General features: G+C 36.9%; 3 protein-coding genes and 1 long non-coding RNA gene across 9 annotated transcripts; 2 read left to right on the top strand and 2 right to left on the bottom strand.

Moving 5' to 3' along the window:
- Positions 1-18,755: 18,755 nt before the first annotated feature.
- Positions 18,756-23,213, top strand: LOC112418369 (zinc finger BED domain-containing protein RICESLEEPER 1). 3 transcript variants are annotated; one of them, XM_024774697.2, is made up of 4 exons: positions 18,756-18,912; positions 20,181-22,182; positions 22,616-22,680; positions 22,897-23,213. In XM_024774697.2, the coding sequence occupies exons 1-3, from the start codon at positions 18,781-18,783 to the stop codon at positions 22,669-22,671; spliced, it is 2,190 nt and encodes a 729-aa protein (XP_024630465.1). In that variant the 5' UTR covers positions 18,756-18,780; the 3' UTR covers positions 22,672-22,680; positions 22,897-23,213. The 3 variants fall into 3 exon arrangements, with proteins under 3 accessions (XP_024630465.1, XP_024630464.1, XP_024630466.1); XM_024774696.2 differs by lacking the exon at positions 22,897-23,213 and having other exon boundaries at positions 22,616-22,895; XM_024774698.2 differs by lacking the exons at positions 18,756-18,912; positions 22,897-23,213 and adding an exon at positions 19,359-20,006 and having other exon boundaries at positions 22,616-22,895.
- A 960-nt stretch (positions 23,214-24,173) lies between these two features.
- Positions 24,174-25,481, bottom strand: LOC112418370 (uncharacterized). Its single transcript, XR_003008597.2, has 2 exons — positions 24,938-25,481; positions 24,174-24,758 (listed from the first exon to the last, which is right to left on the bottom strand). It is a non-coding gene; the product is annotated as an uncharacterized lncRNA (long non-coding RNA).
- Positions 25,482-26,398: 917 nt separating this feature from the next.
- LOC25479856 (alpha,alpha-trehalose-phosphate synthase [UDP-forming] 1) lies at positions 26,399-49,648 on the top strand. Of its 4 annotated transcripts, XM_024774700.2 has the most exons (19): positions 38,848-39,673; positions 39,766-39,784; positions 39,969-40,366; positions 42,161-42,258; positions 42,560-42,948; positions 43,069-43,183; positions 43,352-43,453; positions 43,575-43,725; positions 43,979-44,067; positions 44,892-44,940; positions 45,368-45,468; positions 46,034-46,221; positions 46,557-46,674; positions 47,061-47,228; positions 47,310-47,432; positions 47,518-47,611; positions 47,703-47,833; positions 48,066-48,164; positions 48,746-49,648. In XM_024774700.2, the coding sequence occupies exons 3-19, from the start codon at positions 40,009-40,011 to the stop codon at positions 49,160-49,162; spliced, it is 2,790 nt and encodes a 929-aa protein (XP_024630468.1). In that variant the 5' UTR covers positions 38,848-39,673; positions 39,766-39,784; positions 39,969-40,008; the 3' UTR covers positions 49,163-49,648. The 4 variants fall into 4 exon arrangements, with proteins under 4 accessions (XP_024630467.1, XP_024630468.1, XP_024630469.1 ...); XM_024774699.2 differs by lacking the exons at positions 38,848-39,673; positions 39,766-39,784 and adding an exon at positions 26,399-26,597; XM_024774701.2 differs by lacking the exon at positions 39,766-39,784.
- Positions 27,859-34,055, bottom strand: LOC120577497 (uncharacterized). The gene is made up of 5 exons (XM_039829053.1): positions 33,940-34,055; positions 30,167-31,169; positions 28,928-29,812; positions 27,953-28,786; positions 27,859-27,894 (listed from the first exon to the last, which is right to left on the bottom strand). Exons 1-5 carry the CDS (start codon positions 34,053-34,055, stop codon positions 27,859-27,861), a joined length of 2,874 nt encoding a protein of 957 aa, XP_039684987.1.
- Positions 49,649-72,089: the final 22,441 nt, after the last annotated feature.

Consider the following 72,089-nt stretch of genomic DNA (forward strand, 5'->3'; position numbering starts at 1 on the left):
TATGATTTTTGAATTAAATATTCCGCTGCTATGTTAAAGAAATTGTGAAGGTTAAATTATTATTTAACTGTTTATGGATTACGTTTCTATGTGATATCCCGTTTATGGTTTTTACTCTGATAATTGTTTATGAAATTTGTATATTGGGAAAACGGGGTGTTACAATTGGTATCAGAGCAGGTCGATCCGTCCGGTCAATTAGAGAGTCGTGTCGAGTCTTAGTAATATTTATATTACTATCTTATGTTGTTGTTGCTACTTTTGTAGAATATCAGAATGGCTGGAAGGAATGATGCTGCGTTAGCTGCTGCTCTACAAGCTGTTGCCCAAGCTGTGGGACAACAACCTAACGTGAATGTTGGTGCAAATGCTGAAGCTAGGATGTTGGAGACGTTCATGAAGAAGAACCCTCCGACTTTCAAAGGACGTTATGACCCTGATGGAGCCCAGACGTGGCTTAAGGAGATTGAGAGGATTTTCCGAGTTATGCAGTGCACTGAAGATCAGAAAGTGCGATTTGGTACTCATCAGCTGGCCGAGGAAGCTGATGACTGGTGGGTTGCTCTTCTGCCTACCCTTGGGCAGGAGGAGCTGTTGTGACTTGGGCTGTTTTCAGGAGAGAGTTCCTGAGAAGATACTTTCCGGAAGATGTTCGCGGGAAGAAAGAGATCGAATTCCTTGAGCTGAAGCAAGGAAATATGTCCGTGACAGAGTATGCTGCCAAGTTCGTGGAGCTGTCTAAGTTCTATCCGCACTATACTGCAGAGAATGCTGAGTTCTCGAGATGCATCAAGTTCGAGAACGGTTTGAGGCCCGACATTAAGAGGGCGATTGGATACCAACAGCTGAGAGTTTTTCAGGATTTGGTTAATAGCTGCAGGATCTACGAAGAGGATACGAAGGCTCACTACAAGGTAGTGAATGAAAGGAAGGGCAAGGGACAACAGAGTCGTCCTAAGCCGTACAGTGCCCCCGCTGACAAAGGGAAACAGAAGATGGTCGATGTTAGGCGGCCTAAGAGGAAGGATGCTGCAGAGATTGTGTGCTTCAATTGTGGTGAGAAAGGCCACAAGAGCAACGCCTGTTCTGAGGAAATCAAGAAATGTGTCCGGTGTGGTAAGAAGGGTCATGTGGTGGCTGATTGCAACCGTACAGACATTGTTTGTTTTAATTGCAACGGAGAGGGTCACATTAGTTCACAGTGTACTCAGCCTAAGAGGGCGCCGACTACTGGTAGGGTCTTTGCTTTGACTGGGACTCAGACAGAGAATGAGGATCGTTTGATCAGAGGTACTTGCTATATTAATAATACTCCTTTAGTTGCTATTATTGATACTGGTGCTACGCATTGTTTTATTGCTTTCGATTGTGTTTCTGCTTTGGGTCTTGATTTGTCTGATATGAATGGAGAGATGGTTGTCGAAACTCCAGCTAAGGGTTCGGTGACTACTTCTCTCGTATGTTTGAAATGTCCTTTGTCTATGTTTGGTCGTGATTTTGAAATGGATTTAGTTTGTCTACCTTTGAGTGGTATGGATGTGATTCTGGGTATGAACTGGTTAGAGTACAACCACGTTCTTATTAATTGTTTTAGCAAGTCAGTACATTTCTCTTCCGTCGAAGAGGAAAGTGGTGCAGAGTTTTTATCTACTAAGCAGCTGAAGCAACTGGAACGCGACGGTATCTTGATGTTTTCGTTAATGGCTACTTTATCTATTGAGAATCAAGCAGTGATTGATAGGTTACCGGTGGTGTGTGAATTTCCTGAAGTTTTTCCAGATGAGATTCCTGATGTGCCTCCAGAGAGAGAAGTTGAGTTTTCTATTGATCTTGTTCCTGGAACGAAGCCGGTCTCGATGGCACCTTATCGTATGTCTGCCTCCGAGTTATCTGAGTTGAAGAAACAGTTAGAAGACTTGCTTGAGAAGAAGTTTGTTAGACCAAGTGTTTCACCTTGGGGAGCGCCGGTTTTGCTAGTAAAGAAGAAAGATGGTAGTATGCGGTTGTGTATTGATTATCGACAGTTGAACAAGGTAACTATCAAGAATAGGTATCCACTTCCGAGAATTGATGATTTGATGGATCAGCTAGTGGGTGCACGAGTTTTCAGCAAGATTGATTTGAGGTCAGGTTATCACCAGATTAAAGTAAAGGATGAAGATATGCAGAAGACGGCTTTCAGAACGCGTTATGGTCACTATGAATATAAAGTTATGCCTTTCGGTGTGACCAATGCACCTGGAGTGTTTATGGAGTATATGAATCGCATCTTCCATGCATTTTTGGATCGGTTTGTGGTTGTGTTTATCGACGATATTTTAATTTACTCCAAGACCGAAGAAGAACATGCTGAGCATCTGAAGATTGTCTTACAAGTGTTGAAAGAGAAGAAACTTTATGCTAAATTGTCTAAGTGTGAATTCTGGTTGAAAGAAGTGAGTTTTCTAGGCCATGTTATTTCTGGTGATGGAATTGCAGTGGATCCGTCTAAAGTTGAAGCGGTATCACAGTGGGAGACTCCTAAGTCAGTTACTGAGATTAGAAGTTTCTTGGGTTTAGCTGGTTACTATAGAAGGTTTATTGAAGGATTTTCTAAGTTAGCTCTTCCGCTAACGCAGTTGACTTGTAAAGGTAAAACTTTTGTGTGGGACGTCCATTGTGAGAAAAGTTTCGGTGAATTGAAGAAGCGTTTGACAACTGCTCCAGTGTTAATTTTGCCGAAGTCGGATGAACCTTTTGTGGTATATTGTGATGCGTCCAAGTTGGGTTTAGGAGGTGTACTTATGCAAGAAGGTAAAGTGGTAGCTTATGCTTCAAGACAGTTGAGAATTCATGAGAAGAATTATCCTACGCATGATCTCGAGTTGGCGGCCGTAGTCTTTGTATTGAAGATATGGAGACATTACTTGTATGGTTCGAGATTTGAAGTGTTTAGTGATCACAAGAGTTTGAAGTATTTGTTCGATCAGAAGGAATTGAATATGAGACAGCGAAGATGGCTCGAATTGTTGAAGGATTATGACTTTGGTTTGAATTATCATCCAGGTAAAGCTAATGTTGTTGCAGATGCCTTGAGTAGGAAGACATTGCATATGTCCGCCATGATGGTCAGAGAGTTCGAATTGCTTGAACAGTTTAGAGATATGAGTTTGGTTTGCGAATGGTCACCTCAGAGTGTGAAACTGGGTATGCTGAAGATTGATAGTGAATTTCTGAAAGTATCAAGGAAGCACAAAAGTTGATGTAAAGTTTGTGGACTTGTTGGTTGCTAGAGATCAGACTGAAGACAGTGATTTTAAAATCGATGATCAAGGTGTGTTGAGATTCCGAGGAAGAATTTGTATCCCAGACAATGAAGAGATTAAGAAGATGATTCTTGAAGAGAGTCATAGAAGTAGCTTGAGTATTCATCCGGGAGCTACGAAGATGTATCATGATCTAAAGAAGATTTTCTGGTGGTCTGGTTTGAAACGAGATGTGGCACAATTTGTGTATTCCTGTTTAGTTTGTCAGAAGTCGAAAGTTGAGCATCAGAAACCTGCTGGGATGATGGTACCTTTAGACGTGCCAGAATGGAAATGGGATAGTATATCGATGGATTTTGTGACGAGTTTGCCGAATACTCCGAGAGGGAGCGACGCAATTTGGGTTATTGTTGATAGGTTGACGAAGTCAGCTCATTTCCTACCTATTAATATTAGTTTCCCTGTTGCCCAGTTGGCAGAGATTTACATCAAAGAGATTGTGAAGCTGCATGGTGTTCCTTCGAGCATTGTATCAGATAGAGATCCAAGATTTACTTCTAGATTTTGGAAAAGTTTGCAAGAGGCCTTGGGTTCGAAGTTGAGATTGAGTTCGGCGTATCATCCACAGACAGATGGTCAGTCGGAGAGGACAATTCAGTCGCTAGAGGATTTGTTGAGGATTTGTGTTCTTGAGCAAGGAGGAACTTGGGATAGTCATCTTCCGTTGATCGAGTTCACTTATAATAATAGTTATCATTCTAGTATTGGAATGGCACCGTTCGAGGCTTTGTATGGTCGGAGATGCAGAACTCCGTTGGTTGGTTTGAATCAGGAGAAAGAGTGGTCTTAGGACCAGAGATTGTTCAGCAAACTACTGAGAAAGTTCAGATGATCCAAGAGAAAATGAAGGCGTCGCAGAGTCGACAAAAGAGTTATCATGATAAGCGTAGAAAAGATCTTGAATTTCAGGAAGGAGACCACGTGTTTTTGAGAGTCACTCCTATGACTGGTGTAGGACGTGCTTTGAAGTCAAAGAAGTTGACCCCGAAGTTCATTGGTCCGTATCAGATATTGGAAAGAGTTGGAACGGTGGCTTACCGAGTGGGTTTACCGCCGCATCTTGCGAATTTGCACAACGTTTTCCATGTGTCGCAACTTCGGAAGTATGTTCCGGATCCATCTCATGTAATCCAAAGCGACGATGTGCAAATTAGAGACAACCTTACGGTAGAGACTTTACCGTTGAGGATTGATGATCGTAAAGTGAAGACGTTGAGAGGCAAGGAGATACCTCTCGTGAGAGTCGTCTGGTCGGGAGCGACTGGTGAAAGCTTGACGTGGGAGCTTGAGAGTAAGATGCTGGAGTCTTATCCAGAGTTGTTTGCTTGAGGTAAATTTTCGAGGACGAAAATCTCTTAAGTGGGGGAGAGTTGTAACGCCCACTTTCGTTTAATAGTTATTTAATCGAGTTTAGGCAATTATATTATAATTATATAATATATGCATGATTTTGATATGTTTTGATGATATGATGATGACGTGATAAGTTATGAGTTTGGAGGATTTGATTATGATATGAGATTTATTTTATTGATAAATAGAATAAAGATTTGAAAATAATATTTAGTTGAGGGTTGTTTTGATATTTTAGATAGTTTTGGGGGAGAAATTGAGATAAGATAAGTAATTAGGAAGAGATATAAATAGAGAAGACCTAATTGTTAGAAAAACGGATTGTACGTGAAAACTTTTGGAAAAGGGAGAAAAAGCTTTGAGAGGAGCAAGAGACCAAGAGGGCTGCGATTTTTCTTCATAACCAGGTAAGGGTGGGACTAATAACTCAGTAGCATTAACCTCTGTAATTCTGATGATTAGTTGACATAGTTAGGATTGATTTAGAGAAGTTTTGGAATTAGGTCAAAACCCTAAGAATTGAGAATAAACGGTAAAACTTGTTTAGATTGATGTAAGAATTGTCCTGTAACCTTAGAATATGTTTAGGATGAATTCTGGAATCAAAACCAAGCTTAGAACCATGTGAAACGTCGGATTTTTGTGTTTTTAGGAAGCCTGGCCGTAGCGACATTCATCGCTCGCCACGGCGAGCTATGATCCTCGCCTCGCGAGTGATGAAGATTCATCGCTCGCCACGCGAGCCTTTCCCCTTCGCCTCGCGAGTTGTCTGGTGCAACTCGCCATGGCGAGCAACCTTTCCTCGCCTCGCGAGCTTAGGCAGAGTGCATGTCATATTTCGTGTTTCGACCTTTTTAGTTGGACCTTGAGTGCCTTTGAGTACCTGAACATACCTAGTATTGATTAGGGATGATTTTAGGACAGGATTGAACCCAGAACAACATCAGTTTGGGAGATTAGTGTTACTCGCCATGGCGAGTAAGTACTCTCGCCTCGCGAGTACAACCAGAAGGTAGTTGCTTGAGTGTTTGTGCGATCTGTGTCGCATGTGTTGATCAAGAGTGAACCCCTAATTGGCATTGAGACCTAGTGATGATGTTTACTGCAGCCTGTAGAGTTGTTTAAGACTATATTGATATTAATTGAGTATGAACTAATGTATTGTATATTCATGCAAGATATGAAGGTTTGATAATAATGCAATTTATGTGCTATTGATATAATGATATCATCTTGCTGTGTGACTTGTTTATGCTGCTTCTGTTATTTAACTAAGTGCATATGTATATGATAATGTTTAGCTCCAAATTATTGGATGCATGTTGATTACGATGATTACGTGTTCTGTTCATAAGTGTCCATGCATAGCATATCATTGAGCTTAGTCCTCACCACGAATATTAGGAGCTTTGTCCTCCGCACGTTTTATAGGAGCTTTGTCCTCCGCACGATTAAAGTATATTAATACTTATGATGACGATTGGTACCACATGCATATAAGGAGTCTAAGAGCATTGTCACATTGTCATGATTAAGATGCCTTGTTGATAATGATTGAATATGTGATTACGTGATAAGTGTTATTTGATATGTTATGATATTCCTAATTATTGAACAAACGATTACGTGATAACTGTTTAGCAATTATGCAAAGTTAATAATGGAATGATTATGTTGTTAATTTATGATTCTCAATTACATTGATTAATGTTATTGTATTATGAAATCTCACCCCTTCTGCTTGAAAATGTTGCCCTTCGTATGGGTAACTTGCAGGTGATCGTGCTTAGTGTGCAGTTGCCGTCGTGAGTGGCCTTGCCTTCACTGTGTCGTCTAGGTCGCTCTGATACGTAACGGGATGGGGTTATATGCTATAACATGCTTCATTCTCTTACGTGGATAATATGTTATTTTTATTATGTTATGGATGATGAACTATTTTTGATGGGGCCTACGTGCCAAACTGATTTATGATTTTTGAATTAAATATTCCGCTGCTATGTTAAAGAAATTGTGAAGGTTAAATTATTATTTAACTGTTTATGGATTACGTTTCTATGTGATATCCCGTTTATGGTTTTTACTCTGATAATTGTTTATGAAATTTGTATATTGGGAAAACGGGGTGTTACAGTGTCCGGTAAAACTAAGGCTTTGGATAATAGTAACCAAGGTTTTAATTAAGTTCCCAAACTGCAACCTCTCTTACGTATATCAGGGTAGCACAGGACAACGTCCGTTCCATGATTATTCGCAAGAAGGTCTAGTTTGAGTGTAGTATCGCGTGACGACTAAAACTTGAGACAACACTCAATTTAGCCACCGCACTACGTCCTAAAAAGGCCAAGGATGGGTTTGGTAACTATGGTTCATAGCGTCGTTGAACAATTGAAAGCAAAGTGCCTAAGCATGACAACACACGCCGACAATATCACCTTCAAAATGCCTCAGCTATGTGAGATTGATCGCATAACCCAATACACGAGGCAACCCTCGGATCGAATTGTTGATTATATCTCTACCTATTCATAAGTTCACTCAGCCCGGGTATAGGACTTTGATATTCTCACCCCACACGTTAAATGAAAACAAACAAATATTCACATGTATAAACAATAAGGTAAAGCGTAAACATAAAACGGAAAAACTAGGTGTGACCCGCTACAAATTGTCCCCAGTGAAGTCGCCATTTCTGTTATCTCGATTTTGGGGTATCAAGTCATTCATTAGGCTTGAACCTTTCAATCTTTGATATTCTCTATTTTTTCTTGGGAAGGGTAAAATTGAAAAAACCCTTAGAAACTCTAAGTTCGGGGGTCGTTTTCGTTACGGGAAGGTGTTAAGCACCTGTAACGACTATAGTATTCTATAGGAACCGCTTTCCTAGCTTTATGTCTACGCTTTACTTTTATGCTTATTTATTGAAAAAGAGAGTTTATTTAGGTTAAGGATTTGGAAAGAAAGTGTATGAGATTTCATTTTATTAGACTTGGAGAGGTTTTGACCTCTTGCCTACATACCCTTTTAAGGGATCAAAATTCCATGTAGTTCTCTTCCAAAAGTATTTTTGGTGTGTTTCAATTGATTTTAGTTTTTGAAAATGGTTTTGAAGAAGAGAAAGAGGCCGTAACGGCATGAGAGGAAAAGATAGTGAATTGTTGGTTCAATTATTAACGAAAAAATGTCTAAGTAGAAATTAAGATTCATTTGAATTTGATTAAGAAACTAAAGGAAAATACAATGGAGTTTTGACTCCAAGGTTTATTAGGAAAGATTTGAGTGATGGAATTAATTTGCTTTGAAAAATGAACATTTTCTAAGCATCACGTCTCCTAAAGATACATCTAAAACAGTAAACATACAACGTGTGTGCGTGTCGGTGCTTGTGTCGGTATACATCACTATAAAGAGTCCATTGTCCTTTACATTTCCCTAGTTTACATGCTATGGTCTTGTAAGGAATTAAAAGGAAATTAAACTACCTAAAATTACATGTCCATTTGACATAGAAATTGAAAGATAAAATGCCTAAACTACAAAAAATGAAGATAAAGTGATAAGGTGCTTATGAAATGGATGAAACATGAAATAGAATGATTAGTAGAATAAGGCATAAATGGTAAGAAAAAGTAAGCAATTGAATATGAGATAAAACGGTGAAAATGACGACAATAGCTGAAACGTAAAAGGAAACACATTACTTGAAACACAAGAAACTAAAAAATCACATCTAAAACAGTAAAACAAACACATGATCAGAGGCATATTCATCACAAAATTGCATATCAATCACTCATATCATATATCAAAATATTATGAACAAAAATGTAGCAAAAATTCCCAAGAATCAACTTAAAAAGAGAAAAAAAAATCAAGAACTAACACACACATTTTATCAATTTCTTAACATGCAAAAATATCACAAAAATATCAAAAATGTATCAAGAAACACATAGAAAATTTTTAGGAATTTTATGGAAAAAAATAAAGCAAGCAGGAGGTCCACATAGCAAGAAACAGGGGTGTGCATAGCATGAAAAAAAAGTAAAAACGCAGAAAAAACCAAAAGAAATAGGCCCAAGCCCAAGCCTAAGGGGTCCGGCCGCACAGGAACCACAGGATTGATCCAGAGGATCAAACCCTAGATCTAACAGTCAAGATCAAAGGATGGTCAACCAAAGTTGGACCGGTCCGGTTCGGTTGCTTATAAAATGTGGAGGGACCGGTCCAGTTTCATTTTTCACTTCCCTCTCTCTCTCTTCACTAATTCTAGTGAGATAAGCTCTCACTTCTCTCTTCTCCCTCCCTCGCCGGTTTCTGAGAAAGCCGGCCGGAGAGGATGAAGATCTGGCCGGAACCTTCAAGGTCCGCCGGAATCTTCATCTTCTCTGGCGAGATCTGCAGATTCCGACGTTCAAAAATTCCAGAATTCGACCAAAACTACTTCAATCCACTCGCCTTCTAATCCTGAGTATGAATCCACCACTGAAATTTGCAGGCAAGGCTTAAATCAACGTAGATCTAGGAAAAGCTTTACGGTCTTTCGAAGAAAATTTTAGGTTTTTTACTTTTTTGAATGAAACTGTTTAGAAACTCCAAGATCTACGTTGATTTGTCTGTGTTTATGTGTTTTGAAAGAAAAGGAAGAAAAAGAAATTTTGAGTATGTTACCTCTGGTTTTAATCGGAGATTTCGAGCAAGATTCTTCGGAAACACTTGATTCTCGTTCTGTTTGATGATTTGGTGCTCGGAACCGAAAATAAATCGGTGATTCTTTCACTGATTTGATTTCTTCTTCTTTACCGGTTCAATTTCTCCATTTCTTTCCTTCTTCTTCTCCTTCCTCTGACTCTGTGATCGGTTCTGGAGTTCCTCGCCTCCGGTGAGGAATTCGTGCCTTGAATTGCAGAGGAGTCAATTCAGTGATGAAGATTCATCAATGAATCTATGACAATTGACGAATTTGTTGATGGATTTGGTTCTGGAAAATTTAGGGTTTGAACTTGTTCTTGTGTTCTTGGTGAATTTTCTGTTTTTGATCCTAACTGACAAGAGAGAGAAGATTCTTCTCTGTTTGTGATGTGGCATGTAATGAATGGGATCCTTTTTTCTTCTGACACTGTGCACTATTTATAAGCTGTCAAGTGTGCCTTTGGACCAATGAAATGGTGACACCTGTACTTGAACTTGAAATGGCTCGGCCTTGTACAATTTGTGACTTGGGACCTTTCTGCAAAATAATAAACTTGAAGGACTAATCTGCAATTGTAAAAAAAAAAACAAAAAAATGCAATTTTAAAAAAAAATGGGACCAAAATGCAATTTTAGAAACTGTCCCAAGGACCAAAATGCAATAAAAATAAAATTGGACTAGAAATTGGTAAATTGGACAAAACGTAAAGTGAAATCTAAAATAAAATCAACAAAAGGACTAAAATGAACCAATTACAAAAATGAGGTATTTTAAAATACCTCTCTGTCGAAATTTTGATGGGAAAAGACCAAAATGCCCCTAGGGACTAAACTGACTCAGATGCAATTTTTGAAATGATTTTTTTTAACAAAAACTCAACAATGATTTATAAAACAAGTTGAAAAGACTCAGAGACAATCAAAGGGACTAAAATGGGTTCCACTGCAGGAAATGACCAAAATACCCTTCTTGTATGATTTTTGCAAATATTTGAATTAAAGTGCAAGAAAACAAAGCAATGATTCATAGAGACTTTTTTAATGACTTGTAACACAAGAAAGGACACTTTGGATGGTTTTATGCAAGAAAATCACAAACAAAATCACAATTGAAAATACTTTGAGAGAGAGACAGTAAAAGGTGCAGATGAAACAAAGTAAAGGTTCAGAGTAAATTAACAGTAAATTGACAATTATCAGTAGTAGAAAATAAATTTGAATGAGTATTTTTAGGTCCAAAATCAGGGTATAACAACAGTAAACCACAAAAGGTTCATCGGACTTCGGCAAAATCAAAACCGGAGCTGTCGTCAGCCGCTTCTTCAATTCACTGAAACTGTTCTCGCATTGAACATCCCACACAAAAGCTTTACCTTTACAAGTCAACTGCGTTAGCGGAAGTGCTAACTTGGAAAATCCTTCAATAAATCTTCTGTAGTAACCAGCTAAACCCAACAAGCTTCTAATCTCTGTAACTGACTTAGGAGTCTCCCATTGCGATACCGCTTCAACTTTAGAAGGATCTGCAGCAATACCATCACCAGAAATGACATGGCCAAGAAAACTTACCTCTTTCAACCAGAACTCACACTTAGGTAATTTAGCATAAAGTTTCTTCTCTTTCAACACTTGCAAGACAATCTTCAGATGCTCAGCATGTTCTTCTTTAGTCTTGGAGTAAATTAAAATATCATCGATGAACACAACCACGAACCGATCCAAAAATGCATGGAAGATGCGATTCATATACTCCATAAACACTCCAGGTGCATTGGTAAGACCAGAAGGCATAACTTTATATTCATAGTGACCATACCGCGTTCTGAAAGCTGTCTTCTGCATATCTTCATCTTTTACTTTAATCTGGTGATACCCTGATCTCAAATCAATCTTACTGAAAACGCGTGCACCCACTAACTGATCCATCAAATCATCAATTCTCGGAAGTGGATACCTATTCTTGATAGTTACTTTCTTCAATTGACGATAATCGATACATAACCTCATACTACCATCTTTCTTTTTTACTAATAAAACCGGCGCTCCCCAAGGTGAAACACTTGGTCTAACAAACTTCTTCTCAAGCAAATCTTCTAATTGTTTCTTCAACTCAGCTAACTCGGAAGCAGACATACGATAAGGTGCCATCGACACTGGCTTCGTTCCAGGAACAAGATCAATAGAAAACTCGACTTCTCTCTCTAGAGGCACATCAGGAATTTCATCTGGAAAAACTTCAGGAAAGTCGCATACTACTTGTAGCTTATCAATCACTGCCTGATTCTCGATAGATAAAGAAGCCATCAAAGAAAACATCAAAATACCATCGCGTTCCAGTTGCTTCAGCTGCTTGGTAGATAAGAACTCTGCACCACTTTCCTCTTCGACGGAAGAGAAATACACTAACTTGCTAAAACAATTGATATGAACATGGTTGTACTCTAACCAATTCATACCCATAATCACATCCATATCGCTCAAAGGTAGACAAACTAAATCCATTTCAAAATCACGACCAAATATAGACAAAGGACATTTCAAACATACGAGAGAAGTAGTCACCGAACCCTTAGCTGGAGTTTCGACAACCATCTCTCCATTCATATCAGACAATTCAAGACCCAAAGTAGAAATACAATCGAAAGCAATAAAACAATGTGTAGCACCAGTATCAATAATAGCAACTAAAGGAGTATTATTAATATAACAAGTACCTCTGATCAAGCGATCCTCATTCTCTGTCTGTGTACCAGCCAGAGCAAAAACCCTACCAGTAGTCGGCGCCCTCTTAGGCTGCTTGCACTGAGAACCAATATGACCCTCTTCCTTGCAATTAAAGCACACAATATCACTATGCTTGCAATCAGCTAAAGTATGACCCTTCTTGCCACACCGGAAACATTTATTCACCTCCTCTGGACAAACATAGCTCTTGTGGCCTTTTTCACCACAATTGAAACAGACAATCTCCGTAGGAGCATCCTTCTTCTTAGGCCGCCTATCATCGACCATTCTCTGTTTGCCCTTATCAGCAGGGGCACTATAGGGCTTAGGGCGACTCTATTGGCCCTTAGTCGTCCGCTCATTTACAACCTTGTAATGAGCCTTGGTATCCTCCTCATAGATTCTGCAGCTATTCACCAACTCAGGAAAAACTCGGATCTGTTGGTATCCGATTGCCCTCTTTATATCAGGCCACAAACCATTCTCGAACTTGATACACTTCGAAAACTCAGCAGTCTCAGCAGCATAATGCGGATAGAACTTTGCCAACTCAACAAACTTGGAAGCATACTCAGTCACGGACAGGTTTCCTTGCTTCAGCTCAAGGAACTCGATTTCTTTCTTCCCGCAAACATCTTCCGAAAAGTATCTTCTCAGGAACTCTCTCCTAAACACAGCCCAAGTCACAGCAGCACCATCTTGCTCTAGGTTAGGTAGAAGGCTAACCCACCAATCATCAGCTTCCTCAGCCAGCTGATGTGTACCAAATCGCACTTTCTGAACCTCAGTGCACTGCTTAACACGGAAAATCCTCTCGATCTCCTTAAGCCACGTCTGGGCTCCATCAGGGTCATATCTTCCCTTGAAAGTAGGAGGATGATTCCTCATGAAAGTCTCAAGCATCCTCGTCTCAGCATTCACACCAGCATTCGCATTAGGCTGTTGTCCCACAGCTTGAGCTACAGCTTGTAGTGCAGCAGCTAACGCAGCATCGTTTCTTCCAGCCATTCTGAGATTCTACTCAATTGAGATATTTAAGTACTAGATCTAATAGGTGCATTACTTGTTTCCAAAGTTTCTCACTTATTAGTTGTAAACTATCTCTATAAATAGAGAACTCACACAGTGCATTCTACACACCGAAATTCACAGTTGATGCTTCCTATGCTTTTCTTCTCTTCTCCCTCTTTGACTTGTGTTGACGAGTCTTTCTTCTTTTTCTACTCCCTTCTGTCCCTTTGGAATTAAGAGTGTTCTGAAGACCATAATCCCTCTTCTGTTTAATGTCATTTTAGATAAGAGAAAGCGGTAGAGTTCTTCGTCGATCAATCCAAGGTAAGGGTGGGACTAGCCTTCAATAATTCTAAGTGTTTTAATTCTGAAAATTGTATTTAACATGTTGTAGGTTTAGTTTTGAGGATTTGAGAATTAGGGTTAAAAGTGATAAATTGTTGATTATATGATTGAAACCTTGGGTAATCTTAACCATAGAGCTTGAAGTGAACTTTTGTTGTTCTTGAGAACTTTTATGAAAAATGTGATTTTTGTAAAATAATGTTTTGGGTCATCTTTTATGTGGTTTTGAGTCCCTTAACATGTATAGAAATGGTTAGAAAAGTTTTTGGATCAAATTTGGGCATAGGGAAGTTAAAATTGGGATTTTGGGGGTGAAAAATGGGTTTTTCCCGAGTTGCTATTTGACAACATGTCTTGTTTCATGTTCTTGCGTCTTTTTCACACGCTTCTGTTTTGAATTGGCCTTTGGTGTAAACATGAAAGTTGTAGATAATTGAGTTAGCTTTCCAGTGGCTTTAGTTTGACGCGAAAATGATTTTTTTTTCTTGAGATATGATGAAAATACTTCAAGTAGGTCTTAGTGAAATTTTATGAAAATTCAGCATAACAGTTTCTAAGTTAATCCAAAACTTATGGAATAATTCCAAACCTCAAAACTAGAAGTACTAAGAGTTTAATTAAGGGGTTTAAGAGTATTTAACATGTGTTGTGATGGATCTAATTTGGTTGGACGTGAATATCTTTGTTGAATAATTTGAGATACATATATTATGTGAATATTAGATGATATAGAAATAATGTTGTTCATGATTGATGATTTATTATATGAATGTATATGTTGATGAATACGATTTGATGTTGATGATAATGTAATATATTTGTATATGCATTATGTGAACTATATCAGATGTTTAAGTTATTGTTGATTATCATTTGATATTGTTATATCTTGAGATGTTTACGTGTTGCCTATGTTGCTGTTGTTGGTTATGTGAAATATTTATATGCCTTATGTGAAAAATGTATGATGTTTAAGTTGTTGATGCTTCTCATTAATATTATTATGTTGTGAATTGCTTGTGCTGTTTCTGTTGCTGTTGAATATTGATCAAGTTGCAGGTGTTTGTCTAAGTTGTACAGTTGTAAGTTGTCGTTCCAAAGTATTCCAAAGTATTGGAGTCTTAAGTTGTTGATGTTGTCATTTCAAAGTATTGGAGTCTTAAGTTGTTGATGTTGTCTATTGTAAAACCCCAATTTTTGACCCAAGATCCCACTGACACGCGGCGTTTAAGATCAGGCTTGACTTTTTCAGTGAAAAAATTCGACAGCGAGGTATTTTAAAATACCTCATTTTGGTTCCGAGTCGGGCCCTCCTTCCCTCAGTCTTCAGTTGTTCATTTCCATCTTTTATTTTTTTTTAAATTAATCCTAATTATTATTATTTTTTTTTTTTAATTTTAATTTTAAAATCAGTATTTCTTTTAATTCCATTGTAGATAAGTCCAAAAGTCAAGTCTGCATTTATCTTATTTTTATTTTTATTTTCTCATTTATAGTTTTATTCAATTTGTTATTATCCGAAAAAATCCAAAAAAATCAAAAGGTCCCAATCCAAATACAGAGTGTCACGTATTCGCGTCCAAGTTCACGCACGATCTTTTCCATTCATTCCCATCCTCATCCAATCTGTACTATCACGCGTGCATACCCATTCCAATCCAGCTTTTCACCAAGCCTTATCTGCAAAAACTCAGGAAGTGATCCGCGTTCTCCCTTTACTCCTCTCCAAGTCACTGATTTTCTGCATCATCTTAACAAACCCTAGCCTCAAGCCCGAGACTATAAATACATGACCTGCACAACACAAAAAACACACAGATTTTTTTTTCCAGCCAGAGACGCACAAACAGCAAAGGCACACGGGGAAACACATAGAGAAAGCCAGAGACGCGCACAAGAAACAGAATCACACAGCCGGAGTCCAACCGCAAACCTACCACGCCGCAAAACATCAAAACTGTGACACAACAGCACCGGCAGCCGATTCCAACATCAAGGAGACTGTGAAACGCTTCAAAACAAGCCGATTCAACACCGTTGAAAGAAAATCCGGATTAAAAGAGGTATAAGAAATTTTCTTCCCTTTTTAGATCTAAGTTGAACCGTGTCTGTTTTGAAGGTTTCATACTTAATTTTGAACCAGAAGAAGAAGTAGAGTAGTTTAGAGAAAAAAAATTAAAAAAAATAAGTTTAGGGTTCCGGCGCGGTGGTGCCGCCGTACCGGCCGGCCAACCGCCGTCAGAACCCACCTTACCTCCGTCGGAGAAGATGAAGATCCGCTGGAATCTTCATGTTAGGAACCCAGAATTGAAGAACATTCATGAGGGAGAGATGAGAGAAATCTAGAGAGAAGGGAGAGGTTTGAATGCTAGAGAGAGAAACAACATGTTAAAATGAAAAAAACCAGCCCACTGCCTACATATACTATCAGACCGAACCGGTTCAACCTTTGAACCGGTCTAAGCCAACCCAGTTCTTTCTTTTCCCAACCGAGGCCCAACAGCGCGCCTCTACCCCTTAAAGCCTAGTTCTTTTTTTTTCTTTCAATTCCTGCACCCCCTGTTTACTGTTGCACCCCTCTCCCTTGCATTTTTATTCATATTTTCATGCATAATTAGCTCTATCTTGCATACGTAATTATTTCCTTTACGTTTTTAGATAGTTCCTTTATTCTGCATTATTGCTTCCATTTTATTTTATTACTTATGTCAGTTACTTTATCGCATAATCGTTTAGAATGTATTTAGGCTTTTAATGTGATTTATTTATTTTCGTAACTTAGAATGTAAATTAGGTTTAAATGTAAATTATTTCCGTCATTTACTTTCTCGCAAACCATAGCATGTATAATAGGGTTTTTTGTAATAGTTGTAGGTGTGTATGCCTTTCTCTTTATGTTTCTAGATTAGGTTAATGGTCCTTGTGGTGGTCCAACGCCACCATAAGGTACCTACGCTTTTATCTTTTTTCGCTCCGTTAGTGTTAATTTTAGTATAGCTATCTTTCAAAAACAACAAAAAATGCAAATAACCAACAAAAAAAAAACACAAAAATATCTTTTATAATAAACCTTGATCTTAAATCAAGTGACCGTCTTTTTATTTTATTTTCTTAACCAAACTCCAATCAATTTAATTCCACTTTTAAGTCATTTTCTTTTAAACATAAAAAATACAAACCAATTCTCATTTGCCACTTGGCTTTTCAATTTAAAACCTTTTTTCAAAAACAAATAAAAAACACCAAACCAATCAAACGTCATTTTCTACCCCGAACTACGAGGTTTTGATCCTTCACGGGTACGTAGGTAGAGGACCATGTCCTTCCAAACAATAAAAAATGTAGATATTTAGGTCTTTATTTTTTTTCCACTTTAGTTCTCCTTCTCAAAATAAGCAAGCAAGTTATAGCACGAAAATTAAATAAAAACCAAGAGGTTCTCGTAGAGTACTACGGACATAAAGGGTGCTAACACCTTCCCTTTATGTAACTAACCCCCGAACCCTAAATCTTTTCAATATGGGGTGGTTTGAACTTTTTTTCCCCTTTTCTTAAAAAAATAAATGTTCAGTCGTGAAATAAAAAGTGAGTCAAAAGCTAATCAAATAGCCTTGATCTCCAAAAAATGACGCGACATCTATGTTGTAAGTTGTCGTTCCAAAGTATTGGAGTCTTAAGTTGTTGATGTTGTCTATGTTGTAAGTTGTAGTTCCAAAGTATTGGAGTCTTAAGTTGTCGATGTTGTCCAAGTTGTATGTTGTTGAGTCCATGCATACTCATTCATGTTGGGGGCTTGATGCCCTAGAGCTTTGTACTCAACACGTTGGAGCTTTAGCTCAATTAGCGATGGGGGCTTGATGCCCTGGAGCTTTGTACTCAACACGTTGGAGTTTTAGCTCAATTAGCGATAGGGGCTTGTTGCCCTGGAAGTATATTAATACTTAAATAGCGATGGGGCTTGATGCCCTGAAGCTTTGTACTCAACACGTTGGAGCTTTAGCTCAATTAGCGATGGGGGCTTGATGCCCTGGAAGTATATTAATACTCAAATAGCGATAGGGGCTTGATGCCCTGGATTGGTACCACATGCATGATTAAGAAGTCGAAGTTGCATTGTCGAGTCAAAGTCGTTGTTGATGAGTTGTCATCCATGAGTCGTTAAGTTGTTGAGTTGTCTTCTACCCATGTGTTGTTAATGAAGTGTTTTTGAAGATTATATGATGTTATGAAGCTATATGATGTTGATTATGATGTTGTTATGATGATGTTTATGATATTGATTATAATGTTATGATGTTGTTTACGATGTTGATTATATGATTTATTATGATGCTATATGATGTTGATTATGATGTTGTTATGTTGTTATGATGCTATATGTTGTTGATTATGATGTTGTTATGATGTTGTTTATGATATTGTTAAGCAATGATTTTTATGAAGCGATGATTATGTTGTTATGTGAAGTAATAAATATTACGACGTTGAATTTTGAAGGATAAATAGTTATTTTATTCCGTTTATGATTTTAGGAAAAGAAGTGTGACATTCCGTTTATGTTGAAATACTCTGATTTATATGTGAAATTTTTAAGTTGAGAAAACGAGGTGTTACATCAGGGACTAAAGTGATAACGGAAGTGCATAGTCAGGGACTTATTTGTATTTAATCCTGAGTCAGGGACCTATGTGACAGCGAGCTGCAGAATGAGGAACTAAAGTGACTATTTGCTTTTGTTTTAATGATAGTTCTTTTTCTTTGTGTTGCCAAAACAAGCAAAAAATTTCATTCAACTTTTTTTTTTTTTCTCTTCAAAAAAGTTGAATGAATTTTTTTTATGAATTCGTTGGAACTTAAATGAAAGTTTTGGTAAGACTGAAATGCATTTAAAGTGCATATTAGATTGTAATTTTTAAATAATAGTGTATCTATTAATTTTAAAAGTGTTTTATTTTGACTCATACACGGTCGGTATAAGTCAAATATCTAACAAACGTAATACGATATAATGAGGGTAAATTTTTTTCTTCAAGTAATTTAATGCTTAAAAATTTACTTATTAAAGTAAATAAGTGTGATGTTTTGAGTTTGAACCCCGACCTTGACTTGTCAACTGACGTAAGCTCACGAGACTAAGCGCGCGTTCGTTGAATATTCTTTAAAAAAGATCATTGAATTGAAAAATAATTATATTCTAACCATGCATATTATGATTAAATTCATAAAAAAAATAACCCAATTGGATCAAACCCAACAGAACTGGAGTTTAGTCCGTCCAAATTTTGACATCGTGAGCAGTGGGAAACCAATACCCGACCCGCATTCTTCTTTCCTTTCAACACCAGCCTTAATGGAACCGGACCCGGCCCAGTTTCACCACACCACAATCGGGTCATTTCTGTCATCTTTACCACCTCTCCAAACCAAACCCTATCATCCATCGTTTTCTTCCGGATCGGACCCTTCCATCTCTTCTCTCTCAGTAAGTCTCTCTCTCTCTCTCTCTCTCTCTCTCTCTCTCTCTCTTCAATTCAACTTTCTCTATTCCAATTGCATCATTTCATTGTTTAATTTGCAACAACTACTCAAACACTTCTTTATTATGTATTTGTGGTTTATTTCATTTATTTGTTTCTTCAATTAGCTTGGGACCTAGTTTCTAATGTTTGTCTGAGGAATATTTTGTGTTGTTTTTATTCAATTATTACCTGTACATTTTTTATTTTGGTGTGAATGTGTAACATAACCACAATAGTCTTTTTTTTTTTCTTTGATGGTGCCCTGGCCGGGGTTTTGAACCCCGGACCTTGCATATTTTATGCACTGTCCCTCCCAACTGAGTTAAGTTTACGATGACATAGCCACAATAGTCTACTCTATGTATGAAAATGTCAAAATACTTTATCAAAATAATCTCTTACATTAAAATGATTCTTTGATATAGTCATATTAGTCATTAATATAGTTACTTAAAAAGAGTTAATGTCAATATTAAGGACTATTGTGATTATTCGTTACACATTCGGGAAACCAAAATGGCTATTATTATTATTATTATTATTATCCATTGAAATATTAGTAAGGTTGTAAATTTAGGTTAGTCATCCACAATCTCGGCTTTTTGGAGTTAAAGTTGCTTATCTGTTCTTGATTTGTAGTTTGTTTACACTTAATTGCATATCCCCTTCATGGTGTGTACTTTTTGTTCTTTTATTTTTGATGGGTCTAGGTTTCTTTAAGGTTGAGTTTGTTTGAGTCAAGATATGTCTAGATTCTGATTTAAAAAACTCATGGTTTTTGCCATATAAGGAGTGTGCTATGATTTCACTTTTGAGTCGTGTTTTAAATTTCTGTCCACAAATGTCAATATTTGGTTTTCACAAGTTTCTTCAAATGCAATTGTAGATGCATTGGACATATTTTCTCCTTTTTTCTATGATTTCAAAGATTATAATGCAATTGCAATTTATATTCTTTCTCTTGACTGATGTAATGTAACTCGGTCGGCCTTTTAGTCTCTTGTAATATTACTGGTCTAAATTCAGTAATTTATGTTCGATGGGATGAGCTTAAAGTGTAAGTTTTATCCCTTTATGTCTGTTTTTTCCCCGCTTTATTATTCACAAGAGGTTGACAATGATTTTACTTTTTGACTAGATTCTGCATGCCCTTTTGTTCAATCAACTTGAGTTATTTCTCGTGTAATTTTGTTGTAATTTGACATATCACATTGTTTTATTTGACATACAGATTGAGTGTGCTCTCAACTCTCAAGCCTATGCGATGGAAATATCAAATGATTCAGAAGCTAAGAAACCAAAAAGGTTGACATCTGTTGTTTGGAATCACTTTGAAAGGATAAAAAAAGCTGACATATGTTATGCTGTTTGCGTGCATTGCAACAAGAGACTTAGTGGATCAAGTAATAGTGGAACTACTCATCTAAGAAATCACTTGTTGCGGTGTCTGAAAAGATCAAACTTTGACGTTTCTCAACTACTTGCAGTAAAGAGAAAGAAAAAAGATACTACCGTCGGCCTAGCAAACATTAGTTTTGATGAAGGTCAGAGGAAAGAAGAATGTATAAAGCCAACGTTCGCCAAGTTTGAACAGGAACATAAGAAAGATGAAATCATTAACTTTGTAAGTAGTAAATTTGACCAGGAGAGGAGTCAACATGATCTTGCTCGCATGATCATATTACATGGATACCCGGTCACCTTGGCTGAACAAGTAGGGTTCAAGGTCTTTGTGAAGAATCTCCAGCCTCTCTTTGAGTTTTCGCCAAACAGCGGCGTAGAGATTTCTTGTATAGAAATCTACAGGAGGGAGAAAGAGAAAGTGTTTGAGATGATAAGCAAATTATGTGGCAGGATTAATCTCTCTATCGAAATGTGGTCTTCGGCAGAAAATACCTCGTATTTGTGTCTATCTGCGCATTATATTGATGAGAATTGGACACTGCAGAAGAAAGTTTTGAACTTTCTTACACTTCACTCTTCTTACACTGAAGACTTGCTTCCAGAAGTGATTATCAAAAGTCTCGATGAATGGGATATTGACTGCAAACTATTTGCATTGACTCTTGATGATTGTTCCGTTGATGATAGCATCACTTTACGAATCAAAGAGCGTGTTTCTGAGAAAAGGCCTTTCTTAAGTACTCGACAAATACTCGACGTGCGCTCTGCAGCACATCTCATAACTTCTATTGTTCAAGATGCCATGGATGCATTACATGAGGTGATCCAAAAGATTCGAGAGAGCATTAGATACATTAAAAGTTCACAAGAAGTGCAAGGAAAATTTAATGAAATTTCTCAAAGTGCTGGGATCAACTTTCAGAAGGCCTTATTTCTTGATAATCCACTTCAGTGGAAGTCCACATTTATCATGCTTGAAACTGCACTAGAATACAGGAGTGCGTTTTCACTCCTCCAAGAACATGATACCTCCTACTCATCAACTCTATCCGACGAAGAGTGGGAATGGGCTAGTTCTGTTGCTGGATATTTAAAACTCCTAGTTGAAATTATGAATATCTTCTCAGGCAACAGATTTCCTACATCTAATATATTCTTCCCTGAGATATGTGACATTCATATTCAATTAATTGACTGGAGCAGAAGTTCCGACCATTTTCTTAGACTCATGGCTTTGAAGATGAAATCCAAATTTGATAAGTACTGGAGCAAGTGCAGTTTGGCTTTAGCTTTAGCAGCAGTCCTAGACCCTCGGTTTAAATTGAAGTTGGTTGAGTACTACTACTCGCTCATATATGGAAGCACTGCTTTAGAACGCATCAAAGAAGTTTCTGATGGTATCAAAGAACTTTTTAATGCATATTCTATATGTTCAACAATGGTTGATCAAGGGTCAGCTTTGCCTGGAAGTAGCTTACCAAGTACCAGTTCTGGTGCCAGGGATAGGCTAAAAGGTTTTGACAGATTCCTTCATGAGACATCTCAGAGTCAGTCCATGACATCAGACTTGGACAAGTATTTGGAGGAACCGATCTTTCCTCGTAATTCTGATTTTAACATACTGAACTGGTGGAAAGTCCACACGCCGAGGTACCCTATTTTGTCTATGATGGCACGAGATGTTCTCGGGACTCCAATGTCAACTTTAGCACCTGAGTTGGCCTTTAACACAGGGGGCAGACTGCTCGATTCTTCTCGCAGTTCACTGAACCCAGATACACGAGAAGCTTTAATATGCACACACGATTGGCTCCGAAATGAATCAGAAGGTACATTCTTACTTGATAGGTTCATTTTCTCCACCTTTAGAATAAGAGTAATGCTTGTTGGTGCGAGAAAACAAAAACGAATTTTGAAAAAGCACAAACCATCCTTGTATTCCGCTCAGTGGAAGTGTTGTATGTTTATTTTTTATTATTAAAAATTAATTTTTAACTCCAACACCCATGTATGGAAGTGTTGTATGTTTATTTTTTATTATTAAAAATTAATTTTTAACTCCAACACCCATGTATTCCGGCAAAAGGGAGTTATATGTATTACCATTCTATTAAAACAATATAAGTTACATGATTCAATTACCCATCGTCGTTTTTCGCACATGCATGGTTTGCACTAAACAACAATACTCTTAGAATAATCTTAAATTCTAATTTATGGCTTATTTCTTATTGCATCTGTGTTACTCTGACATCTTATCAGGTTTAAACTCGTCCCCAATCCAATCTATTCCACCCATTCTTCTTGAATCAAGTTAATTTTCCCAGGTATTCTTCTGTGCAACTTGTATCATATGTTCTTAATCTCTCCACAATCCGTAGTTCAACATTGACCTCGCTACTCTTTTATGTAAGAATTGTTAATTGTACTGTTGTTCTCCTGTGTCATTTCTTGCCGGGAAGTGATATATTGAAAATATTATGTAAGAACCCAATGTATAATATTCTTAGAATAGTGAAGTAGTTTTTTTTTCATATTTACAGCTAACGCTGTTGCTTAGCATTCAGATGTTTTTACTGGAGTTTCATTCAGATGAATCTGATTTTGTATAGAGGGTTGCATGCCCTTGATATCAAAGTCGTCCCTTGCATGCTTCATTGTTCCTGCTATAAGAATGCACAAGGTGAATGATCTTAATGAATGAAGATCTTCGACAATTGCATTATGGCATAGTTGTAACTGTCATTTCATCTTAATCACATCTATCAAGTGAAGTTTCTATCTACACTTGCTCACTTGACCAGTTATATAATTGCATATGGTAGAGTAATTGAATTGGAACCACTTCCTTTGTTCTATATCTATTGATGTTTAAGGTTATTACATACAAATTAGAAAAAACAATTAACTATATATATGGACTAATTCATTAAAGAAATGTGAATACTTTCTTCATTGTCTTAAAACGATATGATATTTTATGATTTATCGATTAATTAGTTCAGATGCAAGTAATGGGTATGGACACTGAAGTATTTGAAGGGTAGGGATACGAGTCTTAAGGGGTATAGTTTTTGTGCGTGTGTATTTCCTTCAGATTGCGGTTACTGGCACGGTTACTATAGTTTCTACCAATTGCCACCATCACATAAGTCCCATTTTGTAGGGTAACATTTTATGTATATATATTTCTCTTTTCTCTTTTCTTTTTTGGGTTGTTGCTTAAACTACCATATTTGAAACTTTTCAAAAAATAAAAATAAAAAAATACCATGAGTGTCATGGTTCTCGATTGTGACTGGAGATTCCTTAATGGTCCTGCCTCCTGGTATGGTGGTTGGTTTCTATGGTAGAGGAGTTGGAATAATGTATCTCTCCAATGGCGATTTTGACAACAACTTGCTGTAGCCTGGCGTTATGGAATGACCCTACAATGGCGAGTTCAAAGTCGGATGTTGTCACACATTCGGTGCTAGCTCAGTAGTAAGAGCTTAGTCTTGTAACTTTGAGGTATTGAGTTCAAATTTTCTTGGGGTCGACGGTGAGATTGGTCTCCTGGATTAACCGATGAGTTTTAAAAAACATTTAGAAAAATTGTATTATACTTGATATTAATTTTCAATCACGAGTAGAAGCGAGGTAGTGTATGTGAAATGTAATTTTAGCAAAAGACAATATTTCTAGCTTCTAGGTGAAAGTTGGAGTTCTTATCATATCATAAATTATACGTTTTAAATAACTTGGATCAATTGTACAAAACGACGGAGAAATAAAAAGAAATGCAAGACCGGCATTTTAAATAACTTGGATCAATTTTAACTTTCTATGTTTAAATTTCTAACAAAAGTAATTTATTTTGGGTACATAAAGTCATTCATTTTTACAAGGCCTCTGAATTTTCTTAGTCATAAAAATATTAAAAGCCTCAACCAAATGTTCACGTTAGGCAGCTAAAAAAACACCCTTAAAAAATTAAATTGCAAATTACAAGAAAATATAGGCTTATTTGATTCAATGGTCCCTTAAATAATTTCAAGTTTTCATTTTGGTCCTACAATTAATAAAACGTACATTTTAGTCCCTCACTTTTTTCTCAATTTGCCAAATGAATCCCAACTATTAACTTTAACTTCAAATGTATATGGTGGACCAACCTTAAAAATAGTCCATCGTAGACCTTATTAATTTTGTTAATTTTAACCATTTGATCTATTTATCATAAAATGAACCGTTAGATCTTCACCTTCTTCTTCTTGTTCATAATCTTCATAAAAACAATTGATTACCAAACTGCCCTTATCATATCTTCATCTTCTTGTTCATGATCTTCATAAAAAAAACCCAGCAAATCATTAAAAAAAACAGCACTTCCCATTTTCCACATCACATACCTACCAACTTCCAACTGCAAATATTCATAAATTGGAGTTAGAGATTTGGGATTTTTCATAACAATAAAATCAATCTCTACAAATAGAACCGTTCAAAAAAAATATCTCTACAAATAGAAATAGAATAGTTTTTGAATTGTGATGCTATTCCAACTTCCGCATCAACTACATCATTAATTTTATCCCAACTTACAACTCTCTCCCTTCAACCTCAACTTCCTCGCCGTCATCGCTGCCTAGTTCTTGCTCTTCTTCTTCCATGACCGCCCTTCGTCCTCTTCCGTTTCACCATCGACGACCTCTTCCTCCTCCTCCTACTCACCGCTCTCACCGTCGTAGCTCTTGTCTTCACCGGCGTTGGCTTAACGTCCTCGTGAGTCGTGTCGGTGCTCGTCGGTGTTGCGGTGGTTGTTTTGAATGAGGCGTTTCAGAGTATTGATGATTTGTATTTAGATGAAGAAGAGATCTTTGATGGTGATTTGCTTTCAGTTGTTGGTGGTAGCTTCGATACCAAACGTTGTTTCAGCGATGGTGAAGGAGAGTCACAATCTGGGTCAGCGTTTGTTGTTTCAAAACCGTGTCTTGGTGCGAGGATATGAGGTTCTATGTGAGAGGATGAGAAGTCACGATCTGGGTCAGCGCTTGTTCTTCTTGAAGTTGTTGAGGATGAGAAGTCTGTTAAGGTTGTGGTTGTTGATGTGAGTGATGTTGTTCATGGAAAAAAAATTAGGTGTTGATGTTATAATAAAATCAAAAGGTTTAAATTATAATAATTAATAGCATCTATGGTGGACCACTTTTAAGGTTGGTCCACCATAATATTATTTGGGGTTAAACTTAACTGCAAGGATTTATTTGGCAAATGGAGGAAAAAATGAGGGATCAAAACGTACGTTTTATTAATTATGGGATCAAAATGTAAAATGGAAATTAATTAGGGAACCAATGAATTAAATAAGCCGAAAATATATTACATCACGATTAAAGTATTTTAAGAAAAAATCTAAATTATACTACCCTATACCTAGTAGAGAATAAAAGAGGGGAATTGATTCATCAGGAGGGGATTCTCTTTAAAAAAAAACTATTTTAAATTAAATTTTTCATTTTTTTTAATTCAAATCTTTATCTATTTTTTCTCTCACCAAATAAACCAACGGTCAAGATTGGATTGGACTCATGTGACATGAGGCAATCCTCTCCCAATTCTCTTCATTTGAAATTTAGAATTCTCAATTTTAAAACCGACGGTGTGTTAGTACTTTTTTGGATTATTGAATTATCCGGTCCTCTATGTTTTGCTTTGTTATTAGTTTTAGTCTTTTATATTAGTTTTTCTATAAAAAAAAAACGTTAACAAAAAGGACTAAAACTAGTAATGGAGCAAAACACAGAGGACCAAATTGATACAAATTATGGTTAGGGTTAAGATAGGGGACCGAGTGATAGAATAAGCCTATTTTTCATGGTGCATACCTTGTGTATGTTGAGTCAACAATATTTATTTTAATTACTTTTTAAAAGAAGAAAAAGATGGAACAAATTCCCTCCAAGTGATTGGACTACTAGAGAGAGAGAGTGTGACTGCTTCATTCAAAAGAATCCTGTTCGTGATGTTATATAGCATGTCTCCCAAATACTTTCTTCCATTCCTTGCTAATGCTAGCTTTTGAAAAGGAAGAAAAAGTTGGATCAAATTCCCTCCAAGTGATTGGCAATGAGAGAGAGCTTCAGCCATAAGAATCTTGTTGGTGACGATATATAGCATCTCTCTCAAGTACTCACTTCCATTCCTTTCTTCCTTTCTCTCTCACACACACAAGTTCGAAGTCCCTCACCTTTGTATCATCCCGGTTAGTTTTATCCCTCTTCCTCTCTCTTTTGCTGTTGATAAATTTTGGTTTGGTTGAATTTATAGAATTTTGAATCATGTGATGGTAACTTAGACTATAGCTATGGAAAGTGTTTGCTGCTGTTATTTTGCATTGTTTTGTATTCTTTGCTTAGATCTTGGTTTTGATCTTATTTAGTTTTGAAAGCTTTGCTTTGAATGAGTTAATTTTGGAATGGGAGATAATGAGTTTTGTTTGGTTGCTGAAACTTTTATGCAAAAAGATTAAGCAATAATTTCCAGAAAAGGTTATGTTTTATGAAAAGGTGGGAGCTTTGTTTTTGTGAAAAGATTAAGCAATAATTATTAGATGCCACGATCGCAAATCTTAATCCCTTAAACATATACACATAAATAAATAAAATGTTTAAATGCACTTTTTATCCCCATATTTATATATCTTTTAACTTTTAATCTCCCTATTTTTAAAACCAACTTTTAGGTCCCATATTTAAAACGTCAACGATTTTTTTTGGCCCCCCTCCTTTTTAAGTGATACAGCGTGCTCATTAATGATGTGTCGCTGAGTTGACATTAGTGAGTTGGATAAAATATTTTCAATCATTATTGTTTTAATTAATTTTATCATATATTTTATTTATATATTTAAATATTAAAAATAAATTATAGAGAAATATGGTTTATCACCATCACCTTCGTTCACTCTTCATCTTCTTAAACCATCATCTTCCACCTTAACCTGTGTTGGCCCAACACATTTTGAGGCCTAAACTATAATATGAGGCTTTTTTTCATCAGAAATTAATATAAATTTGTAGGTTTTATAAAAAAAACATCACAATTAAAAAGAAAAATAAATATTGCATACAATTGCATTATATAAGTGGAAGTGCAGCACTTCCGACGGAAAAATATTGCTCAATGTAAAGTTGTAAGGAGAAGTGTTTTTGTTTTTTGAATAGACAAAAATGAGATATATTAATACGGACACCGCAATTGTTACCGCACAAGATGTGCCCAACAATCACAAAAAATGTCAAAGTCTAAGCAAAAATTACAAACAAATCAGTCAATACCCAGACATAAAAGAGGGCTCGACCACCACTGATGAGTGCCAAAACTAAAAACAACATTACTAGCCTTTAACCACCACAACGAAGTTAATTTCACTTTATCTAGCAATTGAGGCACAATACTTTGTCTATTTCTAAAAAGCCTATCATTCCTTTCATTCCACAACACCGAAACACAAAGCAACCAAATCAAGTGGAAGAAAGACCGTCGCCCTCTCGAACAACCTGCATAATGAATAAATTGCACAAAGTGATCTGAAGTTGATTGAGAGTCGACACCTACCACTCCTAACCAATGCCGCACCATCGGCCATAATGCACCAAAAGTTGCACAAGACAAAAACAAATGAGTAACATCTTCGACAATCCCACATCCAGCAACGCATAACCGCTCCTCCACAGATAGAATGCCACGATTTGCCAAATTAAGTTTTGTAGGTAACCGATCCCTCATTAGTCGCCAAGCAAGGATAGAGACTTTGAGAGGGACCTGTTTATGCCAAATTAAGTCCACATTATGGTGTAACTGGGGCTGCTCCTGTGATGTCAGCATGTCATAGACTCCACGTACAGAATACCCATCATCATGATTAGGTAACCAGAGCCATCTGTCTAACACTGAGTCCTGCAAAGAAACTGTTAGTAACAAAGCCCTACACTCCTCTACCAACTCCTCCTCCCAAGCCCACAACCGCCTACGCCACCTCAACGCCTCCCCGCCCACATCCACCCCCAGCAGGAACATATTCCTAACTGAGATTGATTTGTGAACAGTCAAGTCAAAAAGGCGCCTAAACCGGACACAAAGAGGAACATCTCCACACCAACAATCACGCCAAAAATCAGTATCTGCCCCATTTCCCACTCTCCTCCTAACACAAGACCCAAACCATCCCTCTCCACCCTCACCTATCCCATCTCTAATCCTCACAATCTCCCTCCACCACGAAGAACAACTCCGGCCCCCATCCTCCAAACCGCCATCCTCCACACCATACCTAGCCACTAACACCTTTCTCCACAAAGCATCCCTCTCCAATAACAACCTCCAACACCATTTACCCAACAAAGCAATGTTAAACTCCCTCAACCTCTTAACCCCCAACCCTCCATACTCCTTCCTCATACTCAAAGAATCCCACCTAACCCAAGATATTTTTCTTTTTTCCTCACCCCCTCCCCAAAAAAATTTATTAAACAAAGATTCAATGGAAGAGATTATACCTGTCGGAGCTTTGAAGAAGGAAAGTGCATAGACAGGTAGAGCAGTCAGGACAGACTTTAGAAGAATCAAACGACCACCGAAAGATAGGAACCGACTTTGCCAACCAGACAATCTAGATTTAATACGATCCACCACAGGTTCCCAAAACAAAAGACGACGCGGATCACCCCCAATCGAGAGCCCCAAATAGAGAAACGGGATTTTACCTACTTTGCACCCCAACACAGAAGCCGCTTCTGACAACCACGAATCATTAATATTAACCCCTACCAGCGAACTCTTATGAAAATTAACTTTCAAACCCGACATAGCTTCAAACAAAACTAGACCAGCCCTCAGCGCCCGCACATTAGCCCAACTTTTGTTCCCAATAAGAAGTGTATCATCAGCGAACTGTAAATGAGACACCACCACTGAATTCTCTCTCCCCACTCTATACCCCGTAAACAGATCTGTGTCTACCAACGCTTTCATCAACACATTCAAACCCTCTGCTGCCAATAAAAATAAGAAAGGAGATAGAGGATCACCCTGACGTAATCCCCGTTCAAGAGAAAACTCATCAGTAGGACTGCCATTCACAAGAACTGAGGCAGTAGCAGTACCAACACATTCTCTAATCCATTTTCGCCACACCGTCGGGAACGACATACTCCCCATCACCTCGTCAAGGTACCCCCAATCTACCGAATCATACGCCTTTTCAAAATCTACTTTGAACAACAAAAGGTCTTTCTTAGATCTCCTTGCCTCATCAACCACCTCATTCGCAATCAAGATACCATCAAGAATTTGTCTATCCTTCACAAAAGCAGACTGAGTTTCAGACACAACACTCCCAATAACCTGCCTCAACCTGTTTGCTAGAATTTTCGCCAAAATTTTGTACAAGCTCCCCACCAAAGAAATAGGGCGAAACTCATTCAACGATTAAGGGCTAGCAACTTTAGGAATAAGGGCGATGAATGTAGAATTTATGCCTTTCGTCAATTTCCCATTCCTATGGAATTCAGTCACAAAGCGCACAAGCTTTGTTTTCATCTCAGGCCAAAAAGACTTAAAAAAACCCAAGTTGATCCCATCAAGGCCCGGGCTCTTGAAACTATCACAATCCCACACTGCCGCCTTGATCTCATCCTCAGAAAAGGGTTTGACCAACCCGCCCCTCTCTAAAAGAGAGATTTTCCTAAACTGAAGGTGACCCACACTCGGTCGCTCCAATCTTGGATTAAGAAAATGATTTTTAAAATGCGTAAACACAGCTTAACGAACAGGTTGAACACCCTCTACCATAACCCCATCCACCAAAATCGAAGACAGCGAATTCATTCTTTTCCTTGCGGCCAGAACAGAGTGAAAAAACTTTGAATTAGCATCTCCATCCCGGAGCCAGTTTAAACGTGACTGCTGCCAACAAATACTTGTATTAAGACGAGATAGAGAGTGAATATCCGTCGAAATACCATGAAGTGCACTGATTTCGTCCTCTGACAGCTCCCCTTCCTCCCCTTTACCGTCTAAGAGCGCTTGTCTGTTCTTTAAGTCACCAATCTTTGAAGGTAAATTATGAGTATTTGAAACATGCCAATCTTTAAGAGCCACCTTTAAAAGTTTCAATTTTTCTTTGAGAACATGACCACCCCACCGAGACACCTGAAGCGAACCCCACTTTTCACGAACAAAATCATAATAGCCAGGCATATCTTGCCAACACTTCAACAGACGCACCGGTCTCGGACCCCAATTCTCTTCATCCACAGACAATACTATAGGACAGTGGTCAGATAAACCTCTTAAGTGTGCCACCTGAATGCAGTTGGGCCACACCAAACACCATTCTTCAGAGAGCAAGAACCTATCCAATCTACTCATCGAGCGTCCATCCCCCTTAAACCAAGTAAACTTCCTCCCACATAAAGGTAAATCAATCAAAACTCTATCTTCAATAAAATCATTAAAAGGTGCACAATCATCCACCAACTGAGAACCTCTAACCGAACGCCTTTCTTCGACTGACCGCACAGTGTTGAAATCCCCGCAAACACAAACCTTGTTATTCCCTAAAGAAAGCAACCTCGCTGACAATAAATTCCACAACACTTGTTGAGCGCTCCTATTACAAGGTGCATACACATTAACAATATAAAAGTCCTCATTGGTCTTAATAAACCTTCCATGAATCATCAGAAAGTGCGCACCACGAACGGTGTACCAAACCTCCACTTCCGACTTATCCCAAATCGTAACCAAACCACCAGATGCCCCCACAGACGGGCTATAAGAAAAGTCATGTAAGGGGAAGTGTTGAACTCATATTTTAAGCATCGCGTCTCCTATCTGTGCTCCACGACAAAGTTGTATAACTCATTTGTTGGAGGCCTTTATTCATATGTATATACACACACATAAATTTGTCTATTGTGAGGCCTTTATTCTAAGTCCAAAATTCGGAGCCTAAAGCAAGGGCTTGGGTTGCCTTACCCTTAGGCCAGCCCTGACCTTAATTGAAAAAACTCATTATCTTCTCAAATTTTAAAACCCCAGAAAACACTCAAATCCCATAAATCTAAAAACACTCAAATCCCATAAATCTAAAAACACTCAAAATTCACAAATCAAAGGTTTATGTATCTTCATTCTACCATTGGAAGTCTTGCCTAGTTGGATCTCCTTCATTGTTCTCATGTGTATACATCTCACTGTGGACCATTGAAGACCCTCTTCCTAGTTCTCTTTGTTTTGCGCCATTACAACCTTAACAATCCTATGATCTTTAATCATCAATTTTCCATCGTTTCCTGCATAAGTGGATGAGACCTACTTTCGGAATCATACCTACTTAAAAAAAAAACAGAGTATTTATGATTGGAAAGTTTGAAATTAAAAGTGGGTGAGACCTAATTTTGGAGAACAAGAAGTTGGGTGTTGACAATGAATTAATTGAAATTTTATGGATTTCTTATTTGATTTTAAGGTTTCTATTTATGCCCAATATAATTTCATTTTTAATATACTTTAATTGTTTTTAAATAATTTAATATATCTTAATTAAATAAATAATAAAGTAAATTGAATAATAATGAAGTGGCAAATGTTTAATCTAGTAACTAATGTCAGCTCAATGCCACATCACTTAAAGAGGAGGGGGATCAGAAAATTTCATTGACTTTTTAAATTGTTGCTTTTAGAAGAGAAATGATATCTGAACAACCATTTTTTGACAACTTTTGTGACAACTTTCTCTCTCATACTCACATTGTCCTTCTATTTTCTCTCTCTCTCTCTATTGCTTTGATTTTTATGTCACTACCTAAATTTCTTTGTATAATTTGGTTGTCAACAAGTTGTCACAAGAAAGGGTTGTGCAAATAACATTGCCTGTTTTAGAAATAGGAGGATTAAAAATTAAAAAATATGTAAATAGAGGGATCAAAAGTGCATTTTAACCTAAATAAAAAATGTACATAAAAACTAATAATTGACTGGTATAAGTGATAAGACACTTGAGCACCTAAAACACGTGGTTAGGGTGGACACTTCATACCAATAATTGATTGGTACCGTTTCTCCCGGCTGGATAACATGTTGCAGGAGAGGTTTATTGATCTTCTCCCTTTCGTTGATTGTTTGTTCAACGCTCTTCCTCGTGGGATCGAAGGTCCAACGAGGTGGTGTCACAACCCTTGGTGCGTGTATTGTTATTGGTGGTCTTTGAAATTCCGCTATCAGTTGACTCATCTTGGGCTCGCCCATGGACCTCTTGCTTTCTACCCCCTTAGGATTTTGGCCTTTAATAAGTTCACTAGAGGAGAGAGGGTAACATCGTTTCATTCATTTCAAACTCTTCATCAAAATTCACCCCTTTATGCGACATGTAAGTGGCATATGGATTCTCTGATCAGTTTTCATCTGTTGGGTTTCCCCACAACAAGTGTCTAATAGTTTGGTCGCGTCTCTTTGAGGCGTTTTTCTCATGTGGGATAAGCACTATTGGATCACTTCCCTTTACCTTCTCGCATTGACAACTGTTGGATCTTGTAAGATTTCAACTGTCCTTGCAAAGCTATTTAGACAGATTTTGTTGTTTCCTTTGTGAGGTATACTCTCTCTTTTCCTTTACTGGTTTGATCCTGGATTCCTTTAATGTGGGCAAGTTTGAGGATTTGAATAGGAAGATGAGTTAACCTCAAGGCGAGCCCATCGTCCCAACCAACTTTTGGATCCAAATCCTTTAGCTAGCAAGGAAATCTTGGGGCAACCCTCCATGTTTGGGGATCCATAAGGCTTTCTTCAGTACCTATCAAATGTAATCTCGGACCTTCTTAAGGCTTGGGCCATTGAGGCTCCTCCATACGAGGACCGCGTCTGTAGTCCGCAACGTTGTTCTTTTAGTATGTATGAGTGCGTCCTTCGTCAAATTGGGGATAAACTCCCTTTCTTGTCTTTTAAGATATGAGTTATGTATCACTTGACAGTGCTCCATGCAAGCTGCACATGTGTTGGTGCTACATGAAGGGTGTGTTAATGTTACGACATTGACACACCCTTTCCTTTGCATCTCTTATCCATAATGGAAAATCCAGCGGGGGACCCAACGTTAGGGCCTCATTTCTTTTTCCCAGCCTATAAAGTTTTTCAAGCCTTTATGCATCAATATGTTGTGGTAAGGTTGACTATGACTGCTTCCCCATAAGCTATTTGTAGGCATCCCTCCAGGCTCGCTAGTAATCCTCATAATGGAGTTGCTGAGGGATGTTTCCACTTTTTTCTCTCTCTATTATTAGTTAAATGATCCCTTCTGGAAGGCAGATTCCCGGTACTCAACATCGGTTTTATACCTCCTCAAAGAACTTCACGGGGGCGTTCGAACCGTTTCGAACGCGACATGATTGGGTTGAGAAAGTAAGACTTAAGAAGAGGGGAATAAATCTGAGAGTTTTGTCGGAGTGTCAGTTCTGTGGACGAGGCCAAAACCCTTCTCTCTTTATGCCTGTTTTCTTCTTTTTTGATTTAGTCTTTTTTTTGTTTTCTTATTTTAACATAACCTTTGCCATTCCTTTCCTTTTTCAGAGACGATGTCCAGTATTGCCCTTTTCAGCAAACATGAGAAATCTCGCTGAACTTCTAGCTCAGTTGCATCCAAACAGCCTTCTTCTTGCATTTCAACTGTTCTTAGGGGAAACTCTAGGCTGTTTATCTTCCTAACAACTCTCTGGCTCTCATACTAAGAGGATGCGTGTTGACACCGTCAGTGAAATTTTAAAAAAGAACTTATATTTATAAATAATTTACTAAACCTATTAATTTAAAAAAGAACTTGTATTTATAAACAATTATTTCAAATGAGAATATCTATACTATATATAAAGAGAATACGAGATTTTGTGTTGGCTTTTTCATTATCCAAATTATAGCTTTAAACAAATTTTCGTATAATATTTATTCTTGACGTCATCACAAAATATAATAATTTTATTATATTTGTTAGTATATTGTTGATTTCATTGAAATAAATAAACATGCTATTTTGAAATAAATAAACATCCTATAATATTTATTCGAAATTAGTTTTTATAAATAAACATCATTTATAATTTACAAATATTAAAGCCATAAAAGCTGAAAGATGGACACATGAATGTCTTTCTTTCTACTGGTATATATAAAGGATAAAAAAGATTTTCGACTGACTTTTTCAATATTCCAATTATACCATTAAACATAATTTTATATAATAATGTTAAATTGTTAATGTCATTTGAAAAGAGAAGATTTATACGATTTTTTATTTTATTTTATATTGTTAGTGTCATTGTAAAAGATAAACCCAATTTGTTATAATTTAAAAGGGACAAACATGTATACCACCTTTAATAAAATCAGAACGTCATAAATAAAAAAAACGTTTATTATTTACAAACTTTGATGCAACAAACAAGATCGTTCCTATGAAATAGGAGGCTCAAATCTCTTTTTAAAATAGGCCCTCAGTAAAATAAAAATGCAATTTTTTTTTTTGTAGCTAGCCTTCATTAAAAAATCAGAATCAGAAGAACTTCTAAACATGAAACGAAATTAAAAAAAAGTGAAAGGAGAACTAGGTCTAAAAAACCCCAAACATCTACTGAAAAAAGAAAAATAAGTAACATATATACTTCATCCATCCCGGATTAACTGAACCATTTGTTCATTTCACACATATTAAGAAAAATGTATAAATGAATGAGAGAGAAAAATGATTTTAAGTGCTCTTGATAAGTATTGGTGCATTATCCACCATAATAAATATAAAGTGGAATATATTGAATTGAGAGTGATGAAAATAATATTAATTAGAGTTATAAAGGGAAAAAGTAATTAATATTAGGCTTAATACATCATTGGTCCCTTAACTTATTTTCAGTTTTCAATTTGGTCCTCTGACTATTAAACGTTCTAAATTGGTTCTTTATCTTCTTTCCATCATTCAATTTGGTCCTATTTTATTCAGTTTAACCCTCAAAAGAAGGAGACCGTTCGATAAATGAGGTCTATTAGTAAGCCAATGAAAGGGCGATGAGATGCTCATATAATCGAATGAGGGATCAGACGAAATCAGAACAATTGAATAAAAACTTGTTGGATTTTTCTCAAGTCTAAAAGAATCGAAGAGAAAAAGAATGTTATGAGTTATGACAGAAGAGAAAGTAATCGGTTTTGGTAGCGGAGTAGTTGAACCATAAGGTTTCTTTTTGGAGTTAATGGGTTTTGGTGATCCGATTTTGAATGATGGTGGTGGTGTTAATTATAAATTTAAATGTTTAATTTTGTGGTTTTTGTTGAAGTTGAAATGATGAATTTTTGAAAGAATAAAAAAAAGTTGTTGAAGATGATGAAGATTGATGAAGGTTGTATGAAGATGAAGATGAGGGAAGAAGATACACTTAGATCTAATAGACTTCATTTATCAAACAGTTTTTTTTTTTTTTTTTTTTTTTTTTTTTTTTTTTTATGGTTAAAATGAATAAAATAGGACCAAATTGAATGATGAAAAGAAGATAAAGGACCAATTTAGAACGTTTAATAGTAAAGACATCAAATTGAAAACTGAAAATAAGTTAAGGGATCAAATGATGTATTAAGCCTTAATATTATATTGAAAAGTGAAATGACTCGGTTATTTTGAGACACTTATTTTTTGCAAATGACTCAGTTATTATGGGACGGGGAAAACATTTTTTTTATTTAAACAGAGTGTGAGCATTAAACTAATTTTTTTTGATAAGTGCTAAACAATGTTATTGGGGCATTGTTTAAGATGATAAAAATAGTAACATTATATTAAAAAATGGTGAAAAGTGAAAAATTTAACTTTCTAAAGTTAAAATATTGTAGAATTCACTGAAGATACTGGTTAACAAAAATCTATCATTTTTTTTAAGCACAAAGCTTTTGAAGGTGCAATTTAATTGAGCTCCTTAAGTAACTAAGAACGGGTCTGGCAACAGAAAGCATGACACATGTTGATTAAGAGGTTTAAAAATATATAAAAAAACAAAACCGAAGGTGGAAATGGAATCCTCGTGTAACCTTCACAGGGCGCTAAAAAGGCATAGTCACGAAGGTGACGGCATTTCTTTTTGGAAAGTAGAGACAAGGAAGAACATATCTAGTTATCTACACCAACCTCGTCACAATATTAATTAATTATTTTTGTAGAGGAGTTTTCTTAGGAGTATTTTTTTGTAGAGGATTAATTATTCTTACTGGTACTAGTAAAATACCGTTAAATATTTACAACCTTCATGTTATAGAATTTGTGCTTATATACATACATATATATGTGGAAATTCTTTTTAAGTATTATATGAGAAAATTGATACAATAAAATTTTGAAAACTCATTATTATTTTTAACATATCAACATTGATGTAATTACTTTTTTTAAATTTTTTTTTTTATGAAATGTTTCTTTTAATTGGGTAATGCTAACTAGTGCTCCAGTCTTCGGACATGGGTTAAAGAAAGTTAAAAGAGAAAATTTTAAGTTAAAAGAGAAAACATTTAATGCATTGATTACACTAATATTAATGTAAATATTATCATTTTTTTTATCATTATTTAAACATTTAATGCAAATATTACTATATTTGACTGCTTAATTCGTGCCCCAGTGACACCGGTTAGCATGACTCTTCTTTTAAATATTTTGTTATTTTATATATAAAATATCGTTAAATATTTGCACATCGTTTGTTGTGGATTTATGTGTTCATATTTGTGGTTTAAAATTTATATGTATTGATATAAGAAAGTTGATACGATGAAATTATGATAACTCATGATTATTTTGAACATGTCAACATTAATGTTATTTAAAGAAAACATTAATGTAATGTTTCTATTAAATATTTTGCTATTTTAAATACAAAATACCGTTAATTATTTGCACAACGACGATTATAGATTTTATATTTGTAAAAACAAAATTTTATGCATCGATATAAGAAAGTAGATATGATAAATTTTGTGGCCCCTAACTTTGGCAACCTAGTCTAACATACTTTAGACGATAGCGATAACAACGAGCTAGTGGTGTGAGATTTAATTCATCCTTTGTTGGAACTTGAGTGATTTTCATGAGTTAGCGGCTCATTGGTTCATTATATACTAAAATGCTGGATAACTTAAATGTTATCGTTATCTATTGAGATAAGCTTACGAGTACGTATGTATTAACTTCTTATTGTAAAATAGGTTAGATTAAAATGTCTAACTCTAAAGTTACTTACTTACACTTAAGACGCAAGGGAAATGTTATATATTAATTTTTTTTTTTTTAGGGAATTACATTAAAGTTTTGAATGTCACGTACAATCAAAATAAAAACGACATCAACCATGATTTTCTATACTCACTCCATTCAAAATTATAAGTCGTTTTTTATTTCTTTTTATCTAAATAAAAAAAATTTGCTTTACATTATTAATAAAATATTTAATGTTATTTTTTCTATTGTACCTTTAACTATTTATTACTCTATCTTATTAGAATTTTCAATTTGTGTTTCTCATACCATAAGTGAATGATATTTTTGTTAAATAAATCATAATTTCTCTTTTTCATAAACATTAAATACATTTCTTAATTTGTGTTAAATGTTCAAAACGACTTATAATTTGAAGCAAGGGAGTAATTGTCTATGATATTATCTCTCTGTTTTAAAAAAACAAGCGTCATGCTAACATGTTCAAGAAGCCATTGAAAAATTTGTATCTTAAAAACCGTGCATGTAACTTTTTAAACATTTCTTTTTGAGGAAAAATTTCTTAAATATTTAGAAATTACTTTGTTCGATGTAAACATTTTTTTTTAGTTTTTTAACATGTATCTTTAGAACACTTGCCTAAAAATAAGGAAAATGCTAACCGGTGCCCCCGAGGTACTGGTTAAGAATATGAAAAAGGAAATTATATAATAATTAATGAATTGAAATTATGTAATTAATTTATAATAAAGTCAAAACAGTTTTCTTTTATGGTAATAATTCCCTTTTATGGTATGTTTAACCGGTATCCCAGGGGCTCCGGTTAGGAGGACCCTAAAAATAATACTAGTAGTTTCCTAAAAATATAAAAATACTGGTGGTTTGAGATAGTCTATCAATGAATGAATAAATGTAACAATTATATATACAAAATTATTCTTATTACTTATTGACTATCAACAATTGTTTTGAATATACATCGTTGAATACAATAACTAAATTTTGCTAAAAAAGTTTTGGAAAATGTTAACTGGTTAAAGAATTAAAAAAGGAAACATTTTTTTTTAGAAATTGTCATTCTATTTTTTTGAAGGTAGTTCATTCTATTTTATTTTTCAGCAAAAAAAAAAAATATTAGTCTTTTCATTGTAAATCATGTCTTTTATTTCTGTTTTTAGTTTCTTAATCAGTATCTGGGGTATCAGTTAACAAAACCCATTAATTTTTTTTAGAGGAAATGTTATAATATTTCCATGATAAAAAAATTGAAATGCTAACACATGCACAAGGTTTTTTCAAACTTTTGATAATTAATTTTTTCCAATAAATACTTGCTATATGAAATAATCTTAACATACTCTTCCGTCTTAAAATGTAATAAAAAATTGGTCAACATAAGTTGATGTATTTGGTACAAATTTTGAACATAATACATTAATTTTTATTGATCAATTTTCGCTTACATTTTTAAACGGAAGGAGTATACTCTAAAGACACATGTTAGTAGGACATAAGAGAATAATCTTTTTCTAACTTCATTGAAATATTAATTTATCTGGACTATAATATAAACTGAATACATTATCTATATTATCTATTCAATGAATTTGAAAAAGAAAAAAAAAACTCTTCTTATATTTTTTTGGTCAAGTAGTCTAGTGACTAGAGCTTACATAATTTAATTGTGGAGGAGTGAGGTGTCCGGGGTTCGAACCCTGACCCCTGCATATGACATGCAATATCCATACCAACTGAGCTAAGCTTACCGGATAAATCTTCTCATATTTAATATGAAAGAGAGTAATACAATAAAAATTTGAAAACAACAAACGCAAGAAGTAAATACAAAGAATTTGCAATGGAATCACCATTGAAAAATGTACAGTTCATCACAAAGTGTCTCTTTCATATGAACCCAGCTGTTAAGTTTGCAGTCCAAACACTTTCCAAAAAATTGACTTACTAATACTAACCAACAACCTGTTAAGTCCATAGTTCCCTTCTTTTGAGGACACAATCCGCTAATTTTCAAGGTGACGAAATTTGCATGTGAACTTTCTTCTTTTTCACCACCCACCATTATTTCCTTCACTGCTTCAATATAACTTTCTTGCATCTATTATAGTCTTTCTTTCTAAACACAGGTTAGAAATATTTCCTTCACTCTATTTTTTTATTTTTTTATTTGTTAGTATCATTTCCATATTTTGAAGATTTTCTCCTCTTTTGATTTGATATGCACAACTAAATTCTTGAGTTTATTTGAGAATTTATATATATGATTTGATTAGCTAAGATATTATTAATTAACCAAATAAGGAAATGCAGGTAAAGGAGTTATAATTTATAACAAGAAGGAGCATAAAATATGGCAGGAAATAAATACAACGGTGATTCCAATCATCATCATATACCACCAGGACGTGTAGAAAGGCTATTAAGGGAAAGAGAGTTGAGAAAAAGTGGAATTAGTGGAATTCAATCAAGTAATAATAATCAAATGGGTGATGTATATTTAGAACAAGATCAACATAAAAATGATGTTACATCATCATCATCATCATCAATAGTAACTCAAAGGCAACATGAAGATCATGATGTTGTTGGAAAATATAAACAAAGGCTTTTGGTTGTGGCAAATAGATTGCCTGTGTCGGCAAATAGGACAGGTGAAGATTCTTGGTCTTTAGAGATCAGTGCAGGTGGCCTCGTCAGTGCTCTCCTAGGTATGCATGTATTAATATCAATTATGTTTTTTTATTATTATATTTTATTTTTTAAACTAAATGTATTGTATGCGTGTCACATACTAATCGTCTCGAGACAACTAAGATTCATTTAAGGTATCAACTGAGACGGGTCTATCCATATGACTGAGTGTGGCTATCGTCATACTGAAATATTACCCAATTATTAATTCTATATAATATATTTTGTTTGTGCGTTCAGACTCTTTACAATAAAAGAATGAGGGTTAAAAAGAGAATATTTCTATCATATATTTCTTTACATTTACCTGCATCTAATACACTAGTGTGACCCAAACCCACCCAGTATTTAGGGTCCAGAAACTATCTTTTTACTACTAAATCTGAAATTATTAGTTTTTAACTTTATTTTAGTGACTATATAATCTATTATTAATTAAAACTTCCCATTCCTATATAATCTATTATTAATTAATTTATTTATGGTACGTGTTAATTTACTTCTTATACCGATAGTTGTGTATGTCAATTTGGTGTTTTTTATTAATGGAACCATAAAAGTCTCAAAATATAAGGGTTTTTTGTGCTGTTTTTCATTGAGACATTTTTACATTCTTTCATATTATTCTTGACATGCGCTGGGTGTGAATAGTATTAATAAGCTTCACTGTTGACATCTTCTTGTTGGTAGATGGAATAAATAACATGTAATTATTACGTAAATGGTCGAAAATATTCTAATTTCTAAGGACCGGTTGGTGAGTTTGGAGGGATGAGGAGGGGAGGGTTTTGAAAAAAAAGGAAGGAAGGAGTGGAAGAAATAGTGGGGCTTGGGAGAGGAGGGCTTTATGTGTTTATTTTATTTATCTTCATACTGCAAAATTCTCTCAGAATGCGAAACTTGAGGAGTTTAACGAGTTTAAATAAATTCTTCAAATTCAAATTCCAAAACAGACCTAAAAGAAATGTTTTCTAACCAAGAAGTTGAACTCAAGTGGTTAATGAGCTCCATCATGGTCGAATTTCTCAGGAGAACTTGAGTTCGATTCCTGTGTAGAACAATTTTTGGCCAGACTTTACTTACCTCTCAACCGAACTCCAGATTATTAGGGCGCCTTTCCCATTTCCCATACGAAACAAAGGGTTATTACAAACAAAAGAGCTAAAAGAAACGTTTCTAATTTAATTTTCTCAACTAGTACATTCAATTTTCTCTTGGTTAAAATAAACCTTTCCTTGTCCCCGTGAGCTTAACTCAGCTGGTAGAGACAAGAAAGAAGTCGGAGTTCAAACCCCGCACACCCCACTTATGCATTTTAAGAGGTGAATTTATAACCATTAGGTTACTTGACAAGATAGAAGTTTCCTTAGCTTGTAAAAAAAAAGTCCTTAGCATATCTCTTTAATATGATATATCTCATTTTTCCCTTTTATAATTGAGTAACTTCCGAGTGCGTTGGTCCAGATGAAGAAGCTAATTTCCTATAAGAGAAGTGATATAAAAACTCTCTAAGACTCACTCTTTTAATTGATGAAATCATTATAGATTTCACACTTTGGAAATGAGTCCCACACATAGTGGTGAGACCTACAAGAATTTCACCTATTAAGAAATGAGTGTTAGAAAGAATGTCGAAAATAGAATGTTCTTGACATTTCTCTCTCCTATAATGTGACAAATGTTACAATCCTAGCTGTGAATGTAACATTTCAAAATAAGACTATGATTGTATTTAAACATTTTTCAAAATGGCATAATTTTTTAGTAAGTGGGAGGGATCTATCTGCTAACTGTTTCTTGTTTAACAAAAGGCGTGAAGGCTTTTGAGGCAAGGTGGATAGGTTGGGCTGGTGTCAATGTCCCAGATGAGGTTGGACAAAAGGCACTCACTAAAGCATTGGCTGAAAAGGTATTCACTTCTTTTTCACAAAATAGGTTAAACATTCTTTTAACTGAAAATTGTTACCTAATTTAATCCCTCCTCTAACATTGATTAGTAGTAGATTAAGAAGAGTTCATCACCAAGTGATCTAACATTGATTACTAATTAAATTGATCCATGATTTTCAATTTAAGATAGTTGATTTTAGTATTTTGGAAATTCTATGATTGAATTGTTCGATTCTTACTATTTCGAGGATCAAAATAGTGAAGTGATTTATAAAATTTTGGTGTCCTCATGTTGCTTGTCATGTACTTAAACATTGCAGAGGTGTATCCCGGTATTTCTGGAAGAAGAAATTGTTCATCAATATTACAATGGCTATTGCAACAATATATTATGGCCACTTTTCCATTACCTTGCACTTCCACAAGAAGACCGTCTTGCTACCACGCGTAGTTTTCAGTCTCAATTTTTGGCCTATGAGAAAGCCAATCAAATGTTCGCTGATGTTGTGAACCAACACTATGAAGAGGGTGATGTTGTTTGGTGCCATGACTACCATCTTATGTTCCTTCCAAAATGCTTAAAGGAACATAATAGTAAAATGAAAGTTGGCTGGTTTCTTCACACCCCTTTTCCTTCTTCTGAAATTCATAGGACACTGCCTTCTCGTTCCGAGCTCCTGCTTTCGGTTCTTGCAGCTGACTTGGTTGGGTAAGTTCTTAACTTGGTCTCCCTTATGCTGAATCCATCTTCCGTTTAATCAATTTTCATATTTATATTTATGTTTATGTCATTTTTCTGATTTGGTTAAGCACAATTTTTATTACACAGTTTTCACACCTATGATTATGCAAGACATTTCGTTAGTGCTTGTACTCGCATTCTTGGACTGGAGGGTACACCTTATGGGGTTGAGTATCAAGGGAAGCTAACTCGAGTTGCCGCAGTAAGTGCCCACGTAGTTTGATTATAAGTTCACTCTTGATTTATGACTTTATTAGCAGTTATTATTGAAAGTTAAATAAAATTTCATCTATTAGAAGAGAAGGGGGAGTTTTGAGTAACCAATCACCATAGTGAGCTTAAAAAATATTCTGTTTCCCTTGAATGTCAGTTTCCGATCGGGATAGACTCTGGACGATTTATACGTGCACTAGACCTTCCTCAAGTGCAGAAACATATCCAAGAATTGCAAGAAAGATTCAAAGGAAGAAAGGTATATCTCTTAATTTGTTGTAATATTTTTGTAAATCATCAACTTTTATTGCACATTTTGATCCTATTAGTTTTTCAATTTATCTGAGGTTTTACTTGGTTCTGTGAATTGAATTTGACAGGTAATGTTGGGCGTTGATCGCCTTGATATGATCAAAGGAATCCCACAGAAAATTCTTGCATTTGAGAAGTTTTTGGAAGAAAATGCTTATTGGCGTGATAAAGTAGTTTTGCTTCAAATCGCCGTCCCAACAAGAACAGACGTTCCTGAATGTATGCTATTAATTTTAAACTTAGAATGCCAAAATTCAAAGGAATGTTTCGTAGATATATTGTAATTTATACATCATACATACTGAAGTATTTGGTTGTGTTTTGCAATTTATGTATGAGAAGCTTTTTCTGTGAGAGCATATATACTGGCATGAAAATGGAATATTTACCTTTTTCTGTTCATTTTTGTGTACAGTTGTACTTTCGGTTTTTGAATCATGATTAGTTTTACACTTTTTCTTATATAACACAGATCAAAAGCTTACAAGCCAGGTTCATGAAATCGTTGGTCGCATCAATGGAAGATTTGGATCATTGACTTCTGTTCCTATTAATCACCTGGTACGTTATTGATACAACTGATAACTTGATAAAAATTATATAGATTAATGCTGACTTACCATCACCACATATTTTCTTGTTTCATTGTATGATCAAATTTAGCAGTCCTGCTGTATGATTTTGTTAGTTTCTGTCATGATATCTGTTTCGCCTGACTCCTTTGGAAACGGAGTAATTAGAAATTGATTTTGGGAAAATGAAAATAAGAAGTCATATTACGTTTTGAAGCAATGAAAATGAGAGAAATATTTGAGTTTGTTAACGTCAGAATCAATGTCTCCCATGATGGAAAGAAAATGAATAGCTGTCAAATACACAGATATAATTTCTTTCCTCCCGTACTCTAATTGTCTCAATCGATCATCCACCAGTATGCATTAGTCTTCAAGTCGTTGTCACTCCAAAATCTCCGACAACTCTGAAATCAGAGTTTTGATACTAACTGATGGGAATGATTTTATTTTATTTTTTGTCAAAGAAAGGGAGCAAAAGCTCCCAGTGGAATTGTACTGTATTATAAAATAAGTAAAATTCTCTGGATTACAATGTTGCAAAGCTTTGAGGGTCTTCATCTCCTCTTATGTATAGACACAATTCCCAAATCTAACCAACTAAACTAACTCACTAAGTGTTAACTATCACTAGAATTTGAGCTTGGCTTAACTCAACCCAAAAGCTAAATCGAGATAATGACTACTTTGGTATTTGGCCATCAAGTCATTTTCATATTTTAGGTATCTAGCTTTCATAGATTATGACTCTCAATTGACCGAAGACTTTGTTATTTGACAATCGCACGGACTTTTTTTCTTTTCTTTTTGCAGGATCGCTCTCTTGACTTTCATGAACTATGTGCTTTGTATGCAGTTACTGGTAAAATTGTATACTTTTACATTTTTATTTTTAGCTTACCATGATCTTTTTCAATAAATAACTTATTGTGAAGTTGTAAAGCATAATTTTATATTTGAGACTGAGAGTTCATTTTCAGCATGGTTTTAAAAATGATTCTGAAAGAGGTAAGTCATATGCATTGGATATTAAGTTTTGTAGTATAAGTTAATCATGTCCACGGAAATGTAAAGAGTTGGAAACTGCTCTGAGAATGATCTGAGAGTAGTTACCTTATCAACCAAACTGTTGTCCGAGTCGTACCTAATGGTCTTAAAATCTGACTGCTGTGCAGTATCCCTGATATGCTAGTTGTCTTAATTGGAAGCAATGTGCTTTTTATAATAAATAAAATGCATTCTCTTTGGAGAGTCAATAATTGTATTCATACCAACTGTATTTTATGCAGATGTAGCGCTTGTCACATCGTTAAGGGACGGAATGAATCTTGTCAGTTATGAATTTGTGGCTTGCCAGGAGAAAAAGAAAGGGGTTCTCATTCTTAGTGAAGTAATTACATAAACATATTATTATTTTGTTTCAACTTGTCAATTAAAACTATGTTAAGGTTCTTCATAAAAAGCTATGTTAAGGCTGAATTATTATTGTATAATAAAGCATAATTTCAAAATTTCTTAGAATTGTTCTTGGCAAGACTGTCTAGGATTATCCACTTTAGAGATATAAATCAATGTTGAGTTTTAAATTAAGTCGTTGAGATTTAAATTATCGCTTCCTACTTTCTCCGAATTAAAAACTCAAGCATTTTTCATGCTTCAAGACCAAAAGCCGTCATGCTATGGCTTGTGTAAAATACATAAGCTTTTTGGAGAATTTCTTCTCTTCTCGAGACCTCACGACATTCATGAGAACCTACCTCCTCGTGGAGAGGAGATATTTAAAAATTGATTTTGATTTTAGTAATCTATGATCTTTCATCCTTTTATAATTCCAATGCTGATTTATAGAAATCATTCATCTCTGGTACAGATAAATCATATTTGCATATTTCTTTCATGCAACTAAATATGTATAATGTTGATCTGACACCTGATGTTTGGTACGTTTCATGTAGTTTGCCGGTGCAGCCCAGTCTCTTGGTGCTGGAGCAATTCTTGTCAACCCCTGGAACATTACAGATGTAGCTAGCGCAATTGCAAGGGCATTGAATATGGAACCTGAAGAAAGAGAAAAGAGACATAATCATAATTTTCTTCATGTGAAATCCCACACTGCACAAGAATGGGCTGGAACTTTTGTAAGGTATTCAGAATTGCGTGATGCAGTTACTGCACAGAATCCATTTCTGCTTCTGTAATCTGTTGTCAACTGTTTGTTTGTGCTGATTATCTAGTTTTAAATCTAGACGTTGTTGTATCCGGAGGCTTCAGGTGCCGTGATAAATCTGTGAATATATGCAGAGTCATACTTGAATATGATGGTTATTTACTTGTTGCTTTTGTATGATAGGAATAGTAGAAAGGCACGATGATGTGTGTCTGTAAATTATTAACCAAAATATTTAAATAAAGAGTACATCTCTTGCTTTGTTTATCAGGAAGATCAATATTATCTTACGAATCTTTGAATATTTGCAGTGAACTAAATGATACTGTTATTGAGGCACAACTGAGGACAAGACAAGTTCCGCCTCGGCTTCCAACTGAGATTGCAATCAGACGCTATTTGGACTCAACTAATAGATTGCTCATTTTGGTGTGTTGTCTGACACTGAAGCTTGTCACTTCTCTGAATGTCCTATTGTTTCTACGACCTTTACTCCTCATACGAGTGTTTCTTACAATATGTTACTTTCTACATTTCCTGGATATATATAAAGAAAAAAGAGTAAAACTTTGCAAGGGTAGTGTAGTTAGAAGCAAAGTGCCAGGTCGTGTCTATTTCCTGGATATTCATACAGTGATATTATTTCAGAAGTTTCAAGTTTCCAATATTTGACACTGCCTAAAGCAAAACTGTTACTATTGAAGAATTTTTTTATTTGTTCTTCTACAATGTTTCACTAATAATAAGTCAGGACATTGCATCTATTATCGATTCTTGTATCAACATTTGTACTGAGTATGGTTATTAACCTACAGGGATTCAACGGAACTTTAACTGAACCGGTTGAGAAAACAGGTGATCAGATTAAAGAAATGGAACTTAAGGTGCATCCAAAATTGAGACAACCCTTGAAAGCACTATGCAGTGATCCAAATACCACAGTAGTTGTGCTCAGTGGAAGTGGTAGAAAAGTCCTAGATGATGTAATTCTCGCCTCTTGGCACATTACTTGTTTTGTTTATGAACTGCTATTCGAATCCACTTGTAATGTTTTCCTATAACAGAACTTCAAAGAATACGACATGTGGTTGGTAGCAGAGAATGGGATGTTTTTACAACCTTCAAAGGGTGAGTGGATGACAACAATGCCCGAGCATCTGAATATGGAATGGGTTGACAGCGTGAAGGTGAGCGCTCATTTGAAATTTCAATTCTTTAATGTGACTTGGTTCATATATGTCATAAACTAACATTTCCAATCCTGCGTTAAAGCATGTTTTTGAGTACTTCACAGAAAGAACACCGCGGTCACATTTTGATTTCGAAGAGAGGGAAACTTCACTTGTTTGGAATTACAAATATGCAGGTGCTTGCTTGAGTTGTTCATATATATCGATTAATCTTTTGATTTTACAGCTCTCTTTTGATCCTGTTACTGATTCATGAATTTCAAGCAGATGTTGAATTTGGCAAACTTCAAGCAAGAGACATGCTCCAACATCTGTGGACAGGTCCGATTTCTAATTCATCAGTTGAAGTTGTTCAAGGGAGCCGATCTGTTGAAGTTAGAGCTGTTGGTGTTACAAAGGTGATCTCATCTCTTGTTTCTAAAAATTTTCTTCACTAGGCTGTAATCTCTTCAACAAATATCTTCTATAGCAGCAATATCGTGCAGCGGCAGAGGGGCCATATATTTAGGGAGAGAAAATATCTGTATCAAAGAGCCCCTAACAGCTGAAGGGGATTCAATTTCATTTTCATCGAAATATTTTTCTTTAGTACGTTTTTAAATGCTTACTCTAAATTCTTTTTATAATTAGGGAGCAGCTATTGACCGCATCCTGGGTGAGATTGTTCATAGCAAATCCATGACATCACCAATTGATTATGTTCTCTGCATAGGACATTTTCTGGGGAAGGTGAATTATACTTTCATATATTATTGTTTATCTTGTATTTTATATTCCTCTTAGACATGCAGTCAATTATTGCGCAACTTTTTCTCATGCGAACCAAAAGATTAAAATGTTAGTGTTATTGAATGATATTTGAAGCAGTTTTTTCAGAAATAGGAATGATAATTCATTAGACAGAACTGCCTTTAAAAGTTATTATTTCTAATGTCTCGTTTATCTTGTAACTCTTGATCAGACGATATTCTGATCTTATTATTCTGGTTTATGTGCTATATATCGAACGATCATAAACTGTCTATATGTTTTCAATCTGTTTCTTGCTTTCAAAGATTTGTAAAGGGACACCTAAAAAAGCAGCTTGTGTGTGTTTTACAAATCTTTAAAAACTGTAAATAGATTAAAGACTAGGGGACAATTATGCATTTAAAATGAAAACAAGAAAACAAGAAAAGAAAACCAACGTCGTTTTCTCTTTACTTCTCCACTCTGCTAAACCTATTTAACTTTCATTGCGATGAAATTTTGGTCCTTTTTATCTGTATAAATACTTTAGAGGATTGAACTTTTTTTTCTTCTTGTAACAGGATGAAGATCTTTATACCTTTTTTGAGCCAGATCTTCCATCTATTGGTGTGAGTCTTCCGGGAAGTAAGGCAACAACAGAAGCAGTTAAGTTTCCCATTGAGAAGAAACCGGCTTTGAAGGTCACCCCAACTAGTAGTAAAAATGGACCAAAGTCATCATCTCAAACTAAGGCACAAAAGCTAGTCTCAAATTCTGACCAGAAGAAAACAAATAATCAAATTTCCAGTTCACAACGGCATCCTGCTCCAGAAAATTCATCATGGAACGTCCTTGACCTTAATAAAGATAATTACTTCTCATGTTCTGTTGGGCGAAATCGAACGAATGCTCGATATGTACTTGATTCACCAGATCATGTTGTTGAGTTTCTGATGCAACTAGCGGATTCATTACCGCATTCTTTACCATTTAGTTAAATGAGTTGAATATATTTTGTAACAAGTTTGATTTTTTTTTTATCCATACAAAAGAATTATTCATTTTCAATCCCAAAACATATATAAATTCTGTGCTTTTAGCCCAGTACTTGTGAGTATAATAGTATCTACCTCGCAAGCGATGTGCTTAGCAAAGGTTTGAGTTGTGAATGTGATAATATGATGAGGGCATAATTGTCCAAGATACAAGTCAAGCAATTCAAGGGCTAGGAAGACCAATGACAAGGGCACATACCAAGAAAGCTAGGGAGGCTCTAAATCAAATGGTGACCACAATCATTGAAGCAAAGACAACAATAGAGGACTTGGAGGACAAAATGGTCAATTGCATCAAACCATTCGAAGATGGGTTGGGCGCATGCCATGCTCCTCATTTTATTTAGTTTTATGTCTTTGATTTGTAATAATAAAATTGGACCAGAATTGTTTTATTTAAGCTCAATATTGTTTTCTTTATGCAAATAATATGCTGAAGCAGAACCCCGGACATCTCATACATGAAAAAATAAAACCATTTCACAAAATTAGGGTTCATCAAGTGGTAATCAAAGCAAGATTCCTTAAAAAGGGCCAAACTTTGGGTAAAAACTTTCAACTTTCATTTTTTCTTCATTGTTCATCATATTCGGAAAAAATCAGAATTTGGATTTCTTGTGATTCTTTCTTTAACTCTTCTCTATTTTGTGTTTGCCACACTTTAAATTTCGTCATATTTTATTATTTATTTATAGAATAGCTTTTCCCTTGTTTTCCATCATTTAAAATTTGTTTTGTGCCTTCCTTTTTGCGTTAAGTCTTTGTTTTTGTTAATCATCATTTTGGGAGTTTTTCTGTCTTGATTGACTTAGTTTTTAAAAAGAGCAATTGAGTGGTTTCAAAGTTGGAGTTGGAAACAACACCTCTCCCTAGGCTAGTCCTTACAACTACAATGACTTAGTGAAAACTGTGAAATGCTTGTTGACAAACAAGTAGATGTGTGCTTAAAAATTGATAAAAATGAAAACGTTGAAATGCCTGCTTGTCACTTATTGTTTGGTATGCCGTGGTAATTTGATAGGGTTGTTCTGCATGATGGACGTACCAACTATTGGTACAAGCCTTAGAGGCCAATAATTTTATGTGTATGTATGATGACTTTTATTCTTAAATAAAATGAGACATTCTTTATTTTCTATAAGATTAATAAAATCCATAGAATAGATAGTTCGGGTAATGAAATATGGGTTAATGGTGCTTTACCCCCCTGTAATATAGGTTATTTTTGGCTTTTTCCCCTGTAAAATATTTTTTTTAAATTCTGGGAAAAAAAAATAAAGTCGTTTTTTTATGACCTATTAGAGGGGTATTCCAAAAAAAAAAAAAACAGGGGGGTAAATCAAAAAAAATATTTTACAGGGGGGAAAACAAAAAATGACGTATATTACATGGGGGTAAAGCACCATTAACCCATGAAATATTAAGTGAGACTTAATTGTGAGATTAAATTCACACAAAGAATACTATTCTTAAAAGTATCCGTAGTCGAAATTTAATATAAATTGAGATAATAATAAAGTGTATAGACTATTATGTATGTAGACTGATGACCACGTCTCATGGGTCATAAATATGAAATATTAAGTTTATACACAAGTATAAATATCAGAAGTAATATTTATACTGGATTGACCCACAATGAGAATACTACATAGTATGTTACGAAGGTGTCATAAGATATTATCATAGTCATATTGGTGTACTCCACTCTTAGACCTGAAACCAGTATGATCCTTACATGCGGGCTCAAGTATTTTATTGTCATTCAAACGTTATCTGTAACAAGATAACTATAAAGTCCGTTAACGAGCATTTGGCGAATTATGTTGATGGACATGAGTGTCCTAGATGTGATTTGTCCCTCCTGCATAGCTGCATAGCAGGAGAAATATCAATAGGTCTCTTGATGAAATATGATTGTAAAACTGCATTGTCATGCCGAATTAAGTCAATATTGAAGGTGAAAAACACAAGAAGGGGGGGTTGAATTGTGTTTTCTTTTTCTCAATATTACTTCTTCTGATAAAACTTCAGAAGCAGTTTGATTGCTTCTGATGAAATGATCAGAGTCAGATTGCAGCGGAAAAGAACAGAGCAGAGAAAAGAAAGACACAGACACAAGCAGTTATCCTGGTTCCTTCCACAACACGGAAGTAGTCCAGTCCCCCTTGCACTTCCAAGGAGATTTCACTATAATCACAAAGATTACAACTGCTCAATACTTTCTAAGTATGAGACTTCACAAAAATACTCAAGCACACACGCAAGAGTCTTCCAATGCTCAAGCACTAAGCAAGAGACTTCTAATGCTCAAACACGCAGGCAAGAGACTTCTAATCAAACAAAAATACAGAGAATTGAGTTTGAATTGAACACTTGATATACAATCAGTGGTGTTCACAATACAATACAGAAAAGACTCTAGACTTTGAATTTCTAAGATGTATCAAATCAGTGTAGAAATTCAGTGTGCTTTTTAGAATCAAATTGACAGAGTTTTGGCGCTTTTGAACTTATGTATCTCTATCTGTAATCTTCAAGTCTTCACTCCTTTATATAGAGGCGTGAAAGAGACGTTGAGATAATCAGCACGTCTAAAGAGTCGTTTGAAATCCTTTGATTATCCACCAGTGATCCTTTGCCTGATTTGGGTGTAGTCCTTTGAAGAATAAGCTTCAAATTCATTCCCATCTTGAGTGTACAAATTCTGCAGGCATGGCTGTTGTTTTGTCTTGTAGCGTAGACAGAAAACAGAGTAGTGGAGGTAGTGGTTGTACACTTGTACTTTGTCAACTCTATTAATGAGAGACAAGTGCTCAGTGCTATCCATATATCCGTTGATACCTCCCTTTCAATTCTTCGTTCTTCTTTGATAAGACTGAATTGAGAATCAGCTACTTTGAATCTTCAGTTTGATTAAAGGATCAAACATAGCTTCTGGTGAAGATATTGCTTATGATGAAAACTTTTGCTTCTGATGACCTTCTGCTTCTGATGACGTCATCTCTTCAGAAGCACTTCAGCTTCAGGAGCAGTTTTCTTCAGATGCTCAGAATTTCTTTTTTTCTTTCCATTGTTCTTCCAAGACCTATTGAAATAACTTGAGTAGCCTTTGGTCCTGTACACTTGAACAATTATTAGTAATAACCAATTGACAATTTTTAATACCTTGTTATCATCAAAACTTAATAAGGTTCATTGTGAAACACATTTTGTTCCAACAAATATAAGATAAGATATTAGACTTATCCGTTACTTAGTATATTTCAGGATCAAGAAATATAAATATTTGAGCTATACAAGGGTGAGAAAATATATACTTTGTGTTCAATATAGATATTAGGGCAATTGGGTAATTATAAACATGATCGTTATCACGGAAAAGTTTCGTTAGATCACATGACATTCTCGTCACTTGGGTGACAATGACGTATTGCTAGATATTTATCGTTGTTTATAGTATGATTTATTATTATTACTATTATTATTATTATTATTACCAATGTGACGAGAACCTATAGGGTCACACACAAATGATATATAAATGAGAGAAAGTAAATAAATAAGACTTATTTCTGAAAATGCGGGGGCGCAATCATCATTTTATTCATTTTCTGAGTTTAACCCTCGTTTTTAGCCCAAACCCAGTTAGAAATCTCCGCTATAAATACTACTAACCTTCCTCATTTAGAATTTCTCGTTCTAAACTAAAGCATTCAAGAGGAAGGCTACTTTGGAGTTTTGGGAGAGAATCTATCTTCTCCTTGATTTTCTAGGGTATGTTTTTATCTTTAGTAATTATTTTTTAGTTACCATGTGTAACTAAATCTTTTTAGGTTAGAGTTCTAAGATGAACCTCTGTATATTTTTGTAAGATATTTATTTAATTTAATTTTTCGTTTATTTATGCTTTTGTCCACTATAGAGTTTTATTAGAATATACTCTTTATTTCTGTGAGAGGTGCAACCCTAGATTAGGCACTTAGATTGTGACATGACCTAATATTATTTTCACTAACTGGATGCTTATATCTTGATATTTATATCCTTTTACCGTTAACAATCTGTCTAGGAAGTAAGTGATTATTAATTAGTTAAAGTTACCATATGAATTGTTGACCCTAGACGTAGGTACCTGTAATAGCCTGATTTTTAGCTAGATTTATTTTAATTAATTTTATTATGTGTTTTATGTGTTTGTGTGTGATTAATCATCATTGGGTGCATTTTCATGGGTTTCCGTGTTATAGTGGGGCTCAGTGCCTTAAAAATACTATACATTTACTCCCCCTTTTGTCATCAACAAAAAGAATAGAAACAAAAGAAAGAGTATCAGAGCAAAACAAAACAAAAGAATAAACATATAACCTTTAAAAATAGTATTTCAGAGCAAGCAGCAGTAAAAACAGTAAATATCATCAGAGTTAAAGCTTGTAAAACATATTGAAGGTGAAAAAGCACAAGATCCAGAAACAATGATAATATATATATATATATAGAAAAGTTGAGATACAAATGCAGTGCAACTAAAGTACTTAGAACAAAAATTAAAACAAGCAAAAAAAAGTGCAACTAAGGTTGGGTTTGCTTGTCCATCTGTTCCAATAGATACTTGATTTGCTCATCCTTCTTCTTGAGTAGCTCATCCTTTTCCCTCAATCTTCTTTTGTACCCAGCATGAATTCTTGTTGCCCTTGAGATGTACTCTTCTTCTGGATAGAAAGGAGTGATGTCCAGCAGAGGCACGTAATTCAGCTCTTTCACTCTAGCTGCTTCATGCATATCATCCAACATCTTTTGCAGCATGGCAGAGTGAGATGAGACACACTTTGAACTAAGCTTATCCAGCAGGTCATCAAAACTCTTTTTCAGATCCATCCATTGATCAAGATAGTGAATAGGAGGTACAGGAACTGTTCTGCGAAGAATCAGTGTCTGAATCTCATCACTAAGCTTGATTAACTGTTCATCAATATACTCAGATTCAAGGATATAGTCAGGGATGGTTGAAGGTTCAGATTGAGTTGTATGAGATGTGGAAGGTTGGTCAGAGGCTAAATCTATTATTGGTGGTTCTGGTTGTTGTTCTGGTTCTGTTGTTTGGTCAGAAGTTGTTTGTAGGTCAGGAGCAACTTGTTCAGAAGCATCTTGTTCAGGAACAGTTTGCTCAGGAACAGTTTGTTGGTTTTCTAACACAGTCTTTCCAGGGACTGTCTTAGAGGCCTTTGTAGGTGTAGGTTGCATTTCACCACCTAAGTGTTTTTCTAAATTGTGAATGGTTGAGGATTCTTGTTGTTGGGGGATTTCTGAAGTAGTTGCTTCTGAAACTACTTCAGAGGCTCTTTGTGGAGTTTGGTTAGGTTCTTGGTTGGGTTCAGGTTGTTGTACACTAACAGGTTCTGGAATATCTGGATATAGTGGATGAGTAGTAGGCAAATTGAATTTCTCACACAGTTTAATCCTATTTTTGGAAAATTCTATTTGAGTGCTCTCATAGTCAAGTGTTCCATATTCTGTTAGTTTGGTAGGTTTGGTTTTTAGAAGTTTGTCTATGTGTTGGCTAAGGGGTTGGTCATCTGATTCTGTGGATGATGAAGAGGGTGAAGAGGGTAGAGATGGAATCTGAGTATAGATGTCAGGTTTGGATGAATTACCTGAAGATTGAGCTTCTGGATGAACTGCTTCTGGAGCTTTTGAAACTGGTTCTGATGAAGTTGCTCCTGAAGCTTGCTTATTCTTCAAGGCTTGAGAAAGCAGAGTTGCTCCATACTGAACAGTTTCTAACTCAGACGCTAAAGCAGCAATGTCAGGAGTAGGCACATACCCTGCAGCCTTGAGACGCTCATCCCTTTCTTTCTCAAACACTTCCTTCAACCTTTTCTTCTCTGCTATCTTGGATGCAGAGTACTCCTTAGCATACTGCTTTAATTCTTCAGTCATTTCAAAACTGGGCATGACTATAGGCTCTAAAGTTATAGTCCTCTTTGCCTTCTTGGGGCTTGAGTCTTCATCCTAGTTATCTTCCAGTTCTTCCAACATTTCTGCCCTTCGTCCTTCAGCTGTCTTCAGATTCCTTGAAGATCTCTTCCTTTTGATGGTCTTAAGAGCAGCTTCTCTTTTCTTCTTGGGACTTAGAGGCTCTTCAGAAGCAGCTTGCTCAGAACCTGTTTGTTCAGAAGCAGGCTGTTCTGCTGTTTCTTGAGCATTCCTTGTCCTTTTTGAGATAAGAGGGACATCATCCAAATCCTCCACTTCCTCAAGAATGGTGGACATAGCAGATTTTTCCTTCTTGGTTTTCTTATGCTTCTGAGCACCCTCCTCAGTAGCATCTTCAGCAAGGTATTCTTCCTTGGTGATCTGCTTCTTCTTAGATTTTCTGCCTTTGGCCACAGGCAGATCACCACCATACATTTCCTCAGGGACATCTTTCAAGCTGATCTTCTTGTTGTAGGTTTTGTAGAAGTCCAAGATGTAGGCTCTCTGCACATCCAGGGGATCCTTCTTGCAGATGGGGATGTGATGAGTGACTAGATCAGATATTGCATCTGATTCACGCATATCAGAATCTAGTTTCTTGTAAGCATTTGCTGGAATCAGTTTCATCTTCACAAGTGTTGATGCATTGATTATTTTCCCAGTTACTGCTCCCAGCTTCTTGTTATCATAGATGCCCACATCCTTCAAGGCACTTAGAAGTCCTCCTTCTTGAAAGATTACAGAGAGTAGTCTTCCATAAGGAACAAACTTTCTGTTTTCCAATTGACTCTTCTTTAGTTCCTTGATCATGTATTTGAACATGTACTTTGGAACATTCATCGTTGTTTCCTGAGTGATGGTGTGATGTAGAAAGACTTTGTGACCAAGAGAAGGTTGATCACTTCCTCCACCTTTGGGAAAGATGTTTTCATTCTGGATCTTCAGCAGCATTTTCTTCTCAATGCTCAAAGTGCTGTAAGGTTGAGCAACCTTAGACCCATAGATGGTCTCATTGACAATTTCCTTCCAAGAGCTGGTTCTTGGATTAGGAATTTCTTCTCCAAAGTATTTGCCAGAAGTATCCCTTCCCATGGCTTGAGCAATAATTTGCTCATTTATGGTTACAGGAATACCCGTGACATTTGATCTAATCTCTGTGCCGGTGAAGGAGAGTAGACCCATTTCTTCTCTGGTTTTTCCCTTTAGAGTAGGATCAACCAGAATCAGTTGAGCTTCTTCCTGTCTAGCAGCTTCAATGTCAAAGACTGAAGCCCTTACCCAAAATTGTCTGACCAGAACTTCATAAGTTGGACCATTGAGAAGACTGAAGTAACCCATCATCTTCTGCTTCTTGTAGAATCTTACCAAGTCGCACCCATGGTGAGTTAGAGAAGCGAAATCCACTGGATTTTCCGCTTGAATGATTAACTCCCATTCCTCAATAGACATAGTTCTTCCTTTGATTTCATATGCTGGAGTATCTATATCCATATTTGATGAAGAACCACTAGCAGAACTTGAAGATGCCATAGATTTGAGGTAGTTTTAGGGTTCTAAGGTGTTTTGAGAGGATGAGTGAATGCGCTTACTTTCGCAGAGGGTTGAGAAGAAAATAGAAAGTGTTTGTTGTGAAGTGAGTAGTGTGTGAATTGACTTAGTGTTTTTAATAAAACGTTTGCAATTCAGAAGGGACAAACAAACACAGCATTAATGACAAATTGGGGGCGCGTGTAAGTATGTTAAAAAGCGAATAAAACATCATTGCCCTTTTTGTTATACTCCAATACAAATAGACCACGTCAGAGACTCTTCAGAAAACTACCTTTTGGGTAATGGGACAGCTGTTACATAAAGTAACTACCAACGTTCCCACTAACCAAGCTATTCAGAAGCAAAGAATAACACTTCTGAAGTTTTAGTGCTGACGTCATCTTCAGAAGCACATTTTGCTCAGAACCTCAATTAAGAGCTTCTGATGAACCAAAATGCTTCTGAATAAACTTCAGAACCAAACTTCTTATTCAAAGGCAAGCAATTTTTCAATCAGACACAAAATGCATGTTCAAATTTTTCTTAATAAAATCAAATCTTTCAACAGATAAAGGTTTTGTAAATATATCAGCCCATTGATGTTCAGTATCAATGAATTGTATATCTAAAATCCCTTTTTGAACATAGTCTCTGATAAAATGGTGTTTGATTTCAATATGCTTGGCTCTTGAATGTAGAATTGGATTCTTTGACAAACAAATAGCAGCAGTATTATCACAGTAAATGGGAATACTGTTAGCATTAATCTGATAGTCTTCCAACTGATGTTTCATCCAAAGTAGTTGTGTGCAACAACTTGCAGCTGAAATGTATTCTGCTTCTGCTGTAGACATAGCAATAGTTGCTTGTCTTTTGCTTGCCCAGGATATCAGATTCTCTCCCAGGAATTGACAATTTCCACTGGTTGATTTTCTTTCAATCCTATCACCAGCATAATCAGCATCACAGAATCCAATCAACTTATAATCTAGGGATTTCCTATACAGGAGTCCAAGATTAGTTGTTCCTTTCAGATATCTAAAGATTCTCTTAACTGCAGTTAAATGAGATTCTCTAGGATCTGATTGAAATCTTGCACACAAGCATACACTGAATAAAATATCAGGTCTAGATGCAGTGAGGTATAACAGAGAACCAATCATACCTCTGTATAGCTTCTGGTCTACTGCTGTTCCAGTATCTTCTTTGCTTAAGGTGCAGGTTGGATGCATTGGAGTGTTCATCACTTTACAATCTTCTAGCTTGAACTTCTTCAGAAGCTCCTTTGTATATTTTTTTTGATGAACATATACTCCTTCTTTACTTTGGTTGATTTGAATTCCAAGAAAGAATTTCAATTCTCCCATCATACTCATTTCAAATTCATCCTGCATTAACTTAGAAAATTCTTTGCAAAGAGATGCATTAGTAGAACCAAATATTATATCATCAACATATATTTGCACAATCAAAATATCTTTCTTAAGAGTCCTTCTGAAGAGTGTTGTGTCAACTTGTCCTCTTTCAAAATCATTTTTAATTAAGAAATTACTTAGTCTATCATACCAAGCTCTGGGAGCTTGTTTCAAGCCATATAGTGATTTCTTAAGTTTATAAACATGGTCAGGATGCTTAAGATCCTCAAACCCAGGAGGTTGTTTAACATACACTTCTTCTTCAATGATACCATTAAGAAAGGCACTTTTGACATCCATTTGATATAATATTATGCCATGATTAATTGCGTAGGATAGAAGTAACCTGATTGCTTCCAATCTTGCAACTGGAGCAAATGTTTCAGTGTAATCAATGCCTTCTTGTTGACTGTAGCCTTGAGCAACAAGTCTGGCTTTGTTTCTAGTTACTTCTCCTTGTTCATTCAGCTTGTTTCTGAATACCCATTTTGTTCCAATAATGTTCTTCTGAAAAGGTTTGGGTACCAGATCCCACACATCATTCCTTTGGAATTGATTTAGCTCTTCTTGCATAGCTAATATCCATCCATCATCTGAGAGAGCTTCTTCAACAGTTTTAGGCTCAATTATTGAAAGCAGTCCTATTAATGACTCTTCTTGTCTAAAATGTGATCTTGTTCTTCTAGGACTATCTTTGCTTCCAATGATTAGCTCCTCAGGATGTGAAGATTTGTGCTTGAATTTAGGTTGAATAACCTGCTGAGTGTTATCTTGAAAGTCCTCAGAAGCACTTTCATTCTGTACTTTTGGGCTAGGTTCTGCTTCTGAATTAGACTCAGCTTCTGGAGTGATTTCAGCTTCTGGACTAGATTCAACTTCTGTATACTTTTCAGAATCAGAAGGTTGATCAGATTCTGATGCATCTTCAGAATCAGTTGTACCTGCATTACTTTCACTTTGCTCTGAAGTTTTACTTCCAGGCTCTCTATCATCAAATTTTACATGCATAGATTCTTCAACACATTGTGTTTCTGAATTCTACACTCTGTATGCCTTTGACCTTTCAGAGTAACCTAAAAAGATTCCTCTTTGAGCCTTGGCATCAAATTTCTTCAGATAGTCTTTAGTGTTTAAGATGTAACAAGTACATCCAAACTGATGAAAGTAAGAGATATTGGGTCTTCTTCCTTTAAAGAGTTCATATGCTGTTTTCTCCAACATAGGTCTGATATAGATCCTATTTTGAATATAACATGAAGTATTGACTGCTTCTGCCCAAAAATGTTTAGCTAAGTTGTTTTCATGGATCATGGTTCTGGCCATTTCTTGTAAGGTTCTGTTCTTTCTTTCTACAACCCCATTTTGTTGTGGAGTTCTAGGAGAAGAAAACTCATGGAGAATCCCATGTTTTTCACAAAAAAGTTCAAATGACTCATTTTCAAATTCTCCACCATGATCACTTCTGTTATACCCTGTTTTTGGACCTAAAAATACTGGGCCCAATTTCATTTCAAACTTTGTCAATTATCAAATTTCAACTGCACAGTTCAATTGTCTCTGCTTCGCAGTATTTTCAATCACATTTTTACCTATGTTTTTCTTGCATAAAACCTTTCAAGATGTCTTTACTTGTCTTGTAAGTCATTCAAAAGTGTCTCTGAATCATTGCATTGCTTTTTCTACAGTTTATTTCAAAATTTGCAAAAGTCATACAGAAGGGTATTTTGGTCATTTCCTGCAGTGGGACCCATTTTCATCCTTGTGACTGTCTCTGAGTCTTTTCAGATTATTTTTAAACATTGCGTCAGTAAACTTTGTTAAATTTCATTTCAAATTTGCGTCTGAGTCAGTGTCAAGTCTGTTTGAGTCAGTTTAGGTCATTTTTGGCCCTAGGGGCATTTTGGTCATTTCACGCAAAATTTTGGCATAGGGAGGTTACTTTGAAGTACCTCATTTAGGCCATTGGTTCATTTTAGTCCGTTTTGTCAATTTTATTTTTGTTTCGCTTTACGTTTGATCAAATTGCGTTTTTTATTCAAATTTTATTTTTTATTGCATTTTGGTCCCTCAATTGAGGTCCCAAAATTGCATTTCAGTCCAAAAGTTTCTAAAAATTGCATTTCAGTCCTTTTACTATCTTCTTTTGCAGAGGCGCCCCAAAGGGCATTTTGGTCCAATTTTTCGCACAAATTTTAGTCCAGTCCAGATGTCACTTTTTTATTGGTTCAGGTACACATGGCAGCATATAAAAGGGGAACAGTGTCAGTTTTTTTTAGGGAATCCATTCATATGCCACATCACAAACAGATTTCTCAATTTCTCTCTCTATTCTGTTAGATCAGAAAACAGAAAATCACCAAGAACACAGAAAAATTCCAAACCCTAACACACAGATTCATCACAAATTCACCAGAATTCAACAAAAATTTCTCAGATTTCTCAGATTTCTCTGCAGTTCTCAGTGATTCGTCCTTGAATCGTCATCATCGAACCGTTCCTTTCGCAATTCCAGTGCGAATCCATCGCTGTTAGCAACGGACTCAAGCACGATCACGAAAAGCGCGAATCGGAGAAGAAGAGGAAAAACGCGCAACAACGCAAGCAACAGAAGCCAGTGCGAAACAACGCAAGCAACGGAAGCCAGTGCAAAACAACGCAAGCAACAGAAGCAAGCACGAACGTGTCGTGAGCAAGGAGAAGAAGAAAGCAGTGGATTCGAACGCAACAAGCCAAGCCAAAACCAAGAATCACGTTCGTGAGCCAAAAGCAACAAAGAGGTAATCCTCTTCACTTCTTTCTCTCTTTCCTTTTCCGTTTTTGTTCCAAAGTTTCATCGAAGTTCAAACTCAGATCTACTCCGATTCAAACTTTTTTTAAAAAATCTAAGCTCGGATTCGAGTAACACATAAAAAAGGATGTTTAAAAACGTAAAAAAAATGTGAATCGGAGCAGTTTCAAACTCCGGCGCGGAGGCGCCACCGCCGTCCGCCGCGCCGGAAAAGCCATGCCAACCGGAGAAGATGACCGGAATCTTAGAGAGAAGTGAGAGCTTCTCTCACTAGAGGGGAGAAGAGAGAGAAGGAAAAGAGAAAAATGGAAAAAACCGGACTGGACGCATTTATATAGAGCTTTGAACCGGTCCGGTTTATTTCCGGTTTTTTCCTTTCTTTCTCAGCCTCTAGATCAATCTAACGTCTCCTGTGCAATCTGAGTTTTGTGTATTGGGCCTTTGGTTTGGGCTTTGATCTTTTACGTTTTTGTTTGTTTTCCTGCTATTTGCACCATATTTCTTTGCTGTTTGAACCCCTGCATGCTTAAATTTTTCTCCAAAAAATCTCCAAAAATTATCACATGTTTCTTGATATTTTCTTAGTGTTTTTATGACATTTTTGAACATCAAGGATCTATGAAATTTTTGTATAATTAATTCATAGCATTTTAATTCTCTTTGAATTATTTGTTATGGATTCTTCTTCACACATTTGTCCTTGATGTGAGAATATGTAATAAAAGCTACTTGACGTGTTAATATGAGAGATTTGTGCCAATAATTTCATGTTGATTTGCTGTTTTGATTTGGTTCATGAGTGCTTGATTTTATGAACAATATATGCATATTTTGAAAGATATAAAATGCCAAGTTTATTCTAGAAAATATGGCATGAAACCATGTTTGCATGTTTCCAATAATTCTATGCTATAACTTGAGATAAAGAAAACTCTTGCAAAATTTGTTAAAGCATGAGAATTAGAGGCCAAGAATGCTTTAGGTTTCATACCTAAGTTTTTAGGGTTTAATGTCATTTTGTTAACTTTTTGTGCCATCTTGCATGCTTTTATTTCTTAGTACTTGTTATGTTTTTTTTTTCACTAACAAGTTTACATTGGTACTTCATACATATCATTTAGCATTCCATTTCCATTCTTTTACATAGTTTAGTTTCTTTGCATTCATTTTTTTACTTTTATTTGGAATTGTAATATTTAGGTAGGTGTTATCTTTTATATTTCATGCAAAGACCATAGAATGTATCTAGGACAATGTAAAAGGGACTATGGACTCTATTGATGTACACCGACACGAGCACCGACACTCACACACGGTGTATGACATTCGTTTAGATGTATGATTAGGGAACGCGAGTACTTAGAAAATACTTTTTCGTAAAGCAAACCAAGTTCCATAATTCTAGCTTTTTTTTTTCTTTAAAATGAACTTTGGAGTCAAAACTCCTTTGATGTTTCCTTTTACTTTCTTAAGAAAATTCTAAATGAACCTTAAGTGACTTAGACTATTTTATTAAGTAAAATTGGACAAACTTCACATTTTTTACTTCTCAAGCCTTTAAGGCCTCCTTTCTCTTCTTCAAAAAATCATTTTCAAACTAAAAAAATCAAATAGCAACACATTAAAATTTTTCAAATCAACTAAAAGATAAAAAGTCTTACAACTTCTCTCCCCCCATTCTTAACTAAATAAACCTCCCATTTTCAAAAGTAAGTAAAATAGAAAACGGCTCCTATAGAGGACTATAGTTACTCCGGGTGCCTAACACCTTCCCGTAGTAAAACCGACCCCCGAACTTAGAATCTAAGGGTTTTTTCTCAATTTTGCCCTTCCCAAGAAAAAATAGAGATATCAACGGTCGAAAGGTACAAGTCCAATTAATGGCTTGGCACCCAAAAACCATGATAACAGAAATGGCGACTTCACTGGGGATTTTTTTAGCGGGTCACGCCTAGTTTTCCTTAGTTTATTTACGCTTTGTTTTATTGCTTACATATGTGAATACTTGTTTACTTTCATTTGACGTGTGGGGTGAGAATATCAAAAGTCCTATACCCGGGCTGAGTGAACTTATGTTTAGGTAGAGATATAATCGACAATTCGATCCGGGGGTTGCCTCGTGTATTGGATTATGCGATCAATCTCACATAGCTGAGGCATTTTGAAGGTGATATTGTCGGCGTGTGTTGTCATGCTTAGGCACTTCACTTTCAATTGTTCGACGAAGCTATGAACCGTAGTTACCAAACCCATCCTAGCCTTTTTAGGACGTAGTGCGGTGGCTAAATTGAGTGTTGTCTCAAACTTTAGTCGTCACGCGATACTACACTCAAACTAGACCTTCTCACAAATAATCATGGAACGGGTGTCGTCCTGTACTACCATGATATATGTGAGAGAGGTTGCAGTTTGGGAACTGTGTTAGAACCTTGGTTACTACTATCCAAAGCCTTAGTTCACCGGACGCCATGTCCATCCGTGGCCTTGTTACTTTGGATCTCAACCCACATTGTAACTAAACAACACAATCATGCATACATACATTCATGCATAAACATTTTTTCATGCATTCATCGAAGGGTTTAAACAAATGGAAATTTTTGTAAATAACCACAGGTATGAAGAAGACTAAGTGCTACAAGTTCAAGGAAGTGGATTTGGTTAGTTTGAGAGAGTTGGCACTCAAGGTCAAGAGTCAAACAGGGTTCCGACTCCGGTATGGGGGATTGCTTACTTTGCTCCGAACCGATGTGGACGAGAAGCTAGTGCACACTCTGGTGCAATTTTATGATCCGAGCTTCCGTTGCTTCACTTTCCCGGACTTCCAGTTGGTTCCTACTCTCGAGGCTTACTCCAATCTAGTGGGTTTACCTATAGCCGAGAAGACGCCTTTCACCGGTCCCGGGACTTCTCTTACTCCTCTGGTTATTGCTAAGGATCTCTACCTCAAGACTTCCGATGTCTCCAACCATCTTATTACCAAGTCTCACATCCGGGGGTTCACTTCAAAGTATCTTCTTGATCAGGCTAATCTCAGTACTACTCGTCAGGATACACTCGAGGCTATTCTTGCTTTGCTTATCTACGGGCTCATTCTCTTTCCGAACCTCGACAACTTCGTGGACATGAATGCTATCGAGATCTTTCATTCCAAGAACCCGGTTCCTACTTTGCTAGCAGATACCTACCACGCCATTCATGACAGGACTCTCAAGGGCCGTGGGTATATTCTTTGCTGCGTATCTCTTTTGTATAGGTGGTTTATTTCGCACCTTCCGAGTTCCTTCCATGATAACTCGGAAAATTGGTCCTACTCTCAGCGGATTATGGCCCTCACTCCTAATGAGGTCGTCTGGCTCACTCCTGCCGCTCAAGTGAAGGAAATCATTATGGGTTGTGGAGACTTTCTCAATGTACCTCTTCTTGGTACTCGTGGAGGGATTAACTACAATCCCGAGCTTGCTATGAGACAGTTTGGTTTCCCTATGAAGTCGAAGCCCATCAATCTTGCTACATCTCCAGAGTTCTTCTTCTATGCAAATGCTCCTACCGGACAAAGGAAAGCTTTCATGGATGCTTGGTCCAAGGTTCGAAGGAAAAGTGTGAAGCATCTAGGTGTGAGATCCGGTGTTGCTCATGAGGCCTATACTCAGTGGGTGATAGATCGAGCTGAGGAGATTGGTATGCCTTATCCAGCTATGAGATACGTGTCTTCGTCTACTCCATCTATGCCTCTACCTTTACTCCCCGCGACTCAGGATATGTATCAGGAGCATCTAGCTATGGAGAGTCGTGAGAAGCAAGTATGGAAAGCTCGGTACAATCAAGCTGAGAATCTAATCATGACTTTGGATGGTAGAGATGAGCAGAAGACTCATGAGAATCTAATGTTGAAGAAAGAGCTAGCTAAGGCCCGGAGGGAATTGGAAGAGAAAGATGAGCTGCTTATGAGGGACTCCAAGAGAGCTCGAGGACGACGAGACTTCTTTGATAGATACTGTGATTCAGATTCCGAGTCCGATGATCTTCCGACTACTTCTTATGCTTGAGGGCTTCATTTGTTTATCTTGTTGAAATTTCAAAGTCTTCCTTTTGAAAATGCTATGTAGTTTTGATTATTTGCAAAATTTCTAATTTGTTTAAAAATCCTTCGATGAAAAAAATAAGTCTTTCGCATTTGCATTTGCATATCATGCATCATATGCATCATGCATCGGTCACAAAGGCTTCCGAGTGCTTACCACCTCCTGATTTCTCTGCCGCAGTGTGAAAAGTGGCTCGTGCTCAGAGAGTTTACGAACCTGATAGAATTGATCGAACCAGAGAATACAGAAGAAAGAAAAGGGCTATGGAAGAAGAGAACACACAGCTTCGTACCGAATTGGCATCTCTAAGGGAGGAATTGGCCAAAGCTCATGATGCTATGACTGCTCTGTTGGCTGCTCAGGAACAACCAGTTCCTGTAGTTTCTACAGCTGCAAATGTGACTCCTACCGTAACAACTGATCCCCGCTCTATCATGCCATCCGGGTATCCTTACGGGCTTCCGCTGTACTATACTGCTAATACAGGGGCAGGGACCTCTGGTACTACCAACAGTGGCCCAATCCCAGGGGCAAACTTAACTCCTGTTAGTACTGCCTTGACTCAAGCTGCAACGACTGTTACCGAGCCCATTGTGAATGCGGTGCCTCTATTTGTCCATGCTAATGCGCACCACGGGAGTGTTACCACAACCAGAACTATGGAAGAGAAAATGGAAGAACTTGCCAAAGAGCTCCGACGGGAAATTAAGGCCAACAGGGGAAATGGAGACTCCATTAAAACCCAGGATCTCTGCTTGGTATCGAAGGTAGATGTTCCAAAAAAGTTCAAAGTCCCGGAGTTCGACAAATATAACGGGCTGACTTGTCCTCAAAATCATATTGTCAAATACGTCCGGAAGATGGGCAACTACAAGGACAATGATTCCCTTATGATCCATTACTTCCAAGACAGTCTGATGGAAGATGCTGCGGAGTGGTATACTAGTCTGAGCAAAGACGATGTCCATACTTTTGATGAGCTGGCCACTGCTTTCAAGAGTCACTACGGGTTTAACACTCGTTTGAAGCCGAATAGGGAGTTCCTCAGGTCCCTATCTCAGAAAAAGGAGGAGAGTTTCCGTGAATATGCGCAAAGGTGGAGAGGGGCAGCTGCCCGTATCACTCCTGCTTTAGATGAAGAAGAAATGACCCAGACATTCTTAAAGACCTTGAAGAAAGATTATGTTGAGAGGATGATCATCGCTGCCCCGAACAACTTTTCGGAGATGGTCACTATGGGAACCCGTCTTGAGGAAGCAGTCAGAGATGGGATCATTGTGTTTGAGAAAGCTGAATCTTCTACGAGTGCATCGAAAAGGTATGGTAATGGACACCACAAGAAGAAAGAAACGGAAGTGGGGATGGTGTCAGCTGGAGCCGGTCAATCTATGGCTACCGTTGCTCCTATCAATGCAGCTCAAATGCCTCCGTCATACCCATATATGCCGTATTCTCAGCATCCGTTCTTCCCACCGTTTTATCATCAGTACCCTTTGCCACCGGGCCAGCCTCAAGTGCCCGTCAATGCAATTGCCCAACAGATAAAACAACAGTTGCCGGTTCAACAACAACAACAACAACAGCAGCAGCAGTATACTAGACCAACTTTTCCTCCTATACCAATGTTGTATGCGGAACTTCTTCCAACTCTACTCCAGAGAGGTCATTGTACAACTAGACAGGGCAAGCCACCACCTGATCCGTTGCCTCCAAGGTTCAGGTCTGATCTCAAATGTGACTTTCATCAAGGTGCCTTAGGACATGATGTCGAGGGGTGTTATGCTTTGAAGTATATTGTGAAGAAACTCATTGATCAAGGGAAGCTGACTTTTGAGAATAATGTTCCACATGTCCTCGACAATCCGCTACCAAATCATGCCGCTGTGAATATGATCGAAGTGTGTGAGAAAGCTCCTAGACTTGATGTCCGCAATGTTGCCACTCCTCTGGTGCCTCTGCATATCAAGCTATGCAAAGCTTCTCTGTTTAGCCATGATCATGCCAAGTGTCTAGGATGCCTCTGTGATCCTTTGGGCTGCTATACTGTTCAAGACGACATCCAAAGCCTGATGGATGATAATCTTCTGACTGTCAGTGATGTTTGCGTGGTCGTGCCAGTTTTTCACGATCCGCCTGTCAAGAGTGTACCTTTGAAGAAGAATGCTGAGCCTTTGGTGATAAGGTTGCCAGGACCAATTCCTTATGTTTCGGACAAGGCAGTGCCATACAAGTACAATGCTACTATAATAGAAAATGGAGTAGAGGTGCCTCTAGCCTCCTTTGCCACAGTAAGCAATATCGCCGAGGGAACTTCTGCAGCGCTGAGAAGCGGGAAGGTTCGTCCGCCTTTATTTCAGAAGAAGGTAGCTACGCCAATTACTCCACCAGTTGAAGAAGCAACTCCAACCGTTGTTTCACCCATTGCTACAGATGTGAATCAGCCAGGCAAATCTATAGAGGATTCAAATTTAGATGAGATTCTGAGGATAATAAAGAGGAGCGACTACAAGATCGTTGATCAGTTGCTGCAAACTCCTTCAAAGATATCCGTCTTGTCGTTACTCTTGAGCTCTGAGGCTCACAGGAATACCTTGTTGAAAGTGCTGGAGCAGGCTTATGTTGACCACGAAGTTACGGTAGACCGTTTCAGCGGCATAGTGGGAAATATTACTGCTTGTAACAACCTCTGGTTCAGTGAAGAAGAGTTGCCGGAAGTGGGAAAGGGTCACAATCTGGCTTTGCACATCTCGGTGAATTGTAAGTCAGACATGATATCAAATGTGTTGGTGGATACCGGTTCCTCTCTCAATGTAATGCCCAAGACAACTCTAGATCAGTTGAGCTACCGCGGGACCCCGTTGAGGAGAAGTACTTTCTTGGTCAAAGCTTTTGACGGATCTCGAAAGAATGTGCTGGGAGAGATAGACTTGCCGATAACTATTGGCCCTGAGAATTTCTTGGTTACCTTCCAAGTGATGGACATTAATGCATCCTACAGTTGCCTGCTGGGAAGACCGTGGATACACGATGCAGGTGCGGTTACTTCCACCTTACATCAGAAGTTGAAATTTGTGAAGAATGGAAAACTTGTTACAATCCATGGTGAAGAAGCATACTTAGTCAGCCAGTTGTCTTCTTTTTCTTGTGTTGAAGCAGGGTCTGCTGAAGGGACTGCTTTCCAAGGTTTGACCATTGAAGGTGCAGAGCCTAAGGAAGCTGGGGCTGCTATGGCTTCATTGAAAGATGCTCAGAGAGCCATCCAAGAAGGTCAGACTGCCGGCTGGGGCAAGATGATACAGCTCTGTGAGAACAAGCGAAAGGAAGGTCTCGGGTTCTCCCCGTCATCAAGGGTTTCCTCGGGAGTCTTCCACAGTGCAGGGTTTGTTAATGCTATCTCTGAAGAAGCCACTGGATCTGGTCTCAGGCCTACGTTTGTTACACCAGGAGGCATTGCGACGAATTGGGATGCCATTGACATTCCTTCAATCATGCATGTTTCTGAGTAATGTGTCTTGTTGCTTTAGTGTTTTGTTTTCAAAATAACAATCCTCTCGCTCTGCCCAAAGCGAGAGTGATATTTTCTGTAAGGGCATGTTTGTTTCGGCATTGCCGTTGATTAATAAAATTTTGTCGTTTCTTCCACGACTACTTTTTTTAGTGCTTTTTCCCTTGGAAACAATGGTAATGCCAGAAAAAACCAAAACGTCTGTATTTTCTTATTAATTTCGAAAATCTGCATGAAAAAAAAACTCTTTCTAAAAATCATCCAATCATTATATGCAGGTTGAACCATAATAAACCCGTTGAACACAGTAATCCTACGGTTCCTCCAAGTTTTGATTTCCCTGTATATGAAGCCGAAGATGAGGAAGGTGATGACATACCGTATGAGATCACTCGGTTACTTGAGCAAGAAAAGAAAGCCATTCAGCCTCACCAAGAAGAGATTGAGCTTATCAACATAGGTACCGAGGAAAACAAGCGAGAAATCAAGATTGGTGCTACTCTAGAGGAAGGGGTTAAACAGAAGATCATCCAACTCCTCCGGGAATATCCGGATATTTTTGCATGGTCCTATGAAGATATGCCAGGTCTAGACCCTATGATCGTGGAGCATCGGATCCCTACCAAGCCTGAATGTCCTCCCGTCAGGCAGAAATTGAGGAGGACTCATCCTGACATGGCCCTCAAGATCAAGAATGAAGTTCAAAAGCAGATTGATGCGGGTTTCCTCATGACAGTTGAGTATCCCGAATGGGTTGCCAATATTGTGCCTGTGCCGAAGAAGGATGGTAAAGTCCGGATGTGTGTTGATTTCAGGGACTTGAACAAAGCCAGTCCAAAAGACAACTTTCCGTTACCCCATATTGACGTGCTTGTTGATAATACTGCTCAATCTAAGGTGTTCTCCTTCATGGACGGTTTTTCCGGTTATAATCAGATCAAAATGTCTCCTGAAGATAGAGAAAAGACATCTTTTATCACTCCATGGGGTACTTTCTGTTACAAAGTGATGCCGTTCGGCCTAATCAATGCCGGTGCTACCTACCAAAGGGGAATGACCACTCTGTTTCATGACATGATTCACAAAGAAGTTGAGGTATATGTGGATGACATGATTGTGAAGTCAGCAGATGAGGAGCAGCATGTTGAATATTTAACAAAGATGTTTGAAAGGTTGAGAAAATACAAGCTGCGATTGAATCCCAACAAATGTACATTCGGTGTCAGGTCCGGAAAGTTATTAGGCTTCATTGTCAGCCAAAAGGGCATTGAAGTCGATCCTGATAAAGTCCGGGCCATCCGAGAAATGCCAGCTCCACAGACAGAGAAGCAAGTCAGAGGTTTCTTGGGACGTTTGAATTACATCTCCCGATTCATATCTCACATGACTGCAACCTGCGGGCCGATCTTCAAGCTACTTAGAAAGAACCAGCCTGTTGTATGGAATGATGAATGCCAAGAAGCTTTTGATAGCATCAAGAATTACCTGCTGGAACCACCTATCCTTGTCCCACCCGTGGAAGGAAGGCCTTTGATTATGTATTTGGCAGTATTTGATGAATCCATGGGATGTGTACTTGGTCAACAAGATGAAACCGGAAAGAAAGAGCATGCTATCTACTATCTAAGCAAGAAGTTCACCGATTGTGAAACTCGATATACAATGCTTGAAAAGACTTGTTGTGCTCTAGCTTGGGCTGCTAAACGCCTGCGCCATTATTTGGTGAATCATACAACTTGGCTGATATCCAGAATGGATCCGATAAAGTATATCTTTGAGAAAGCGGCCGTTACTGGGAAGATCGCACGCTGGCAGATGCTTTTGTCTGAATATGATATTGTGTTCAAAACTCAAAAAGCAATCAAAGGCAGCATTCTTGCCGATCACCTTGCTTACCAACCTCTTGACGAGTATCAACCAATTGAATTCGACTTCCCCGATGAAGAGATCATGTATTTGAAATCAAAAGACTGCGAAGAACCGTTGATTGATGAAGGTCCAGATCCCAATAGCAAGTGGGGTTTAGTCTTTGATGGTGCTGTCAATGCTTATGGTAAAGGAATTGGGGCAGTCATTGTATCCCCACAGGGGCATCACATTCCTTTTACCGCCAGAATCCTGTTCGAATGTACCAACAATATGGCTGAGTATGAAGCATGTATCTTCGGGATCGAGGAAGCCATTGACATGAGAATCAAACACCTCGACATCTATGGAGATTCTGCGCTCGTCATCAATCAGATAAAGGGTGAATGGGAGACCCACCATGCTAAGTTGATTCCTTATCGTGATTATGCGAGACGTTTGCTGACATATTTTACAAAGGTTGAGTTGCACCATATTCCTCGTGATGAGAACCAAATGGCTGATGCTCTTGCTACTCTATCTTCCATGTTCCGAGTAAACCATTGGAATGATGTGCCAATAATCAAAGTGCAACGCCTTGAAAGACCTTCGCATGTGTTTGCTATTGGGGATGTGATCGATCAGGCTGGTGAAAATGTGGTTGACTATAGACCCTGGTACTACGACATCAAACAGTTCTTGCTGAGCCGTGAGTATCCGCCGGGTGCTTCCAAACAAGATAAAAAGACCCTGAGAAGATTGGCCAGTAGATTCCTGTTAGATGGAGATATTCTGTACAAGAGAAACTATGACATGGTATTGTTAAGATGTGTTGATGAACATGAAGCAGAGCAGTTAATGCATGATGTACATGACGGTACCTTCGGGACCCATGCTACAGGGCATACTATGTCAAGGAAGTTGCTACGGGCAGGTTACTACTGGATGGCCATGGAGCATGATTGCTACCAATACGCCAGAAAATGCCACAAATGTCAAATCTATGCTGATAAGATTCATGTGCCTCCGCACGCTCTCAATGTTATGTCATCCCCATGGCCGTTCTCAATGTGGGGCATCGATATGATTGGAAGGATTGAACCGAAGGCTTCAAATGGTCATCGTTTCATCTTAGTGGCAATTGACTACTTTACCAAATGGGTTGAAGCAGCATCTTATACCAATGTGACCAAGCAAGTGGTAGCTAAGTTCATCAAGAACAATATCATCTGTCGATATGGTGTTCCCAGCAAGATCATTACCGACAATGGTACCAACCTGAACAACAATGTGGTGCAAGCTCTTTGTGAAGAATTCAAAATTGAGCATCATAACTCTTCTCCTTATAGACCTCAGATGAATGGTGCAGTTGAGGCCGCCAACAAGAATATCAAGAGAATTGTCCAGAAGATGGTAACCACTTACCGGGACTGGCATGAGATGTTACCTTATGCTCTGCATGGCTACCGTACTACTGTGCGCAGTTCAACCGGGGCAACCCCTTTCTCTCTTGTATATGGTATGGAAGCAGTTCTTCCTTTGGAAGTGGAGATCCCATCTCTCCGTGTGATCATGGAAGCAAAGTTATCCGAGGCTGAATGGTGCCAAAGCCGGTATGATCAGTTGAATTTGATTGAGGAAAAACGTATGGATGCCATGGCTCGTGGACAGTCATATCAAGCAAGAATGAAGACTGCCTTTGACAAGAAAGTCCATCCTCGAGAAT

The sequence above is a fragment of the Medicago truncatula genome, chromosome 8 (assembly GCF_003473485.1).
Source record: "Medicago truncatula cultivar Jemalong A17 chromosome 8, MtrunA17r5.0-ANR, whole genome shotgun sequence".
Lineage (NCBI taxonomy): Eukaryota > Viridiplantae > Streptophyta > Magnoliopsida > Fabales > Fabaceae > Medicago > Medicago truncatula.

Excerpts from the sequence above, each read along its gene's own strand:
- LOC112418369 (XM_024774697.2), top strand. The coding sequence starts at position 18,781 with ATGGAACCGGACCCGGCCCAGTTTCACCACACCACAATCGGGTCATTT. Across the intron at positions 18,913-20,180 it reads CTTCCATCTCTTCTCTCTCA|ATTGAGTGTGCTCTCAACTC; the intron begins GTAAGTCTCTCT and ends TTTGACATACAG. Across the intron at positions 22,183-22,615 it reads GCTCCGAAATGAATCAGAAG|GTTTAAACTCGTCCCCAATC; the intron begins GTACATTCTTAC and ends ACATCTTATCAG.
- LOC120577497 (XM_039829053.1), bottom strand. The coding sequence starts at position 34,055 with ATGCAAGAAGAAGGCTGTTTGGATGCAACTGAGCTAGAAGTTCAGCGA. Across the intron at positions 31,170-33,939 it reads AAAGGAAAGGAATGGCAAAG|CCCGTCTGTGGGGGCATCTG; the intron begins GTTATGTTAAAA and ends CTTTTCTTATAG. Across the intron at positions 29,813-30,166 it reads TGGTAGAGGGTGTTCAACCT|TTTCGCCCTATTTCTTTGGT; the intron begins GTTCGTTAAGCT and ends TCGTTGAATGAG.
- LOC25479856 (XM_024774699.2), top strand. The coding sequence starts at position 40,009 with ATGGCAGGAAATAAATACAACGGTGATTCCAATCATCATCATATACCA. Across the intron at positions 40,367-42,160 it reads CCTCGTCAGTGCTCTCCTAG|GCGTGAAGGCTTTTGAGGCA; the intron begins GTATGCATGTAT and ends GTTTAACAAAAG. Across the intron at positions 47,229-47,309 it reads GTAGAAAAGTCCTAGATGAT|AACTTCAAAGAATACGACAT; the intron begins GTAATTCTCGCC and ends TTCCTATAACAG.